The sequence below is a fragment of the Malaclemys terrapin genome, chromosome 12 (assembly GCF_027887155.1).
Source record: "Malaclemys terrapin pileata isolate rMalTer1 chromosome 12, rMalTer1.hap1, whole genome shotgun sequence".
NCBI lineage: Eukaryota > Metazoa > Chordata > Testudines > Emydidae > Malaclemys > Malaclemys terrapin.
In genome coordinates, this window is record NC_071516.1 from 7,204,841 (window position 1) to 7,276,929 (window position 72,089).

Consider the following 72,089-nt stretch of genomic DNA (forward strand, 5'->3'; position numbering starts at 1 on the left):
TCTGGGAGCTTAAATTCATAACTTTGCTAGACACTAAAAATCATGGACTGAATAGAGAGACTGGACTAGAGCCGGCAGAACTCGGTTTTGTTGTTGTTGTTTTTTGCTCTGCCAGCAGGCACCCTCCCCCCCTGCCATGTGTCCCGATATTTTCTTCCCCTCATCTGGTCACCCTATTAACAACCCCCACCCCCAGCTGCCAATTCTTCCTCTCCCTTCCTTTCCCCCCTATGACTGGAGGGGTGTTAACAGGTCATTTCTCCTTAAATGGTCCCTTGAAATACATATTAACTACTTATGCTAAACAATCTATTCCAGCTTGTATTTAGCTGTGACACTCTCTGGGTATGTTTCCCAGGCCTGAAGAAGAGCTCTGTGTAAGCTTGAAAGCTTGTCTCTCTCACCAACATAAGTTGGTCCAATAAAAGATATTACCTCCCCCACCTTGTCTCACTAAGCTGAGGATCTGTCCTTTTAAAGTTCTCCACCATCCGCAGGGGAAATGGAACTGTATCTCTCTTATGTCTTATGCCAAAAGTTTGGCAATGTTGAGATCATTAGGTGACGGTGAAATTAACCAAAAGGTATGCAGGAGGCTTGCCTTTAGAACATATCCCAAGCAGAGTTGTTTCCTTGTCATGGGGTGTATACCCCACACAGGCCCTGACAGGATTAATGTGGGCCTGAGAGGCCAATTAACATGCATGGCAGCACCTGCGAGAGAGAAAGTTGGGCTTAACTAATAATGAAGCCCAGCTCAGTAGGGGCTGGGCAGAGATTATAAAGCCAGGAAGTTTGTAGCAGCAGGGTCTGCAGGGAGAGAATCTGCGGTCACTCACTGGGAGATAGAAGAGGTAGGAAATGGTCCAGAGAGGCAGCAAAGAGGCTGAGGGAGTAAACGTTCATAGCCAGATACAGGATTCCTGGTCTGGCACCCAGAGCAGAGGGAGAGCCTGAGTTTCCCTACCAGCCACTGAGGAAGGTGGGGTGAAAGTCGCTGAGGAAAGGGGTGTAAGGACCGTGGAGCCCAGAAACAGATAGACAACCTGCTGTAAGGTCATTGGACTACAGCTTGATTCAACTCTCTGTTACCTGAAGGGCTGGACTAAACCATGACCTGACCAGGGGGCCAAGTTGCGAGAAGAGAGACCACCGCAGTGACAGAGCAACCGTCAGCAGGAGGTGCCATACAAGGAGACAGCCACTGCGCCGTGCCTGATCACAAGGAGGCACTCCTGCAGTGAGTGAGCCCCCTTACATTCCCCAAAAAGGGAGAAATGCCAGAGAGATTCTATGAAGTCCACTAGGGACTTTGTCATTGCTCTTGATTTTCCAGGAAAGTTGCCCAGATACTGCAACTATGGAAGGCAGGATAAACCCCCAAGGTAGATAGAAAATAAACACCCCTCAGACATTCCCAATATTGTAGAAAACCCAGCTGCTTTATTGCATAAAATAAACTGGTAAAAGAAGAACAGCCGTAAAGTTTGTCACTTGTCTGGGCAATTCCCTGTTCTGTTCCCTATTTCTGATCCTTGTGCCTCACACTGCAAACTTCTTCAAAGCCTGCATTTATTCTTTTCTCAAGGAGACGGTCATTTTATTTTTCCTTTTCTGGAAATCCTTTCATGTAGTAGGCAAAATGTCAGAACTAGATCCAAAAAAATCAAAGGAAACCAACCCACAACCCATGGTACACAGGAAATGCTATGCTATATTTACCGCTAATTATATTTTCAATATAAGAAGTTGTTAAAGCCCTAATGTGGTTGAAAGTTTTTAGTTTGAAACCTAAATTCCCTTAATTTCCTCCTTTAAAAAAAAGTTTGTATTTTTTCAGTTGCATTCATTATTTTCTTTGTGTCATGTGCTCGTCTCTACTGCATTTCTCCAGAGAGTAGCTGGTCACTCAGTTTCTATGAAGTATTAATACCCCACCAGTGATTTTTATGTACCCAGATCATTTCTTTTTTTTACCTTTAGATGTTCAACAGCATGAATATTCTTATTTTTTATTTAAAACTAATTTGGAGTTCTTGGCTCTCCAAGGGGTTTCTAATCACCAAAAAGTGCCTGAGGCTAAAACTGATTGACAGGAACACGTTGTGGCTTCTGAAAAGTAAATTGGCTATTGACAGAGCAGTATACAAAGGAAAATGCTAAATGCTTATTATTTATAAGCTATTAGGGAAAATGTTATTAGCATCTGTTTCCCACATGGGCAAAAACACCTGTCAGACATCAGGAAACTATAAAATGATGCACAGTTAATAGTTACTTTGTTTAAAAAGTCATTAAAATTGAATGTCAGTTAAAACTTAGGAAAACATTATTCTTCAAACAACTTTTAATCTTGCTGTTCAAAAAAAAAAAAGGGCCTTACTACAATTTCATTTCTGGAAGCATAGAGGAAATAGGACATTTGATTTGACAAGGATGAGGCAAATTGTAGTACACAACAAATAAGCTCTTTTGTTAAACAAAAGGAGAGAGAACTGGAAATTTATAATGAAGACAATATGGAGGGAAGTCAGACATTTACAATGTTTTTCATTGCAGGGATGTTCATACCCCACTTATATCTGTAAGTGGAATATTTATTTAATTCGTTTTATTGAGGTGCATTTCCCAGACACACTCAAAGGATATGACTGACAATGTCTTCTTCCATTCTGAGCCACCTTTCCACCCTCTTCCCCCTTTATCTGATCATAAAAGAGGAAGAGAGATTTCAGGCAGATGACATACTGATGACCTTGGAAGCTCAAGTCCTTTACACACTTATAGATTAGCTGCAGCATCTGCAGTGGTGTAAGCGTCATCACCTAAAGCCTGTTCCGGAGACATCACCCAGACTCATAAGGAGTTTGATCCAAAGCCTATCCAAATCAATGGAAGTCTTTCCATTGACTTCAGTGAACATTAGATCAGGCCCTAAGGTCCTGATCCTTCAAAACTCTTCAGCATGTGCATAACTTCAAGCACATGAGTAACCTTATTAATGTCAATGTGTTTCAACAGGACTGTTCGCATGCTTGAAGTTAGACACATGCTTAACTATTTTCCTTACCTAGGCCTTGATCCAGCGAAGTACTTAAGCATGTACTTAACTTCAAGCACCTAAGCAGTCCTTTATGGTGAATTTCCACTGCCAGGGATGTGCACCCAGGGAATGGATCAACCTCTGTATGTACTAGTACAGTAAATTCTACAATGGCATTGCATTCGAAACAAAAACTCTTGGCTTTCTTCATTTTGTTTGTTTTTGTTTTATATCTAACTTGATTTTTAACTAATCAACTCTCTCTAACAAACTAATAAAACATTATCTTAATAGCTAAGTTACATGCTCGCTGGGAATGAGAATATTGTTGTCTTTGTAGCTCCAGTTGAGCTAAATCTCAAGTGTCACTTTATCCCTGGGGCTTCAGATGTCGCAATTTTAGTACTTAGAGAGGTATGCAAAAATATGGAGAACTCATTGAGATTGTTTCTTAAATCTACCAGAATCCATTTTAACAGGGTGTTCGGTGCCCGGAAAAAATGAAACAGGTTCCCCAACATGCACCTATCATTGAAAGCAATCCATCAGCTTCACAAGTCAGCACGGCCCTAGAGACTAGCCAAAACTAGAACACTTTATCTTGTATCCTTTTGGACCTAAACATGCCCTATGGTTTTTGTTTCCAGGTAACATACAAAACCAGAAGGGTCCTATTCTCCAATGCTGGCTTTGTTTGTGGTTGAAGTCTCCATAAGTCTCCATAAGACGCTCAAAAGGTTTTGTCCCCAAATGACAGAACTCATATGAGAACAGCTCAAGAGATTTTAGTACATCGTATCTGAACCTGAGCCCAAACCTATCCCTGATTCAGAGTCAACCCCAAACCATAAACTCTAATTTAATAATGCAAATCCAGATTGTAGTCCTACTGCTATGCCAGCAAGGAAAAAAGTAGCCAACCTGGCACACCAGCGACCATAGATATACCGAGCACTGTCTCCTAACTCGTGTCTCGTTTTAACTATGACCATCATTTTCACTGTAGAAAATTACCCCACCAAAAAGTGCACTGGCAAAAAAAAAAAAGCAATGCAAAGTCATCATCTCTAGGAATAGCTCAGTGCTATAAAGTAGATGCCACATAATAGAATTTGTGACAATTCTGATCATCCCACCCGTTACATGTCGAAAATAGTTAGATTCAATCCCCCCAGGACTAGAGCGACTCAGGAAATTACCACCCACCTCCCCATGAAATTTGTTTACAAAAACATTTTTTTTTTGTTTCATTTTCATTTCCAAATGTTCGTTTAAAAAAATTTTCATCCATTTTTCAGAGTGGTAGTCATGTTAGTCTGTATCAGTAAAAAGAACGAGGAGTCCTTGTGGCACCTTAGAGACTAACAAATTTATTTGAGCATAAGCTTTCGTGGGCTACAGCCCACTTCTTCGGATATGGGCTTTGGCCCATGAAAACTTATGCTCAAATAAATTTGTTAGTCTCTAAAGTGCCACAAGTACTCCTCATCCATTTTTGGTTTTTCAGTTGCCAAAAATCCAAATATTTTTGTGCTTTTGGGTTGGTTTGTTTGTTTTTTACAAAAACCTGAACGGTCTTGACAAAAATGGACATTTTTCAACAAAAATGTCTGTTCCGTTGAAAAGCCCTTTTCCATTAAACAAATTTTGGTGCACATTTTTCAAGCAGCTCTACTCAGAACACAGACCAAGTCTTCCTCTATGTTTTGGAGAGAGCTGAGTGCACTCACAATCAAGCAAACAAGAACAGCGGAGTTTAAGGTTTTTATAATAATTATATGTAAATTACATGTCAAGCTCCAAGCTGTCCACTGAAGATATGCATCACTATCCCCTCCAAGTGGGTTGCAGTATCAGCACAGGTTATGAAACCAGACCCAGTAGGAAAACTGAATCTATGTGGAGGTTGGAGGTGTGAAAATTGACCCCAGATGTACACCTGCTTTGTGTATACTATTAGTACGTTTGGCCACACAAATCAGGTAATGGTGAACACAAGTACATTTTAGAGCAATTACCCAGCATGCATATGAAGGTTAGTTTTATCTGTGCAAACATACGATTGTGTGTGCACAGTTTGCACTCTCACTTCACTTGGGATTTAGGCCTCAGATTTTACTTAGTGAAACAGAAGTAAAGAAATGTCTTTAAAACAAAGCATAAAGAAGTTCACACATCATTTTTTTCCTTTTAGTAAATAAGATCTTCCTGACATAGCAATCTATTATATGAGGACAAACCCATTGTGCCACCAGTAAAAATGCCGGAGAAATATGATATAAAATATTGCCTATCCATTTAAATTATTTAATGTTATTAACATTAATTACCATACTCCGATACTGTGAGTGAATCACATTTTCCATCCCCCAACTTCTCCAGCAAAGTTTAAATCTTAATTAAACACACTATGTTTTTCTCCGTTCATTTCCTTAAAGGGACAGTACCAATCTGACAGAATGAAATATCAGCTGGACAAGTGCCTGGAACCAGTTCTTGCATGCTTGACTCTCATCCCACTACTTCAATTGAGTTTGCCTAGAACTTCATTTCTCTGTGCAGTTTCCCTCTTCTACAACACAGACAACACAAGCCTGCAGTGGCACCTTCAGCCTTACACACGTTATGCATGACACATATCATTGGCAGAGATGTCAAGTCATCAGCGTTGGGCACTCCCAATGACAGTGTAATGAACAGCAGTGCTGGCCGCCCTTCTGCCCACTCAGGTTTGACCCCACAGCTCCAAATCTGAGCAGCACCTGGGTGCAGCCCCACTCGCTTAATTTTGGTAAGACCTCTTCTGGAATACTGTGTACAATGCTGGTCACTTATGTGCAAGAACGTTTAATTCAGTCTGGACTAGGTACAGAGAAGAGCTACTAGAATGATTAGAGAACTGGAGGGCCTCTCTTGTGAGAAGAGACTAAAAGAGTTTGTCTTATTTAGCCTAACAAAATTAAGGCTGAGTGGGGATACGATTGGTCTCTATAAAAACACCCAGGGAGTAAACACCATTGAAGGAGAAAAGCTACTTAAGCTGAAGGATAATGTTGGCACAAGAACAAATGGCAAAGAACAAAAATAAACTGGCCATGAACTAATCCAGACTGGAAATTAGAAGAAGGTTTCTAACCATCACAGGAGTGAAGTTCTGGAACAGTTCCCACTAGGACTAGTGGAGGGAAACAACCAATTAGTTTTAAAATGGAGCTTGATAAGTTTATGAACAGGATTTTATGATGGGGTTGCCTGAGATAGCAGGGGACTGGACTCAGTGATCCAAGTCCTCAAACCCATATCACACTCACAAGGAACAGCCATCAGATTGTAACAAATGTGGTCACTGGTGAGCTGGACTGGGTGTGAACTGGAGACAAATGGTACTAGCCTACCATGAGTTATCTGGACCAGCCATTTCACTGGAATATTGTTATTTTGAATGCATGTTTGCCCTCTGAGGGACTTTGGAAGGGTATGCGTAAGATGTTAGAAGGACAGAGATTAAAGTCTAACACTCTTCAAAGGATTCCAGCACTCCTCCGTACTAAGAATGACAATATTTTAGTTCCAACACGTGAGTTTCTTAAACCCTTTCAAGCTGGTGGGCTCTGAAACTTGGCAAAAATGTTCGTAGTTTCTGGTACAGCACATGGAATAGCTGGACAGCGGCTATGTCTGACTGCCCTAGAGAGGCGCACTTCCCCAGAGTACAACAAGCCCACAAAGGCAGCTCTTATTGGCTGTTTAGTGCCAGCGTTGTGGGGGAGGGGCACTATACAATGTACACCAATAAAGGCAGTCTCTACCTTGAGAAGCTTACAATCTAAAATAGGCTCCCAAAAGACTTCCCGTGAATCCAGAGTTGGGGAGGAAAACTTGGATTCTTCTCTTTGTTTGCAGTTATAAAATTCGGTTCTAGGGCGGGTCAATACACCGCTACCTCGATATGACGCGACCCGATATAACACGAATTCGGATCTAACGCGGTAAAGCAGTGCTCCGGAGGGGCGGGGCTGCGCACTCCGGTGGATCAAAGCAAGTTCAATATAACACGGTTTCACCTATAACACGGTAAGATTGTTTGGCTCCTGAGGACAGTGTTATATCGGGGTAGAGGTGTATTTTTCAAAATTGTTAAAATTTCAGCAAAAAATGGCAATGGCTTTTTTTTAATTTTGTTTTTTTGGCCATTTTTCAACCAGCTCTGCTCATTTGTTGTGGGAATCCCAGGAGAAGGATATTTATAAGAGGGGTTTGAATGAGCAGGGGCAGTGGCTTAGTGAAGCAGGGAGAGAAAGGTATTTCATCCACACGGGGTAGTGTGGAAAATATCCCAGAGACAGGAGTGGGAAAAGGACATGAACAGGGTAACAGGCCTGGTGTGGTTGGTGAGCAGAGGGATCATGGGGGGACAGATATGACAACCATTCTAGCACCTTATTGATCTGAATGGGCTGCTGAACCTTCTGGTGAGACCTTGTCTTGGAACCTTGAAGTTAGAACATAAGAACAACCATACTGGGTCAGACCAAAGGTCCATCTAGGCCAGTATCCTGTCTTCTGACAGTGGCCAATGCCAGGTGCCCAGAGGGAATGAACAGAACAGGTAATCATCAGGTGATCCATCCCCTGTCGCTCATTCCCAGCTTCTGGCAAACAGAGGCTAGGGACACCATCCCTGCCCATCCTGGCTAATAGCCATTGATGGACCTATCCTCCATGAATTTATCTAGTTCTTTTTTGACCCATTATAGTCTTGGCCTTCACAACATCCTCTGGCAAGGAGTTCCACAGGTTGACTGTGCGTTGTGTGAAAAAATACTTCCTTTTGTTTGTTTTAAACCTGCTGCTTATTAATTTCATTTGGTGACCCCTAGTTCTTGTGTTATAAGAAGGAGTAAATAACACTTCCTTATTTACTTTCTCCACACCAGTCATGATTTTATAGACCTCAATCATATCCCCCGTTACTTGTCTTTTTTCCAAGCTGAAAAGTCCCAGTTTTATTAATCTCTCCTCATATGGCAGACGCTCCATATCTCTAATAATTTTTGTTGCCATTTTCTGAACCTTTTCCAATTCCAATATATCTTTTTTGAGATGGGGCAACCACATCTGCACGCAGTATTCAAGATGTGGGCGTCCCATGGATTTATATAGAGGCAATATGATATTTTCTGTCTTATTATCTATCCCTTTCTTAATGATTCCCAACATTCTCTTCGCTTTTTTGACTGCCGCTGCACATTGTGCATAGTTCTCTGAAAACATCCACTCAATGACTCCAAGATCTCTTTCTTGAGTAGTAACGGCTAATTTAGACCCCATCATTTTATACAAATAGTTGGGATTATGTTTTCCAATGGGCATTACTTTATCAACATTGAATTTCATCTGCTATTTTGTTGCCCAGTCACCGAGTTTTGCGAGATCCTTTTGTAGCTCTTCGCAGTCTGCCTGGAACTTAACTATCTTGAGTAGCTTTGTATCATCTGCAAATTTTGCCACCTCACTGTTTACTCCTTTTTCTAGCTCATTTATGAATATGTTAAATAGGACTGGGCCCAGTACAGACCCCTGGGGGACACCACTATTTACCTCTCCAGTTGGGAAGATCACAAGCACCCAAGGCACTGCAGACATATATACACACATGGAACTGCAGTTTTCCAAATTCAACTCCGCATCCGAGATGTACTCCAGAGCCCACTGAAGTCAACAGAAAGAGCCGCATTGACTTCGGTGGGTTTTGAATCAGGCCCTAAGCCTCTTCCCCTACCCCCCCTCCTTATCCAGACTTGATTCTCGAGACAGGAGTCCCCCTGGGCGGACATTTCAGCATTGCACTTGAGCTGCATTTGATCTGCTGGTTCCCTTTGAAATACAATGCCTCACTCGTTTAGTCCAGGTCCCATTTGGGAAGCTTCCTCTTGATTCTTTCAAATCAGGGGAGCAGGTTTTGTTTTTTAAAAAAAAGAAGAAAAAGAAAAAAGAAAAGATGATTTTGAAGTTATTGTTTTAATGTACAAATGCTTTTTCGATAAATTTAAAAAAAAATCCCTTTAGCTGGTTGTTTTTTGTTGGTTTGTTTATTTATTTAATTGGCCCAACAATTTAAATAGTTCTGATAGAGCCATTGCTCTTACATCTGTTTTCCTAAACTTCCCCTGATCTTTATGAAATAGCTAATATAGTTCAGTCTCCAGAACCCGTCTTTCCAGGCATATGTTGGGGATCACTCCAAATCTAATCTTAGTTTACAGTGAAGAGAAATCAGAATTGGGCCCAGCCCAGTGTTGGGGAGTGAACACCCCAATCAGTAAAATGTAGAGAGCACAAAATCTGCAGCGTGCTAAGTATTGACTGCAAACTTTTCTAGTCATTTAGTTGATCAACCATCTCAGCCTCCTCCATCAATTGAGATGTTATAGTAACTTAGTGCCATACTGGATCAGACCTGTGGTCCATCAGGTCCACTATCCTGTGACACTGGCCAGCAGAAGTCTCAGTTGCTTGGTTCTCCATAACCTCAGGGACATAACTGACCCTGATTTCTCCTTCTTGCACCATATCTCTTACGTCTGCAAATCTGCAATGCTACCCATATATGCCAACACCTTGACTCCTTCCATGCTGAAATCCACATCTGAGTCTTTATATTCTCTTGTCTTGACTACTGCACCTCTCCAATCCCAGTTCTCCGGATTTCAAGAAGTACAGAATAGTGATACCCACTGTGACATATGTCCAAAGAAGCATCAGCCCCACACCCCATCCGCACGTATCTCCAGCAGCTCCAATATCATTCAAAATTTACCTCTATGCTTTGCACAGCTCTCCACGGACTCTGCAGCCTGCCTTCTTTCTCTAATCCCCGCCACACTTCCTCTGCCCACCTACTGTATTTAGAGCTGCCGTCCCTTCCTACCATGGAGGTTCCAAAGCCACCTGCCAGGCGGTTCTGTCATTACATTCTCATGAAGGTTTCAAACGAGTGCCTCCCGCTGCACTGACTCAGTGGGCCACAAACAAGGCTGGGGCATGAAAAGGAATAAATGAAGCGATCAGCCAGAAGCACTGACAGTGGGTCACCAGCAGAGGTTGGAAGGGATGGTGGCAAATTGGGTGGGTGCAGAATTGGGTGACTAGCCCTACACACCGTCTCACTCACGGATCCAACCAGATCCTCCCAAAAAAAATGATGGTTATTATTCTCCCATTAGCAGGCCTTGAACCACAGTCCTGTAATTGCAGCTGGTGTGCTTTCACTTGGAAACCACTGGCACTCAGCCTTTTAATAAATAAATAAATAAATAAAAAGCCTAACCTTTTCTCCTCTGATTTTTGAAAGTTAGAAACATCTTTTGTATTCCAAAGGCCAAAGGGCCAAACTTGCCTTTAATTAAAATGCATATTCTTTAATTAAAGGCCCCATAACACATGAAGGGCATTCATTGAAATACGATGTGTGACATAGTCATTACCCCGCTGTTAATTACTAATTAATGAAGCTATTTCAATTAATAGCTTCCCCACTGTCACTCTCACTTTGACAGGGCTCCGTGCTGTGAAGCCGTGGCAGAATCACAGACAATCATAACTCCTGGAACACCACCAAAAGGCGTCAGTTGAATATTCATGTCGCATGACTTTAACACTTTTCAATTAAACATAATAAAGTAAAATCGCCGTCAAAAATGTATATCAAATGTGCGTCAGCTTTTTCCCTCTCTCTTTCTCTCCCAGCTTGTCAAAAATAACTAGAAAGAAAGAGGAAAAATGGTTGGTTTCTTTCTTCCTTTGACACCTCAGGCTGGAATGTGATTTATCAAGCAGAGCTCTGACCACATTGTGCTGCTAGACTGAGATAGGATTAATACATACTGTAGCTGCATTTCAAACATACTCACCCATCTCTTCTTTCTGACGCTTTGGTTTAGGGCCTGATCCTCTTCCTATTGACATCTGAGATAACAATGCAATGGGTGCAGACCCTCAAATTGCATTCTTGCCCTGGGTCAGACATTTAATAGCTCAAGACCGACTGGTTTAATTTTCATTTCGAGAGAAGTGATCTCTGAGTGCAGAACCTAATCATCGAGTTGTATTATTACAGAGGTTACTGTTAATGGCAGACGTAAAGAGCTGCATAAAGGAAGCCATTTGCAGAGCACAAGTTTTATTGGGCCTACAAAACCCAGAAATTAGGCTATGTGTTCTTAAGCGCCATCTACTGGTACCTTGTCTGTTAATTAACGATGTACTAGAGCGGGTTGAAATTTTTCCTTCAAAACTTTTTGGGGGCGAAAAATGGCTGCTTCATGCAACTCTACATTTCTGAATGAATGTTCATTTTAACAAAAACTTCTGGCCCAAGCTGCTGAACTTTTTCAGTTTTTGGTGTTTCTATGAAATATGTCTGTGCAAACAGGAAAAGAAATCATTTTCAGCAAAATGTTTTGTGGGGAAATAAAAAAACTTTTCCAAACCACCCAATTATTTACACAGAGAGCGACAAAGGGCAATCTCGTAACAGTTGTGAAAGTAGCAAAGGTTAGTGTGATTTAGCATGGAGATTCTTCTACCTCTGGAGAAACAGTTAAAATAGTCCTTCCTGTAGCAGGGTTTGCTGTAGGAGGGGTAGAGACACCATTGTGATTCATCAAGGTGTCTTTATTAAAGTAACAAGTTACGCACAAAGGTGATAGGGCCTCTAATGAGATTTTTTCAATCTCTTTACCAACTTGTAGCCCCTATTTGAAAGCAAGTGAAACAATAATCAATGCTACATTTGTCTGTTATCAGAGTGTTTTTAAATAAATTAGCTCAGGGCATTTCATCTGATGATGAGTCTAATAAATAAATCGTGGGCTTTTTGTTTACTCTGCATCTCTAATCATACTTCTGCATTCCAGCATCCAGCCAGTTTCAGGGTGTTTGTGTGTGTTTCATTGTTGTACCTTTCCTCCTTCTCAGCACCCTTCTCCCGGGAGTAGCGAGAAAATCAAAATCCATTTTTTTTTTTTTTTGCCAAAAGACAGAAATGAAATGAAACTGCATTTGCTAAATGTTGTTTGCAACCATCTATAATTTTGCTCAGGAAGTTTGTGCGTAGGAGAGTTACACAAAGGAAACCACTGTCTTTCTGTTTAGACCTCAGAGCACAATGCTGTGTATAGCACACTGATGAGGATGATGGGATAATGTGGTGTTATCATTCCTGGAGGTGACAAAATGTCAACCAGTTATTTTACCACTGCACTTCAGTTTAATGACAGGCTGTTTCTGGGGCATCTTGTAAGAACAGAATCATGAACGTCAACGTGGCCACATGTTCGGGGGTCCCTGAATAGCACTATCTGCCCTGAACACTAGTTCTGATAGCCTGAGGTAAGCAAAGCAGGGGTGTGCACAGGAATTTAAATTGGACTGCTTTTGGAGGGGCACATTTAACACACACATATTATACACATTAAACCATATCAACACACGCACATACACCAGATGCATAGAAATAAACAGCAGTACACTCACCATTTCAACAAAAATCCATGCACCATGGAGCCATCTGAATAAATGTATCCACAAGTACTTAGCTGTGGTGGGGTCACAGAGCTCCTCCAGGCCCAGGGCCAAGGTTGGGAATGAGAGCTTTTCCGCTTCCTCCGCAGGACTGGAGAAGTTCTGTGCCCCTGCTGATTACTGGGTGGGGAGGCTGTGCCCCTGTTTGCCCCCCCCCCCCCCCCCCCCCCCCCGTGCATGCCCCTGAAGCAAAGAGAAATATACATTGGCATTTGGGGTAGGCTCCAGGATAAATTCTGCTCTCAGTCACATGAGTGTAAATCAGGAGTAACTGTAGTGAAGTCAGTGAAGCTACACCAAAGTAGACCTGCTGTAAGAGAGCTTAGAACCAGGGACACAGAGTTCAGTATGGAGAAGAGCCCAAAAGTTAGATATTTATCCTATTAGGCTCATTCGTGTCTCAAAACCCTTCGCCACGGTTTCCACACACATCCCTTTCCCAGTGTACTGTGGGGCGCTTCCGGCACAGCTCTCACACAAACCCCTTCTGCCAGCTTCCCACTACCTGGGGGCAGTTCCTGTGGCTACCACCTCCTGCTCCAATGTCTGGCGCTGTTCCAGGGGCTGACTGGGCGATCATTCCAATGTACCCAGAATGCCAGGAGGCACTGGACCTGTTCTCCCTGAATCCAGCCTCCAGGAGCAATTGACTAGTCCATCAGGGGCTTTCAGATATAGCCAGGCAACCAATCTCCATTTCTATTGCCCAATGGAGTGAGGAAATAGCCCTATTCCCCCTAATCCACCTTCCCAGAGAAACATACATGCTCGATCATGGCTACAAATCCTGCAAAATTTCTATGGTATTTCAGTACTTCCTGCTCGAGGAGGGGAAAAAAACAGACACTTGGCCAATTGTTTCAAAACCTCAAGAAGCACTCTGAGAGCCTAGCGGAAAGGGCTGTTTCAATGCAAACGTATATTATGACTGTTATTATGTATATTATAATAATATTTCTATAATAGCCTATAATATTTCTTATCAGCAGATCTCAAACTGCTTCACAATCTAGCGATGCATTTATTCTCACAACACCCCTGTGAGGTAGGGCAGTGCTATTATCCCCATGGTACAGCTGGGGAAGTGAGGCCCAGAGAGGCTAAGTGATGAGCCCAAGGTCACACTCAAAGCCTGTGGCAGAACTGAGAATTAAAACCCATCTTCAAAGTCCTAGGCTGCTGCCCTAACCACTGGACCCACCTATAATAGAGGCTTACTCATTCCATACCCTTTGGCCTTCAATGGTGATAGTCGGAGGCAATTCTACCTGCAGATCAAGGGCACGGTATGACCCAATAAGCTATTTCTATAATATTTACTGTATATTTAGCTGTACAGAGAAGCTACTATGGTAACATATGCCATTGCAAGATGATTAGATAGCTAGATAGATGAGTGTGCAGAAGGATGGATGGACAGACAGATAGATATCGTTCCTCTGAGTGCTTTTTATCAAACAATTTTCTTTTAATTTTAATGTTTTGTTTGTGGTCACCAGCTCGAACACAGTAAAGACAGGGATTCAGGGGAACTCCATGTGATGTGTCCAAGCGCACGACTGAGAAACAATCATTTTTCGTCTGCCTGGCTGGCATCTAAGGACTGGTCTCCGAGGTCTCAATTAGGGTCCATTGTTGACTCAGCACACCCTCTCCTGGGAAGCAGTTTGCCCATTCTGCTCAATTATACATGGTGATTTTACCATGCAGAGGACAGATCATGAGGGATGGAGCTTTAGTGTCTACTTTAGCTGTTAACCTCAGAAGCATGATTCAGAGCCACACATCCCTAAAACAGCTTCACGGATTGCTATTATGATGTAATAGGCCCTTGATCTGGTACACATGTGCAGGAAGTGAAGGCCAAATTAATTAACTTGACAAGTCCCAATTTTGTTTTAATGCCATGCCCCCTCTCTAAAAGGCTTCTTTTGGTAGCCAGTGATGATATATGGAAGACTTATATTAGACATCAGTGATGCTGGGAGCTGAGTTGAAATCTTTAGTGGGCTTTTCCTTTAGCATTAGCAGAATAAAGCAGAGTCTATACTCCACAGAAAAGATTTCTCATATGTTTGCATGAAAGACTCCAGACTGAAATAGCCTGTGTTGCAAAAGACCTTAGACTGAATTAGCTTCTGTCACAAACTGCTGTTGTGGTTTCATCTCATTGCAGACACTCATTCTTTCTCCAAAAGTGAGGGATGTTTCGGCAAATTTTTAGAGAAGTATTGGCTGAGATATGAGATGCCCTCCCCGGAAAATATTAATCCACCGGAGACGGATGAATCTATGGGAATAATCTGCTTTAATGCACATTCAGCAATTCAATTCTGCACTCTATTCTTTAATCCAAATATCTGCAAGAAGGAGGAGGAGGATGCACAGGCACCATCAAAGCAGAATAAAAACTCACACTGGATTGAAGGAAAAGAGAAATCATCATCAATGTGTATGGTGATATTTTCTTACACACCTGGACCTGAACACGCTGCCAACAAATGCTGAAGCCCTTTCTTCAAACTCACTTCTAGCTCTGCCTAGACCCTGGCATTAAATGGTATGGGCCAGAACTGAAATCCAAGCTGCAAAACACAAAACTTGGTAGAAAATGCTATTGGCTTTGTGCCAACATCCCTGTACGGTCACAAGAGGTTTTTCGTTTCACCAAAAGCAATAGTTTTGATGCTTCTTCAAGAACAGGAATAACCATTTCCATTTTGTTTTACACGATGACCCTAGCCTTTTCCATAGTTTATTCTTCCCTTTCAGCAGACATTTAGGCTCATGGTATACTATGATATACCTTTAAGAAATAGTCCATATTAGATTTGCCATCCGGAGGGCTTCTCTACAGAACCTAGGTGCAAAAACCTTCTAGTGATGCTCTGAGTAGTGCGAACTTCCAGCAGTCTGGCTGGGATTGCATTTACGGACCAGATTTTCAAATGAACTAGCTGCACAATTACATATCTAATGTATATGTATATTAGCTGGAATTGCGTGTACAAATGCCAATTGTACAGGCATGGTTATTAATTGTACAGGCCTTATTTGCATGTGCAGCCTTGCCAATTGCCCCTGCAAATCTGGCACATAATTGTGCACGTATTCACATTCCTAACTTGTTGGAAAATCTGGCTCCCGGCTTTCATTCTGAATAGCGTCAGCCATGTCCTGCATGCATTCCAATCTAGCCCTTTCCGCCAGGGTCTCCATCTAACACCCTTTTAAAACATAACCTCTTCAAAACATGTTGGTCCTTTAACCCTGGATTTCAAAGCTCCCACTGTTGGGATATGAGCCTTGTACTGCACAGCACCCATTAGAAGGGCCTAATGTATGTGAGTCACATACTGCTCTCATTTGCTCCTATTCCGGGAAAGAGACAGAGAACCATCTGCCAGCTTGGAGATGAGCAAAGGGGTCTGGGACTGGCCTGCTGCTGCTCAGATTCAGAACAGAGCCTTCTCTCTATAGAACACAGAATACTCAGTCTTGCTTTGAAGGTGGCATGGGTGATGCTGTCTAATAGGGATGAATGAACCTTAGTTACCTCTCTGTGTGTGTGTTTCTTTCTCTGTTTCATTTTTCACCCTGTATTTTCATTTGATATGTTTTCTCTCTCCCCTTCTCTGCTCCTTTTTTTAATAGTCACTCATGAGCAGAATGCAAAGCAGATAACATGCAAGTACGAGTCAAACTTTCAAACCCATAGCATTTGAGTGGGTCCAGAAATGTAATGATAGGAGTTCATAGAATCATAGGACTCTGAGAGGTCATCTAGTCCAATCCACTACACGCATGGCACTACTATTATCTAGACCATCCCTGACAGGTGTTTGTCTAACCTGCTCTTAAAAATCTCCAATGATGGAGATTCCACAACCTCCTTAGGCAATTTATTCCAGTGCTTAACCACCCTGACAGTTAGGAAGTTTTTCCTAATGTCCAACCTAAACCTCCTTTGCTGCAATTTAAGCCCATTGCTTCTTCCTCGGAGGTTAAAAAGAACAATTTTTCTCCCTCCTCCTTGTAACAACATTTTATGTACTTGAAAACTGTTATCATGTCCCCTCTCAGTCTTCTCTTCTCAAGACTAAACAAACCCAATTTTTTCAATTTTGCCTCAGGTCACATTTTCTAGACCTTTAATCATTTTTGTTGCTCTTCTCTGGACTTTCTCCAATTTGTCCACATCTTTCCTGAAATGTGGCACCCAGAACTGGACACAATACTCCAGTTGAGGCCTAATCAGCACAAAGTAGAGCGGAAGAATAACTTCTCATGTCTTGCTTACAGCAGGCTTTGTGCTTCATAGCACTAAGCCCATTTGGAAGGCAAACGTCTGGGTGTTCACTCGCCAGCTTCTATTAGGTCTGGTTGTTATTGGTCACCAAAAGTGAGGGGCAGGACAGTTCCACCTGTTGTAGACCCATCAGGCTCTGAATATTGCAATTTAGGGCCTCATTCTGCTGCTATGGAAGCCAGTGGGATTTTGCAGTTGACATCCAGGGGAGCAGGCCCCGTGTACACTCATCAGGTACCAACTGACAATGAATGGATGAGGGATCTGGGAAGGTGACAGACTGGAAGTCCATTGGGAAGGAGCAAACAGGGAAGGTGTTGAGAGGGACCTGAACAGGGGGATGGAACAGCCGGGTATGGGGGTGGTCTATGAAGAGCCCGGAGGCAGTTAGAACCATATTTAAAATGGCCGCCTAGCTGCATCCATTTTTATCAGACATCTGACTTTGTTTCGAGGAGCAAAATCACATGAAGGGGATTGCAGCAAAACAGCCTGGAACCGCACAGGATTCAGCTCAAGACCTGGGAACCACCCTGTCACTGGCACGGAGCTGGGATGATTCTCAGAGCAAGAAATAACGGTCTGTTTGACATGACTAGGGAATGCAGGATAAGCAACACTGTAGGGAGGCAAGCAAAGAATCAACGGCCTAAGGCAACACAATGTGTCAGGAGGAGAAAGCAGCAGTGCTGGAAGATTTGAAAGGCAGAATTTATGGGCATGATTTTCCTCCGATGTATCCTGCTGCAAATCAAGAGTGACCACATTGAGGTCACTGGAGTTAGGTGGGGATAGGAGCAGCATCAGAAACAGCAGAATCGAGCTCTTGAGGGCAACCGGGCAGTCCATGGAACCCAATAGTTTTGAATGGGGAATTGTCACTCCTCACTGCAAAAGTGCACTGCTGGTACGGTTTGTTCTGATTAGTCTCGTGACAGGCCCCGCGCCAAGGATCATTTTTATGAAAGTGTTCACCTCACTCTAGCTCACACATGCACACATGAGAGATTATAAATTAGTGGTTTTATAGGAAACTTGGTAGGGGAGAAAAAACATGAAAGGAAGTTAACAGCTGCAACGAGAGCGGTTTCACTGGAAAATTCCCTGTCAACTGCTAACTGTTTTCCATTAATGAGAATGCAGGATATGCTCTGGTAGGTTTACAATTCTTTGTATAAAATTCTTACATAATCTCAGATAATTGCAACACATGTACCATTCCACTCTCGCTCATGAAATTGGAATTATTTTTTCCTTGACAGCTGAAATTAAAAACAATTTATTAGAGAATAGTTAATGAAAAAGCACTGGGAGATTACGCAAAGTTTTGAGTTGAATGCCTAACAGGGGCTTGTCAGTAAATTGCCTTGGTGGCCAATTATGCAAAATGGGAGACAGAGGTTTGGGAAGGGATTCCAATGATTAGTTAAAGCTTTTCCAGCATTCGCTTGCACAATCAAACATAGATCATTACATTTTTTTGTAATCCTTTACAACAATATGGAGACCTGAGTAAAATTTTTTAAAGCACTTAAGTAATGATTTAGGTGCTTAAAGCCCATCGGGTTTTAATGGAATTTAGTATCTAAGTCACAGAGGCACTTAGGAAAGGAAACCCCATGTACAAAGAGACAATATTTTAAGGTTTGTTCTAAGGACGGTAAAATTTTCCATTCGTTTTTGGAATAAAAATTACCATGTACCCAATCCTGCAAAGTGATCTGAGTGGTCGGAGAGCTGAGCCCATGTGGAAGCTCATTGAAGTCTATTTCTTAAATATGATTTTTATTATTTGCATGTTATATTATTATTTGCATTGTTATCTGCATGTTGCATTAATATATACATTTGTTATGATATCTCCTGCAGCTAACAGCCAAGATCAAGGCCCCATTGTCTTAGGAGCTGTACACACATATAGTAAGACACAGTCTCTGCCATGAAGAGCTAACCATCTAAATAGATAAGACAGAAGAAGGCTTTGAGGGGAAACAGACTACAGAAAGTGATTTCCATGCACTGCCTGAATGGATCACATTGTAGGATCAGGGCCCATCTTTGTACATGGTCGTCAATCACTATACGGATTAATTTTCCTTTTGGTACAGGGGAAAATATTCACTGGGATAAACAGCCAGGCAAATGGCCTCTAATCGAAGTGATGATCTTGGTTTTCCTTCGTCAGCACCCAGAGAGAGCAGCCTTCACAGAGGACAAATGATTAAAAACAAAACATTCAAAAGGGGCAAGATGAATTTAAGCCAACAAACAAACACAGAGAAATAAGAAGATGAAATTCAAGCTGCCAGAAAGAATTTTGAGGCCCTTGGCTGCTTCCACCCCAGGTGTTAATGACAAAGCAGGCAAATTGAAAGACCTTTATAGACATCTTCATTATTGCAGTCAGGTTTGAAATGGGAAATTGCTTGAGACACAGGAGCTGCAATGAATGGTGATAGTTTGCTTGGTATAGCGCTGGGTGTTAGCTGCCCTTTGCAGAGCCTGCCCCAAAGACCCTTGAAGTCAGTGGGCCCATTGATTCCAGTGGGCTATGGAGCACTTCCACTTTTTTTGAAGGAAATACATGTTCGATATCACAGAAACTAGGGGGGAGAAAAGTGCTCTTTGATAGTCATGCCCCATCTCCTGCCAGGGCAGGCATTTTCCCTTATGTTTTGCTTACTATATGTTTAAATGTATTTAGTTTATTTAGATGTATATAAACTGTAAAAAAAGAGCATCCATCCAATGCTCTGTGGGCCTGTGCCAGGCATTTAACATGCCCTGGACAATTTACATATAAACAGACCCATCAGTTCTCCCAGAATCAGTTCAACTCCAACAACATAAATATAACTGCAATTAATGCACCCAGGCACACAACCTCCAGAGTCCCAACCCCATTACCCAGCCCTTATCCCCACGGCAAGAGCAAAAAGCTGGACTGGAATACTGACAAACTCAGACTCTTACAGCCCAGCGGAGGAAGGAAGTTGCAAAGGCCAGGGGCTCGGACAGAGGACAGCCCTCTCTCTGATATGGATGAGGCTTAACGTGGTGGCAGTATGTCACAGGAGAGAGGCAGTCTCTTAGGTTGGTCCCAGGATATTCAGAGCTTTTATAGCTCAAAATAGCATAATTGATGGGATTTCACATCATTGTAGGCATGGTAACAAAAGACCCTAGCTTGGGGTCCCACGCCTGATGATGATGCAAAGGAATTCAGGTTTTGCAAACCACTTCTTCAGCACATTGCCTAAAGACACCAAGTTTCACGCTGCACTCCAGCTACAGGTAGGGGGAATAAAAAGACAAAAAGAGCAGCTGGTGGATTCTGTGATCCTCAATTATTTAGATTTCAAAGACCTTTGAAGGCTATTTCCACCTCCATTAAAATTTATGTCTGCACTTCTTTCTTGTATCATATCATTGTATAATTGCTGAACGTGCACATGAAAAGAGAAAGCAAATGATCATACATGAGGCCAAGCGAATGTGCCTCTGTTTATATGAATAAAGAGGTCAGAAACTTCAGCAAGAAGCATTCCTGTCAGTGTCTTGGACAGTCTGAACCGAGGAAATAACTTAACTCCCAATTGTACCATTGGTGCCAGCCATTCAGAACCAAGTCAACAAGCTTGGCGTGGATTGACACATCCCAAATCTAACAGCTCCCTCTGTTGGAATCTGTATGAAGCTATTAGGTAGGACGAGAGAGCATTCTTTACTGCACGCTCCCAGCTGATGGTGATCTGTCTATGGTGGGTAAAATACACCAGAACAACCCTAGTCTCCTACTTGGTCAGTGGTTAACACAGTAATTTTACACTTAAAAATAAATGTAATTAGTGCCCACTTACTGCTATAATTCAAAATATGAATAATGAAGGATTAATATTCAAGGAATATACCGTCCCAAGAGTCTTAGATATGCAGAAAAAGATGGACAATTGTAACTAAGGGAAGTTCAGATTATAAATTATCAGTAATAATAAATTATTTGGATAATTGAATACCAAATTAAAGGGACACTATCAATCTATGTAGGCTAACAATGAGAACTTTCTTCAAGGAAGACAAATCCTATGCCGAAGTCCTAGAGGACAATGATGAACATACAGGGGACAGAGTGTTACTTTGTTAAGAATTCAATTATCTTGTAAATAGCTTGAGTCTGTTTCAGTGTTAAGTTTTTGCTTTGTTGAGGAGCCCGTTTCTCCCCCTCAGCTATTAGAGCCTGATTTGCAAAAAGCTCAGATGTATAACTGCTTGCACAGAAATGTGTGTGTGCCTAATTTGTATATGCTGTTACCACGATTGCCTGCACAACCGGCCATTTGTGCACGCAAGTCCCTGAATTGCACATGCAGTCAAATGTCTTAACAGTGACAGTCTCTAAAGTCTTTAAAGAAAAATAAATCCCTGCAGCCTTTAAATATTTTGAACTGATGTTTCCCCTCTGCCCCCCGAAGAGGTCAATGTCTATTTTAAGTTAAACTGAAAGAAGCAGGATTGTTTCATTTTAAGTCTGCACATCCAGTCCAAAGCTGGATATTGAGAATTACTGTCGCTGTGTGGCTAATGGAGCAATTCAGATTGTCAAATTTAAATAATTTCCATTCCCCACCCCTAAAATGACTGCACACTTTATTGTATTATTACATAGCTGTTGGATTGGGCTTTTTTTTAATGAAAGTTAATACTTAGAAACAGAGATGAGAGTTGTATTCCCGTTTAAAAGGACACCTGTTGCTGATAAACGCATTTGTAATACAGGTGTATATTTTCTATAGTATTTTGAGTCTGCTTTTGTTTATAATTATTCTAATAAATGAACAATATCACATGTTCCAAGGGTCTATGGGAAGAATTGTCGACTAAACTGTCTTGAGAGTTCCAGTTCAGAAGTGTTAATTTATGACATCACAGAGATTCAACACCCCAATTTTAGTCTTTTCACTCCACTACTTCCCCTGCTGCCTCAGTTAAATTGTTCCAGGGTTCAGGACACATCAGCACCTCTTAATTTTTATGAGTCAATTATACTTCTATCCATCTGTATATAATGTCGCTTTTTAAAAAGCCAGGCTCCAGCATCTCAGCTCTACTTGACACTGCAATTCATGCAGCACCTGGCTGAAATATGCATTTCTTTAAGGAGAGGATATTATGCAGAGACATCATCAGCATCGCCAAGTCCAACCGTTAGGCCACGAAAAACGTTGGATTTGTTTTATTTGCCATTTGGTTTGAGCATGTAGGTGGCACTCGAGTCACATTTTCAAGCTTTTCTCCTCAACAGTGAGGGATAGAAACTCACTCTTTTAAAAAAAAAATTTAATGCAAGTTAAGATTCTCCCCTCCTCACACACCTCCGGGAGCTGGAGCTTTAAGAAAATCACCAAGTATCACCAGACTAAATTGTAAGAATTGGCGTCACTGCATCATTCTAATCTAGCAAATGCTTTGGAATTCAAAGGACAGCTTCCTAAAACTCCTGCAAGGCCTTCTCATTCCTCTCTCTAGTGACTGTTTCAATTTCTTAAGCTGACAGCCCCCACCCCCACACCTCAGCACTCTGGTTAGCACGCTGAAAACCCCAGTATTCACCCTAGATGATAGTATGTGATAGGCTTTTTGTTTTGTGTCCAATCTTAATCTCCTTAATTAACATTTTGCTTTGGGGAGGGGGGAGTGCCTTCAATGAGAAGTCCTTGGCCAAGTCCACTTTAAATTCTGGCTCTACTCTTAAGCGTTTTACTAGCATAGCTGTGTCAGTCAGAGGTGTGATTTTTACGGATAGAGCTATGATGGTAAAAGCCCTAGTTGCAGACACAGTTATATTGGTACAACTGTCCTTAGAGTTAGGCATCTAGTGGGATTTTCAAAGCATCTATCTACCTCTTTACCTTTGAAAATCTGGTCCTGAATCATAGAATCATAGAATATCAGGGTTGGAAAGGACCTCAAGAGGTCATCTAGTCCAAACCCCTGCTCAAAGCAGGACCAATTCCCAACTAAATCATCCCAGCCAGGGCTTTGTCAAGCCGGGCCTTAAAAACCTCCAAGGAAGGAGACTCCACCACCTCCCGAGGTAACCCATTCCAGTGTTTCACCACCCTCCTAGTGAAATAGTTTTTCCTAATATCCAACCTGGACCTCCCCCACTGCAACTTGAGACCATTGCTCCTTGTTCTGTCATCTGCCACCACTGAGAACAGATGAGCTCCATCCTCTTTGAGAATGTAAATTAAAGCAGATGAGTCAGCTGAATAAATTGCTACTTTAATACTTAACCACATTAAGTATAATTTGGTTCTGGCTCTCCCTTATTAGCCGTATCACGTTGCACCTATGTATTTAAATGAAAACAAGGCTTTGTTCAGCTGATTGGTTTCCTTTATTTTTGGCAGGTCTTTCTGACTGCAACAACCATTGTCACACAAGCAAGGTTAGGCAAGATTTGTTCTTAAAAAAAAATACAGCCATGTACAATGGTCTCAATATCTTATCAAAATGCATAAAACACATGGAAAAAAGCACCAGACGAGCGTCACATATATAAGAAACCAGCCCGTGCTAGATTGACAGAGACAGATAACCAAGACTATGTACCAAATGTTAGCTGCCAATGGGATTACAAAAGTAGGCACAGCCAGCCGTGCTGCTTTGTTTTTTCTGGGCTTGACTTCACTTGAATAGTCGGATTGAGTTATTCCAGTAGAGCTAGCCTGCAGTACGTCCACACTGCAATCGGACTGAGTGACTGCGGCGCGTGTAGACACATCTTAGGTAGCTTCGCTGCTATTGTGATTTGACCTAACTTTGATCTAGCTCGATCAAAGCAACCTCAGGTATGTCTACCTGTGCTGCAATCACACCTCCAATTGCATTGCGGATATACCCCCAGTGAGAGCAACTGCACTGCAAAACCACACTCGAGCTTCATAGAGCAAGTGGGTTAGCAGCTGAGCTGTTGTGAGTTGGGTTCAGGGGTAACTTAACGGACTTACTGGTATGCTGGGTGGCCGGGGTCCTGGACAAGGTGTGGGGGGCAGCTGTGGGCCCCTGGAAGGGGCGGGACCTCAGGTGGAAGGGGCAGGGCTGGGGCCAGACTCCCCCAGTCAGTCCTTCAGTGTTGCCCGGCCCCCACCGCCGGTGGTGATTTAAAGGGCCAGGGGCTCCGGCCGTTGCTGACAGCCCCGGGCCCTTTTAAATCGCTGGGCCCTGGGGCAGCTTCCCCTTTTGCTGGCCCCCCACCATCAGCGGCCCTGCTGGTACGGTCGACTGTGTACCGGCTTTCTTACCGGTACACCGGACCGGACCGGCTTACTTTCACCTCTGGTTGGATTGCTGCCTTCCCCGGCATTAACAACTCAAGCATCAGCAGCACTCAAACTTCAACTCACTACTCTTGACCGACCAGCTAGCTCAAGCTTAAAAGCACTGCTTAACTTGAGCTAGAGATTTTTGTGTGTGGACAGGAGTTGGGTTAGACACACAACTCAAGTTACACCTTGAGCTAACGGCTAGGGTGACCAGATGTCCCAATTTTATAGGAACAGTCCCAATAGTCAGGGATTTTTCTTATATAGGTGCCTGATACCCCCCACCCCATCCCAATTTTTCACACTTGCTATCTGGTCACCCTGCTAATGGCAGTGAAGACAAGCCCTTTGTGTTTTCTTTTTTAAGGTCTCGGCTTAAGAATCTCCTGCAGCTAGGAAGGGTTTATCGACATGCAGGTTTGCACTGGTATGAATGTGATTTTAAACTGATTTAGTTAAACCAGTGCCAAAGGCTGTGTGCTTCAGTTTAAACCAGGCTTGTTTCAATTAATTTAAATAGCTTGGGAGCAGGTTTAACCTAAACTTAAATAAGCCACTCTTACACTGAAATGAGTGTAGAAAACACAAGAGTTTGCACCAGTTTAACTAATTTGTGTGCAAATTTGTATGTGAGCACCCCCAATTTTCTTATAAACCTTCTCATATCTTCCCAGTTCCACCACTCCCTCTCTCTTATTAGTCAGTGGTCTCAACCTATTTCCCATTGTGGGCCACATCCAATACTACCTGTATGGCCCTGAGGATGTCATGTAGGCGCAGCTGTGTGCTGACTGGGCCTCAAGTGGCCCACGGGCCGCAGGTTGAGAACCACTGCTCTAAGTAGATAATCCCTGACACCACTTTTTTACTTAAATATAGACTCACGGTCCATCGAGGGCCAGTTTCAGTTCTGGATTCTGACCAGTGGAATTCCTGATTGACTTCAAATAAAACAAAAAATGTGAAGTTGTCCTTGTTAAAACTCTGAACAGCACCATCATCTGGATTCCTCTTGAATGCTGCAGGACTCAGAGTGACCAGGTCTGTCATCACGGACGGATCCAACAATCAGTACGCTCTGTGGTTTCCTGCATCATTTTCACCAATATGGTGTGTGGCTGATGGAGGGAAATGTGAACCCAAAGACATAGCCTTGCGTTCTCTTCTGCAAGTCCTGTTTATAGCATCTACGCTTTCATTTTCCTGACAGTTTTAAAACACTTCCAGCAGTGTCATCTGGTCACCGTCAGGATGTGGGGCAGTGAACTGTAACCGCAAGTCCACCGCCGGCTACTAACAGAAAAAGCACACAAGGAGGAGAGTTCTGCTCGTCTCTCTGGTCCCAGGCCACACGCATGCTGTAAACTCTTGTCAAGCCATTGGACAGGATCACCACGATCTATTAATATCTCGGTAGGCATCAAAGTTCAGCGCATATTAGTAGAGCTCATTAGCACCTCTGCAGTTAAAAGGTCCGTCAATATTTTTATTATGAACCTGTGCACTCAGAAGTTTATGACTTCATTGTAAATATGTTCTGAGATGAAATTTGGCACCAAAAAAAAAAAAAAAGGAGGGGGGGACAAATTTTCAAAGAATCTGGGCATTAAATCTGAGCCTGCAAATTTCACACCCACAACTTTTTGGTGAGTGTGGGTTTGGCAGCAGGTGTAAATTGCTATGTCTCCACTATGCACCAACAATAATTTACATCAGTTTAGGGCCTGGCCCTGAAATGCCCTAAGCCATGCTGCAAACTGATTCATGTGTCGTGGAAACCGTCTGCCTCAACGGACAACGGCATAAGTGCCAAAGCAGATCAGTTGCTAGGTGTCATGAGGCAGCATCGTGAGTGGCTAAAAAGGCCAGTTCTCAAGCAACAGTCCTTGCCACGAACTGGAGCACAGAACTGAAGCTTAAAACCAAGATGCCAGGTGGAGGCCCCTTTGAAAATCTGTCCCCTGCTCATTCGCTCCACAAGTACAATTTTTTAAAACACAAATGCTGAACACAACCAAACAGATTTTGCACAAGCTATAAGAATGGGGGCAGGGAGAAGACGTTTTATGGTTTTACATGAACCTCCATATTTAAAATAAGCCCTAACAAAATAAAATTGCAGGCTGTTAAATCTTTCCTTTCACGGAACGCTCATGGATTGCAGCGAGAGGTCCACACGAGACAGCTTGCAGACTCACCTCTTTAGAGCATAAAGTGGACTAAGCCTTTTTGGTATTTAAAGTCAAAAATGATAAATAACAACACAATCAGGCTCCAAAGCACGTGTGGCAGCGGCATGGTAACTCCTTTGGTGAGCATTCAGCAGTATGGATCCATAACGCAGAAACAAGCCCTATAATTAATGTAAATACATAACACGCATTTTTCAGGCTCTTTCGAATGTCTCCTGCATTCCTTTCAATGCATACTGGGAACAGACCTAGTGAAGCAGAAAACACTTGATATTATGGATCCATAGTGCAGAATGTGAGCCACCCTTCATATACATTCACGGTATATGGCAAAACAACTCTGAACCCATTCCTTTGTACACCCTGATTGTACCTGTTATATATATGGCAATACTGAGGCACACAAGGGCAAGTTAAGGACAGTCCTTGGTATTATTAAGTTCATTTAGTGTTGATGAAAAGAACTGATTGACAGCCCTGGAGAGGGGAGTTATTGTCTCAGCCACAGAACAGGTAGAACATGGACACCTGCAATGCATGCTCAGATGTCTCATCTCTGTCCTGGAGGGAGCATCTCTCAGGATGAAAGAGGAGTTCACTCTCTATGAGCCGTTCAGTCCTTGGCATCTCTGCCGAGACTCTCAGCTAAGGTACCATTTAGTGTCAGCTGGGATGGCATTTCCTGCACTAGGAACTTGACTGGAGGTACCAACTGATTTCACATAGGCCATGAGCTGCTTCGTTCAGGCACTAGTGAATTCAAATTCAAACTGCGGCAAAGAGCCCTGTGGCACCTTATAGACTGACAGACGTATTGGAGCATGAGCTTTCATGGGTGAATACCCACTTCATCCGACGAAGTGGGTATTCACCCACGAAAGCTTATGCTCCAATACGTCTGTTAGTCTATAAGGTGCCACAGGACTCTTTGCCGCTTTTACAGATCTAGACTAACACGGCTACCCCTCTGCTACAAATTCAAACTGGTGACCTAGAGCTGAAAGGCTCTATAACTCATCAGCCATCCCCTGAGCAAAGTTTTAACTCTGGATTTCCTCCCTTCTCTGGGTTTAGTTCAGGCCCGTAATATTCTCTCAATAGATTTTTTTTTCTATTTAAATTCTACAAAATAATAATATTCTCTTCTGCAAACAACCATTTGCACAACAGCTAGCAATAGAAATTACAGTCCTAAACCCTTCAACAGATTTCATTTGCTGAACTCATCTTTACAGCGACTATAGATCTATGTATGCAGAGTCTGTGTCCATCCTTCGGGCCTCTCCAAAGATCAGGAATGTACAGAGCCCCAGGGCATTAACTGTAGCCACAAGGTTGAAAACAGAAACCCAAGAACCAGTGGTTTCAATCAGATGACCGGCTAAATACACACAAACGACACCTGTGTACAGAGAGAGAGAGCAGAAATGAATCAAATAGAACTTGGCCAGGGCCTCGCCCTGTAATGTCAGCTCAGCCGGAGGATCCCCCAAATGAGGGACAATTCCAGGAAAATCCCTTACCTAATAGGGCTCCACCTGTATTTCCAATGCCTGTAAAGAGAAGAAGGAAACCACTGCATCACACCAATTTGCACACGATGCTTCTAACCGTAAGATACTTGCTAGGAATCCGGAAATTTCAACACTCACATGCGCCCTTTCGATAGCCTGACTCCTGTGTGTGCACAAGCCTTAGACTCATTAAAGGGCATGCACGTGCAATGATTTGCACCTGCCGAGGGCAGGTGAAAGCACATGAATAAGCCCTGGGAGAGGCTGAGGGTTGACAATCTAGCTCTGAATGTGTCCAGTGCTACTCCCAAGACTTTTCACTCGCTTTGGGTTCGCTCGTGCTGGTTAGACACAGCCCCACTGTGTGGGTGTCAGGGTAGAGCTGCACGGGGTAGAACGAGGGAGAGTTCTGGGAAGTAGACTTCCTCCCAGAGCTCACAGAAAGAGCTTATCCACTGCTACCCTTTCAGGCAGTCCAGCGTATACTTTCCCTAAGGTGCACCTAAGTAGCTCAGTTGTCCAGTGTGTGGAGGGCAGGGTCCACCTCCTCCCCATCCCCCTTCAGGAGGTCTTGCTCTCCCAGGGGGATGCAGAGACTGCACGCGAGTCTGGCTGCTGTGTAGGAGCGAGGACTCCTTGTACACTCCCTATACACCCATAAAGCCACTCCGTTTCATAAGTAGGGCCCTACCAAATTCACGGCCATGACAAACGCGTCACAGACCGAGAAAACTGGTCTTTTGTGTGCTTGTACCCTATATTATATAGATTTCATGGGGGAGACCCGCGTTTCTCAAATTGGGGGTCCTGACCCAAAAGGGAGTTGCAGGGGGGTCACAATGTTATTGTAGGGGAGGTTGTGGTAGTGCTACTCTTATTTCTGCGCTGCTGCTGGCGGCGGTGCTGCCTTCAGAGCTGGGCAGCCGGAGAGCGGCAGCTGCTGGCCGGGAGCCCAGCTCTGAAGGCAGCGCCCCGCCAGCAGCAGCGCAGAAGAAGGGGTGGAAATACCACGCCATGCCAGCCTTACTTCTGCGCTGCTGCTGGCAGCAGCTCTGCCTTCAGACTTGTGTTTACATGTAGTTCCCTGGGAATTATTCCCCAGACACGGGTATATTTTCTGTGCAAATAAAAATTGTTAAAAATGCCCCCTTACCAAACAACAAGCCAGCACACGAGGGAGCCAGATCCTGTACGTTGACTGAAATGCCACTATTCACAGAGAGAAGAGAAATTAAAGGGTTTTTATTTGTAAACAGGTTTTGTCTGCTTTTCAGAATTTACATGAGATAAAGCATGCTGTTGTTCAATGAAGGGAACCAATCTGAACCAACCCCGTGGGGAGAAGGAGGGAACTGAGAACCAAAATATGGTTGAAATTGAACCAAGATGGGAAAATAACTGAATGGAAAGACTTCAAAATAAGAAGCAAAGAGCTTCAGTATTAGCGGAAAAGTACAATAGATACAGTGGTGCTTAGACGGCCGCAGTTGCATTTATAAAGTGTTAGGTGGGGCCAGAATGAAATTTGAATTCTCTTTGGTGTGTCCATCATTAGCCTGCTAGAACGTGCCAGCTTCACTGTGGCAAGACTAAGGATCGGATCGGCGGGTAGCAATGGATCTATTGGGGATCGACTTATCGTGTCTAGTGAAGATGCAATAAAATCGATCCCTGATCGCTCTGCCGTTGACTCCAGAAATCTACCACGGCAAGAGGCGGAAGTGGAGTCAACGGCGGTGCAGCCACGGTCGACTCGCTGCCGTCCTCACAGCCAGGTAAGTCGACCTAAAATACGCAACTTCAGCTACGCTATTCACGTAGCTGAAGTTGCATATCTTAGGTCAACCCCCACCCCCACCCCGGTAGTGTAGACCTAAAACACTTTCCCCTGCTAGACTAGGACTTGGTGTTGCTATACCAGTTCTGACCCACTGGTCTATGAAGCCCAACATCCTGCAGTGACCAAAATCTGATGCTTCGATTAATAGCTTTTAAGGCAAGAAGGAACCATTAGATCATCTAATCTATCCTCCTTCTGGGCTGAAGCCCCAAGCCCCAGCATCTCCCCCAGCCCCCCATGGGGCTGAAGCCCTGAGCCCTGAAGCCTTGAGCCTTGGTGACCCCCCTCCCCATGAGGCTAAAGCCCCATGGCTCCCCTCACCACAGCTGAAGCCAGGAGCTCTGCCACTCCGCAGGGCATAAGCCCCAAACTCCTCCCCCGCACCCCAGCCCAGCAGTTGAAGCCCAGAGCGTCCCCTTCCCTTCCCCTGCTGCTGGGCCCTGGAGTTTTTATATCATGTTGGGGGAGAGGGGGGGGTTAGAAAGAAAAAGGTTAAGAACCCCTGCATTACATCATCCTCCTGCATGTCACAGGCCGTAGAATATCACCCAGTTACTCCTGTATGGAGTCCAGTAACTTGTGTTTGACTAAAGCATGCCTTCCAGAGAGGCATCCCATCTTGAACTGAAGCCATCAAGAGATGGGGAATCTACCACTCCCCTTGGTAGTTAGTTCCAATGGTTAACAGCCCTCACTGTTAAAAAAAAAAGTGCCTTATTTCTCATTTGAATTTGTCTGGCTTTAACTTCTAGCCGTAAGTGGTTCTTCTGCCTTTCTTTGCTTCTATGATCACTCAAATTTAGAGGCAGAAAGAAAACCAAACAAACAGTTGTGCTAAAATTGGGAAGAAATCCCCAGTTCTAAGTGGACAATGAGACCGAAGTAAATAACAGTTTAAAAATCCTGGGGTGAATTTGCCAATGACTTCGCTAGAGGCTGGCATGGAAGGTGCTGTGGCAGCTCTCCTCGTGCAAACCTCATAATGCATCTCAGACATGATCTGCAGCAACCTGGCTGCCCCATCTGCTAAGCAGCGTATTCATCCATTACCCCAGTCTGGCCCTGTGCTGGGCTGTTTCAAGACTAAGCTGAGATAGTGGGAAGGTGGTGAGAGAAATCCTTGAATTTGAATCGTGTCATATATTTCATATTTCCCAACAGTGGGTTTTTACAAGGATTTAGCTGGCGGTCTTGAGTTACTGACACTTACAGTGCTCATGTTCTGGACCCTTCATCTTTATGTACAGTCATTGCTCAATAAAGCCTGGATAAATCCTCACGCCTTCGATCTTAGATTAGAACTCTTCACATGTAACAAATAAAACATTGGTTCAATTTGTCTGCTAGGTGTTTGACATAAACTGCCTCTATAAAGGCAGCATGGCCTATGAACGGGGCACTAGGCTAAGTCTCCGAAGACCTGGGTTCTATTCTTGGCTCTCCCATTGGCCAGATGGGTGATGTTGGGCAAGTCCCTTAATCGCTTTGTGCCTCAGTTTCCCCAGTGGGGATAATGACATCTCCCTCCTGAAAAGTACTCTATCAGAGCTATGCGTTACTCCTATGATGATGATGATGATTACCTGTGGTTAAAGGTCTGAAGTCCAATTGAGACAGATGCAAATACTATAGCTTTGCAAAAACTGGATGTCTGACCCATGCACAAGGCAAAAATGCTTGATACGCCTGATCCGATGACCTGAAGGAAAAAGAAAATTAATGACATCCGCAACAGATTCACAGCGAGTTGCAGTGAACAAAAGTAGCTCCTATTGCAGACGGGCTGTCCCTTTTTGAAATACGAAGGGCTCATGATGGTTCTGTATACAGAGCTGGGTGGTTCTTACGACTTGCTTTCCTCTGCATGGCACCTTCATTTCCTAAGGCGACGGCCTATGGGCACAGACAAGTGCCCTTTTGTGAGGCGGAGGCAATGGAGCATGTTATAGAGCAGCATTTCCCAAATGATGGGTCCTGACCAGTGTTCCCTCTAATTTCTTACATCCATGTGCGGAATGAATTTTGGTATGTGCACCAATATGGAGGTGATGTGTGATACATCACCTTCGTATTGGGGTAGATAACAAAATGAATGCGGTGGGGGTGGGGCCAAGGGGTTCAGAGTGTGAGAGTGAGGCTCAGGGCTGCAGCAGAGGGTTGGAGTGCAGGGAATGTGTGGGCTCTGCGGGAGTGGAGCTTCTCCGTGGGTACTCAAATTTGCCACCCCTGCAAATTTGCCACCCTAGGCCTAGACCTTGTCAGCCTATGCGATAATACGCCACTGCTTTGGGGTGAGGCCAGGGATGAGGGGTTTGGGCTGCAGGCTTACCCAGCTCTCTCTCACCACAGCAGCTCGGGGCCGGGGAAGAGGCACCTCTCCCCGGCCACGGCAGCTCTGGGGCAGGTACGTGCTGGGTCCTGCGAGGAGGGCTGCCTCTCCCCACCGCAGCCCTGAGCCCCTGTGTGGGGTTTAATAGGCAGCCGCGCAGCTTAGAGGGAATGTAGGTCCTGACCCACTAGTGCAGGAGTAGTCAATTACTTTTTGTCACGGTCCAAATTTCTTGGTCAATGGTATAGTCAAGGTCCAGTGTCCAGAGAAAATAATAATAAAAAAAACCAACAATAATAAGTAAATGAAAAGATATCGGGGTCCGTTCAAAAGTGGTCCGGATTTGGCCCACGGTCCGCCTATTGACTACCCGTGCACTAGTGGGTCGTGGGAAGGGTCTAGATGGGTTGCCAGTAACTGCCCTCCCCCATGCCACTTCCCCGCTTCCCCCATGCTCTTTTCTGCCTGGCCGGGGAAGCAGGCAGCAGCAGTGCGGAGGAAGCAGCCGGAGCCAGTGAGCTGGCTGATAGCGACTGCGGCCTGGTCGTAGGGAGAGAAGGGATGACTAGATGCAGCAGGGGGCAGAGCTAGGAGCGTGAGAGCAAGGGGCTGGGGGGAGCTGAGCAGGGGTTTTGGCCACACTAGTGAGGGGAGAGCAGGGGCTGAGAAGGGGACTGGGGAGCAGAAGGCTGAGAACAAACTCAGAATTGCTGTTGTACACTCACAGGATTTTAGAAATAGTCGTTTCTGTACATCTTTATATAACAGGGGCTCCCCATAAGAGACCAAACGCAGTTGGGGGGCCACCATAGTAAAATGTTTGGGAGCCGCTGTTCTACAGAAGAGATGCGCTGCTCTCGCATGGGGATTTTATTCTTGTTCATTCTTTTGCTGTTTCCCTTCATCTAAAATCTGGAGAGTCATTCGGTGTGAAAGAACACGCTTGCTCTGTGGGGCTGACAAAAACCCTCCATATCGCTCACAAAATCGCCACTCCCAGGCAAACTGTTAAAATGTAATGGTTTGTCAAAGCCCAGTGAAAAGGTCATGGCCTTTCTCTGTATCCTTCCCATGGATGCTGGTTACTAGCTATCTGCCTATCTATAAAAGCTCTTTTTTTTTTTGTAACCAAAATCATGAGTCCAGTTTCCCAAGAACTTGAATCTGATTTTCACTGTTAGACTAACGTGCAAAATCAGCGCTAACAGATAACTGATGTTTCACTCACAGGCTTTCGTTTTCTTACCTGCATGAACTTACGAACGGTGATCGTTTTATAGCCTGAAAGGGAAAAGGAAGACAATTGGAGGTATTTAAACTAGACTCCTCTCAATGAAGCTGGGACTAATGTTTCAGTCTAGAAGAGTTCAACACCCATCGTTTGGGCTCATGTCAGGAGAGTGAGTATAAGGTAAACTTAACACACAGGGTCAGATTCTGTTCTTAGACAGGTGCTTACAACTCCCATACAAGACAAAGGGTATGGCTAGACTATGAGGCTTTTAGCTGCTGTTTGTTGACAGGAGAGAGCTCTCCTGCCGACAAAAAGCTTCCACCCCCCACGAGCGGCAGTGGCTTTGTCGGCAGGAGAGCGCTCCTGTTCACACCGGCGCTTTTTGTTGGTAAAACTTTGGTTGACAAAATGACAAAAGTGTTGCCGATGAAGTGCCAGTGTAGACAAACCCAAAGGGCGTTACGAATATGTAGAGGCCAGTATTTATCCAAGTTCCAGGCCAGAAGCTCAGCTTCCCCTTTCTCCCACCAAACCCGTCTCCTCCCATCCAGTCTTTTCTTTGCATTCTGAAAAGACAGAGCGGATGAACAACCCAAGGATCTCTTACCCTGATTGATCAGGTGATCAGACAGAAATCCACTAAACAAACTTGTTGGGATTGCAACCAGCCATGGCACGACGTTAAACACCCAGCCCTGAAAGGAGAACAATCCTCACAGGAAAAGTGAAGAGAAGCAACGTTCACATCCTGCTAGTGGAGCAGGGTTTGTTTGCAGCTAATGGATTTTATACTGCGGGGGTTTCCATGGGACATTAGGGTTTACCCTTTCCTGGTGCTTTTGCTCACCTAACATAGGAGCTTTAAGCCAGTTTCTCATAACACTCTGCCCAATGCTCTACAGCATTCTGGTGCATTCCAGGATGGGGCCTGAGGTCTGTAATGTACGTGCACACATGGTGCTATATAAATAAGTGAATTGTTAAAGACCATAAAGTCTGACTGGCTTTACACCCATGACAGAGCGGCAGAAATTTCTCTCTACAGCAATAAGGAAGGATTAAAAGTGGCAGAGTTTACTGGCAAACAAGATTCTGCAGCACAGAGCCAATATGCAAACTGTGTATTCTATCCAGCCTAATGGGTCACCAGCAAAACTGCAGACTAAATTCAGACTCCAGCCGCTATATTATTAGCTAGCATTTCTATGCAGCTGAGGGAACACAGCTGGGTTTTCTGATGTCAGGGTTGAACTTTCAAGACTGGTAAAGAGGAAAATCTTGCTTTGTCTTTTCAACTGAGAAAATGTGTTATGGATGTAACTGAAGACGACTAATGGAAACATTTTCAAAAGCACCTAAGTAATGTAGGAGTTTAGATCCCACTGGCTTTCAGTGAGACAGAGTCAGATTTTCAGAGGTATTTAGGTGTCCAGTGGGATTTTCAAAAGCACCAAAAGAGGTTAAGCCTCTAACTGACTTCAATGGGTGTTAGGAACCTAACCTGTTCAGATGATGATGTCAACCTCACTAGGCACATATCTGCATTGTTAGGAACCTAAATACCTTTGAAAATCTAGCCCTTAGTCACGTTTGAAAAAGGAACTTCGGCTCCTAAATTGCATTGGCAGTTTGCAAAACGAGAGCCTGATTTTCAGAAGAGCGGAACACTTGCAGCTCCCAATGATGCCAGCTGGAGCTGTTCTCGCTCAGCACCTCTAAGCTTGTGGCCCAAAATATTCAAGAAAAACATAAGGGCATATAACAATGCCACATTGTTATTTTATAGGGTCCCTTTTCAAATCATAGCACACTTCACGGCCTGGGCCAAAGGTGCAGGATTCTCTTCATTGAATTGGACATTAGCAGAGGGAGAAAAACAACTCACCTGCAGCATGTATGTTTGGCCAGTAGGTGACATAGTTTTACCACATTAAGGACTGTCAACCCTTTCAATTTACATCGAATGAATCCATGTTTTATTAATATTTATGAAGCAATGGCCAGATGCAGGAATATTATATAGAGCATCTTACATAAGGGCACAGGAATTAAATATGTAACAGATGGCTAAATTACCAAATCACTGCTACCCAAGCGTATTACAAGAGGTGCTGCAAATCTTGTTATAACAATATGTTTGCTGGTTTAATACATGATTTTAATATAAATATCGAGTATGTCATAAAGCCCCTCGTTAATGTAATAAATGTAAGGGGCTCTGGGAAATTCCAGAAACACACGACAGAGCCACCATAGAAAAGACAATCTCGGGATTTCTGTGGGCAGAATGAATTGTAAAAATACAAGGTCTCAGCCTGGAAGAATTTTAACCAAGTTTCAGAAAAATGGGCAATTTATTTGTGGAGAGAGGCCTTTCTTCAGAGCTTTGCAAATAAAAAATGTATATTAATTAGTAATTAAAATTTGTAGCCTTGTAACAACTAACAATATCACGCCTCTAAGCTCAGTTATGCCAATACAGTAACAAAGCCCTGTGGTGGTTGTCTGAAATTGCTTGCAGCGATGAGCTCTGTGCCAGCCTCATCCACACAACGGGGCAGCCTAGAGACCACACAGAACTCTGTGAGAAAGGGATTCATGACGGGGAGCTGCTGATGGGGGGGAAGAGCAGCATGATGACACTACTGGAAAGGATCAGAGCAGGCAATGCTATTCCTTGGCACTGCTGGTCCATTTGGATAGTTAAACAATATGGCCAGATCCTGCAATCAGATCCCGCGATGTCAATGTGCAGGTGCAAGGGGGTGGGGGGGGATTTGATGGCATGGATCAGGGCCTATATTTGTAGCTTTGTTTTAGAAGGGACGTGTGGGAGGTACAAGTTTCTATTCCCCTATTATTAAATAGCTGGACTCCTGCATATATCAAGCATATACTCCCTGCTTGCCAACACCTTCACGTAAGAATCAGGGGTAAAGGCAACAGGCCACCACCATGTATACAGCACATCCATATGGGGCAGAAATCATTCCTCCTCCTTCCCTCTTCTCTCCCTCTCAGCAATGCTTGATCCCAAGAAAAAGCTTTTCTCCTATACTGACACCGTCTTCCTGACTCATCCAAAATCTGTGGCCCAGTTACCAGCTGTGTGTTTTGGGGGAGTTGCATTAGATCTCATGGGCTACAAAGGAGGCCTTGGACAGTGCAGGAGCGGCTTCTTCTCGAGAGCTTGACATTATGGAGCAACCGAGAGTGTTGCTCCCTGACATATTCTCAGAGGGGACCTTGCGGCAAGACGGGGCACGCGACACAATGTGAGTGAACCTGTCAGAACAATGCGGAAGGACTAGACCAATCAAAATCAAATGTGGGGGCGAAGGGAACTAAAATCAACCTCCTAGTGTTAGTGGCTCAGATACCGAAAGGGCCGTTCTCTTCAGGCCTGATCCAGAGCCCGTTGAAGGCAATGCAAAGCTTCCCAATCTTAACGGGAGCTATGTAAACACACGGAAAATACTACAGCTGTTTGTTGGTACTGAGCTTTCAGAGCCTCCGCTTTGCTGTGGTGTCAGCCTACCTTAGACTCGGGAAAAGTGTCCTTAAAGAAAGTTGGCAACCAGGAGAGGAGGGTGAAAAATGTGCTGCCCGTAGAAAGCTGAGCTACTATGACAGCCCTGTAAATATACAATGGGAAAAAGAATCAAACAAGATGACAGATCACATTGGATAACAAAAAGGGATTCTAGCTACCCACTACTTCAAGGCAGTGGTGTCAGGCATATAAATAAACCCTCTATAGCACTGAAACCGCTTCCTGCGATTTATTGGAGATACCTAACCCCACCTGCCTGCCAGAGCAAGAAGAGAGAGCAATGCACCAGCGTATTCCCATGATGCTTTCACCATCGGCAGCTCTGAATGGGGCCTTGATATCTTGATAACTTATGATACAATCAGTGATGATAACCGTCATACTCATGGAGTGCATCACAGTATGAAAGATCCCATCAGATTCTTACTTACAGCAGGACTTGTACCCTTCCTTGAGATTTTGTTTAGGTCCTGCTAAATGTCTGTCGGGCAAACATGTCCATTCAAGCCCAGATATTAGCGATAATAAGCAACTGATTTAATCTAGTATACTAGCTGGGGTGGTGTGGACATTGAAACAGTAACACAGGCGGTTTTGAACAGAACCATATCTGACAGGACACTGCAATGCAAGCGTACCAGGGAGAATTACTAGCTTCATGTTACGCCCACATTATTAACATAGCTTCTTTCTTACCAGTGCATCCTCGGCACCCTTTCCAGAATACTGCCCATTTCCCCACCTATCACCTTACTGTCTTTAAAGCCAGGGCCATTTTCCCTCAGATCCTGTCACTGTCTTTCCTTAAATGGCCACAAGGCAGATGTGTTGAGCAATACGAAAACATTCCCCTGCTCTGGACTGGACAGTGTTAAATCCAGAACCCTAAACTAGGAGGATGTAATGTCTCCTGAGACAGTTTATTAAGTCAAAGTGACAATTAAAAGGGCATTTTTTGGTTGTCTCTCTCTGCAACGAGAGCAAAGATTACAGCACTCAGTGTCCTCTGAGCAATAAATGCAGGTTGGGGAAGTAATATCTTTTATTGGACCAAGTTCTGTTGGTGACAGTGATAAGCTTTCGAGTCACAGGTCTTGGAAAAACCTGAAGAAGAACTCTGTGTCATTCGAAAGCTTGTCTCTCTCACCAACAGAAGTTGGTCTAATAAAATATATTCCTGCCCCAACCTTGTCTCTCTAAATACAGAATGTGGCATTATGTCCTGAACTGTTTGAAGCACTGCTTGTAAAACAGAACCACAGACAAATATAATTCACAGAAGATGGGATGGTGTAAAGAGACTCACCTGTAATAAGGTAATACGCTGCAAAATGATGATGATTAATTTACTGCCTAGTGATAAGCTCATTGGTGTAATGATTATTGTTTTGATTCGGATATTTATGTGGCAATGATTTGTAAACCTGTTAAAACTTCCTAAATAAATAAATAGCTATCAAATAAAAAAAGCAACCTTGGAAAGACCCACCATTCTGCCCCCGGCTGGCCTAGTTAGGAAATGCATGGTGGTAGTTAACTCCAGGAGCAAGACACAAAGGCTTCAGAATGGAAGGATGGTGGAGCAACAAGAAAACCAGATTCTGCATGAGAGAGGTGCTGACATGCACAACACGCATGGCCGTGACATTTACTCACCAGATAGGGGCCTTTTTAAATAACTGCTTCCAGGGAACTTTGGTCTGTTTGGATAACGAGAGGCCCTTTGCTAACTGTTCTAAGCGAATGATGAGTTCTGCAGGGAAGAAATATATCAAATCAAAGCTATGTTTTCCAATAGTCTACACAGACACGCTGGATCTGTTTTATCCTAGGGCTTAACCACATGGTTTAAGAACTGCTTAAAATGTGCATTCAGAAGGATAACCCTGGAACATCTATGCATTAAACCATAAAAACTGCTTTAAGTAGCGGTGGTGTTCTAACTGAACTTCCTCCAAACCCCCACCCTATGCACACACACACACACGCACGCCTCCAGACACAGCAAATCAAGAGTTAATGCTGAACCTCCGTCCTGAAAGGACCCTGGTGCGGTCTCAATTACTGCCACTGGCCTTGACAAATGCAACCTTACCCTGCTCACATCCACTCAGAAGGCTGTTGCAAAGATCATTTTCCTAGCCCATCACTTTGCCCACGTCGCCCTTCTCTTTGCATCCCTCCACTGGTTCCCCTTCTCTATTGCATCAAACATGGGCTACTTGTCTTCACTTTCAAGCCCCTTAATGGCCTATCCCCCACCCTACCTATCATCTCTCCTTCAGTGTCGACTTCCGCCTGCCTCCATTGCTCAGTTGATACTTTTTCAAACAAGCACCTTTGTGCTTCTCCCATGCTGCCCCTTATACTTAGGAGACGCTCCACACAGGGGTGCTGGAACGGCAGGGCCAGGGGGCCATTTTTACCTGCCTTAAGGGCAAGCGACGGGGAGGAGGGGGCGGAGAGGAGCAAGTGGGGGTGGAGCCTTGGGGGAAGAAGCAGAGCGAGGGCGGGGCTTCAAGGGACGGGGCGGAGTGAAGGCAGGGACTCAGGGGAAGAGGTGAAGCAGGGATAGGATCACGGCTCAGGTGCCGGTGCCTCCCTCCCCCCACTTCTAGGGAGCTTCTGGTGCTTCTGGCTCCCCGAAAACATCCAAAACCCACCTAATTATGCTCCTTCAAGATCCTCCTTAAAACTCTCATTTTCTGTAAAGCCTATAAAAAAATTAACAACAGCTAGGCTGCAATCCATGAAGGTACTTAGGTGCCTAAAGCCCAGACTTAGGTGCCCAAGTCTGAGGCTTAAGGACCTAAGTCCCAGTTCTGGCTCCACTGCCATCCATGAATCTCCTGCCAAACCCTGTAAGCGCCTAAGCTCACGCAGCACCCAAGTTTTTGCAGTAAAAGTTCTCTACGCACCTACGTTTCTGCCTAAACCCCAAAGAGATTCACAAACCAGGAAGAGCCAGGCTTTTGGACACCTAAGTCACATGTGGGGCTGATCCAGTAGGTTTGCTCAGAGGTGGCCTAGCAGGTCGGGTGCCACTCAGAATCCAGCCAGAGGAGGAGGTGGTAGTGCCACCTGTCATTTGCCCCAGGGTTAACAATTGCCATCCATCACTTTCCTGTCATCTCCACTGCACAGCCTCGTGAACAGCTATTGCCAGTAGGAATGAATAGGGTGGGGGGTTACCTTTGTCATTCAGGAGGTATTTGCACATGCAGTAAACCCAGAGCAAAGTGAGTAATCCAGAGAAATAGAAGACACTTTCCCAGCCATACCAGTCCAGAAGGAGGGACCCTGCCCCACCAATCACCAGCGTCCTGGAAAGAAAAGCCAGAGAGATTATGAGACTGATCGGAGTGTTCTTTAGGCAAACTCACAATCCATGCATCAGCGGTAAGGAGTCAACACTATGGTTTATTGGATGTTATTTATCCAGCCCTCAAGAGCTGTTCATCTTATCAAACAGTTGCATTGGCTAATCATTCCCTACCTCAATAATGCTGAGAGGAGAGGTTGCTTGGTTATTAAAAACCACTCCACTGTACTATAGACCATTCTATTGCTACGGCACTGGAGAAGAACCTGCTCTATTTCTTAATTTGACACTTTGGGTCAAATCCTCAGCTGGTGTAAGTCAGCGTAGTTCTACTGAAGTTTTTGGAACATGGTCAGTTTACACCAGTCGCAAATCTAGGCCTTTGTTTCCTACTGATGTCTGAAATACCTGGCAATGAAAGGATGCCACAGAGCATTCTGAGGTACACTCTGATTGTAGGCACTGAGACAAGGAAAGAACCCTTAGCCCACTTAGGTATGTCTACACAGCAATTAAGCAGCTGTGACTGGCTTGTGTCAGCTGACTCGGGCTTGTGGGGCTCGGGCTCTGGGTCTGTAAAACTGCAGTGTAGACATTTTGGCTCAAGCTCCAGCCCAAGCCTGGATGTCTACAATGCAATTTTATAGCCCCGCAGTCTGAGCTCCATAAGCCCAAGTCAGCTGACTGGGGCCAGCCGTGGGTTTAAATTAATGGAGATATCCTATCTCCTAGAACTGGAAGGGACCTTGAAAGGTCATCGAGTCCAGCCCCCTGCCTTCACTAGCAGGACCAAGTATTGATTTTTGCCCCAGATCCCTAAGTGGTCCCCTCAAGGATTGAACTCATAACCCTGGGTTTAGTAGGTCAATGCTCAAACCACTGAGCTATCCCTCCTGTTTAATTGCTGTGTAGACATACCCTTAGTCCTTCCAGCAAGATCACCATTTATATCCTGGAATACATCTATCCGCAAAAGAAAGTCACAGGAATAGATATGGTGCATAAAATACTACTGCTGCTTTGCCGCTCTATAGCCGTTTCTATCGGAGGTTCTCCAAGAACTTTACAAAGGTGGGAAAGTATTATTAATCCCCATTTAACGGAGAGAGAAACTGAGGCACAGGGAGGTTAAGTGACGTGCCCAGGGTCACACAGCAAGTCAGTGGAAGGGTCAGAAACAGAATTCAGGACCCTAGATGGTCTGTCTTGCTCTTCCTGCTGGACCATGCCACCTCCTGTTGGAAACCAAATGTAATAGCAACTCCTTCAAGCCGCTTACTCAAAAGACAAGATAAAATCCCTTTAATCCTCAACACACTTGAGAGAGGTGTCAAAGTAGCAGCCGTGTTAGTCTGCATCTGCAAAAAGAACAGGAGTACTTGTGGCACCTTAGAGACTAACAAATTTATTTGAGCATAAGCTTTCGTGGGCTACAGCCCACTTCTTCAGATGCAAAGAATGGAACATATATTGAGGAGATATATATACACATACAGAGAGCATGAAAAGGTGGGAGTTGTCTTACCAACTCTGAGAGGCTCAAAGACTTCAGTAATGAGTGTGTATATTCTATAGCAACTGTCTGAGCCTTCTTCAACTGGAACGGATACCCTACAGGATCCAGTGTTCCAGATGTACTTTGTGGGTTGGTGTTTTTGCCTATAGAAGTTTAATGGCACTTTATCTCCTGACCTAAGGCATCCCTCTGAGACGCTGTCACTCACCACCCAAAGCCAATGGGAACTTACCCAAACTGAGAGCCAGTCCCTACTGTGCTGCACGTGAAAGCTCGCTCACTCTCACGGACCTTCTGAGAAAAGAGGCTGGCCAAGGCAGGGAAGTACACTCCTAACAACAATGGAAATGAAAGAGTCAGCCATTGCCAGTCAGGGTACACATCAGTCAAACTTGCACTCGCGTGTGAGCGTGTTTGACTCAAATCCAACGATAGATAAATGCCAAAATGAGTCAACGAAGCAATGACCTCACGGTGTCACACACCAGTATGACTTATGGCAGCCCACTGCTCCCCTTGATATACCACATGGCCATTTGGAAGCTCATTTGTGCCTTCTCTGTATCTGCTGCCATTGCCCCCCTTTACTGTAATATTTGAGCTCCTCCTAAGTGTGAATGCATTTATCCTCACAACTTCCAGTGCGATAGGGCAGGGCCGTTATCCCCATTTTACAGCTGGGGAACTGTGGCACAGACAAATTCAGTGACTTGCTAAAAATTACACAAGGAGTCTGAGCAGAGCTGGGAACTGACCCCAGCTCACCTGACTCGGTGAACCTTAACCACAAGGCCAGCACTCCACCGCAGCAATAGCTGAGCCACACCAAAACTGATCCTTTTTCTCCCCCAGGGTTGAAAAAGCTTTAGTAACTTTTAATCCTTATTAAATAGTTGCCAGCTTTTTCTTATGGCGAAGTGAGTGATTCATCCTGGTTCTGGTGATGACAACATCATGTGCTCTGCTGAGTGGCAGAGTCACCTGGGATAGCATCCCAAGACTTTGCACAGTAATGGCACCAGCTGGTTTCAGTGGGGGGTTGGCATTCATGACACTATGGAGACAGATGTGGAGAGGATGTAAAACTCCCAGGGTGGAGGGCAGGGAAGAGCTGAATTCTAGAATGGGTCAGCTGTTGCAGTGATTAAAATACGGGCTAATTTGTACCTGGTTAAAACTGGAATGGATGCTACCTAGTGTTAATCTAGTCCTTGGTAGACATGTGGCCCCGAAATAATAAATTCTTACATAGAAAAGGAGGGGTACAAAGAAAGACGGGGGGAAAAGGAGTAAGCAGGAGAAAAGGCCCTCACTGAGAAGCTATGTTGCTCTGGTAGCTTACAAAAATGCAATTATTTATAATGATGTATCAGGCACCCAGTTAGTGGAGGCAGAAGCCCAGAAACGAAACAGTGAAAATAACCCAGAGTTTCTTATCGGTTAACAAGAAAAAGTCACCCAACCAACTTTTGGGTAGCACTCGCCAGGCTTCTGCAGTTCAGCAAGTGGAAGAGAAAATCATCCCAAATTATCATAGCTCAGGCGAAAGGCCAAAGAACCCCTCAAATTGCAGGTGCTTTGAAGCACGTTTACCATTTCAGAGGCAGACACGGAGATTCAAGCTTTTTATAGTGACAGCACCTTTCTCAGAGACAAATGTCTCCATTTGGTAGCCACTCTGCACCCAATTTTTATAACAGCAGTTCCAGATGTGGGGGCAGCTCAGAAACAGCTTGCTCTAACCAGCATTGCAATTGACACCTTGCAGTTATGACTTTCATTTGAATCCATCATATATGGAGTTGCAGTATAAGCATGGGTGGAACGAACACACAAAACAATTTTTTGTCTCACCTTGCAGTAGTCCCATGAGGAATCGAGCTATTGTCATGAAAATCAGGTGGGCAGAACTGATATAGGTGAGCAGCGGAGTGATGGCGGTGATGAAACCCCAGGCAGATGCAGAGAGGAGGAGGACTTTTTCTCCTCCGATCCTGAAAGATACGCATGAATTACGTAAAAGGGGAACTGTGGGTAGGCTATGGGGTTGGCGCACGGACTCGGAATCAGGACTTCAGGCGTCTCTTCCAAGCTGTTTAATAACGAAAGTCAGCCAGGCCTCTCCACCTGACCTTTCCATCCCACAAATGTCTTCAGGGATGGCCAGCTGACCTGCGCCCTTCACCTGCTTCCTTCGGGGAGGTGAGCAGCAAAGCAGACCCTTCCCCATCTCAACTGGAGTTATCGCCAGAATTGCATGTGTCCTGTACCATCATGTAGCAGCAGAACACGGCATCAGTCCTACCATTTAACTGCATGTCTGAGAGGCCCTAGAATGCACTGAGAGTGAAGGGGTGCCCAAGGGAAATCCCCACTTGCTCCCCAGCAGCAGCAGACAATGGGGATGAGAGATGAATCTAGCCACATTCATACTGTTTGGGATGGAAAGTGATTACCCATTCCACCTGTCCATACAGTTACATCTTCAGTGACGCGCGGGCACCCACGGGGAAGTAAACAAAAGCAGGAGCATGTTAATTACAAGCCCACCTTAGAAACACAAGGTGAACACAGGTAAAAGAGGGTGACATCGGCAGGGAGAGAAACCTGATTTTAAAGCAACAGAGAAAATTTTACAAACAACTGAGAGGGTGCAGTAGTTCTCAGCCTGTTCAGTACTAGGGTCCCCTTTTCTATACTGGGAGCCTACCTACACCCCAAATAGCCAGGATCCCCTTCCCAATCAGCAATGCGGAAGGGCAGGCTGGTCACGAGCTCGGAGTTGAGAGAATCCCTGATGCAAGGGAAGTGTTAACGACAAGCAGTTAGCACTGTACTCTTTTTCTCGAAGCATGATGGCATTTTCTGTTCCATCCGCTCTTTAGCATTAGCTCTGCTTGCTTGTAATCTTTCGTGTCCTGTGTGCACTTTGCTTGCAGCGTCTATTAAAGACCACAGTGCGACGGCCCAGCCCGCTGCACAGACAGTGTGTGACTCCGAGACTGTGTTTCTTACACAAAATTTTATAGGAAAGCCGTGCCCCCTTAGGACACTGCAGTCTGGGGGGTGAACTCAAGCAGGTAATTACTGGGGTTTCCACAAAACAGCTGACTGGGTTTTTTGGTTGTTTTTTTTAAATTAATACAATCAAACTGTGCAGCACATGCTTTTCCCAAGCACGACTAGGGGCTGCAAAGGGGAATAAACTCGGGAGGAACTGCCTAGAAACGTGGGCATGGAACGAAGAGAGAGAAAACAAATTCCGCGGATGAGACGAAGAAACGAAGAGTTGATTTCCCTGCAGACCAACGGAACGTTGCCCCTGGCTGGTTGTTCATCGTTTGAATAACCAGTCTGAAAGTTGCCATCCACACAAGGATGGTGTTTAGCTTTTGTTAATAAATAGATCGTGCTTGATGTGAGCGGTTGGCTAATGCTGGCTTTGGGAAGAGCGTTGCAATGATCATAATAATAAGGCCTGGTCTACACACAAGTTTTGTACTGGTATAACTATTTTGGTTAGGGAGGTCATTCTTTATGGCAATAGTTATACCAGTACAACCCCTTGCGTGGATGCAATTATAAAGGTACCTTATATTTGCCTAGCTTATTCCTCTGCCTATACGGGGGTACACGGTACTAGTACAGACGCCTATTGATGTAACTGCATCCACACTAGTGGGGATTGTACAGCTTGAACTATACCGGTATAGTTTACATGTAGGTGATTCCTAAACTGCACATAGGCCACACTCCAGCAAAGCACCTCAGTACTTGTGTAACTTTAAGATCAGGACCAACTTAGCCCTGGTCTACACTAGCAGGGGGGATCGATCTAAGTTACGCAGCTTCAGTTACGTGAATAACGTAGCTGAAGTCGACGTACTTAGATCGACTTATCACAGTGTCTTCACTGCAGTGAGTCGACTGCTGCTGCTCCCCCGTCGACTCCGCCCGCGCCTCTTGCGGCGCTGGAGTACAGGAGTTGACGGGAGAGGGCTCGGGGGTCAATTTATCGCGTCTAGACTAGACGCGATAAATCAATCCCCGCTGGATCAATCGCTGCCCGCCGATCTGGCAGGTAGTGTAGACATACCCTTAGAAACCAATGGGGACTACTCACATACTTAAGTTTAGGCACGGGCTTAAGTGCTTTGCTGGATCAGAGCCATAGGGCCTGGTCCAAAACTTACTGAAGTCAATGGAAAGACTCCCATTGACTTCAATGGAGTTTGGATCAGGCATACGGTGCTTTTCCTCCAGAGATATCGAAGTACTTCACAGCTAGTTTATCAATCCTCATCTCCTTGGGGTGGAGGTTAGATACCTGGTAACTTTGCCCAAAAAAATTATTGCAAAAACTGAGCAAGGGATAATATAAGAAAGTTCCGGTACCGATCGCTGAGGTGCCCGCCGATGATCTGAGTTAAGCAGTAGCCCCAGAAGAAGCTGCTCAGAACAATGCCGGACTGTTTCTTGTCCCAGTCGAAGTGACTGCTCATGGCCACAGCACAGATAGGCATGGTCACCCTGGCACAGTAGAGTAAACAAGTCCCAAGCAGTAACATCGCAGTCCAGATTCGAGATTCAGGCCTGCAAGGATGAAGAAAGAGATGGGGAACAATACAAACCTGATACAAACCTGGGTGCCAACTTGTGATTCAGATCACACAATGCTGCCACACAGGTCAGGCAGGTTTCCCTGAGTGCTTTCACAAGCCGGACAAGTCTATCCTTAAACAGCTAAATGTCACAGCAATGCCAGCTTTGCACCCTGTCACTCACATTCAAAGAGTGCTTCAGCCACCTGCCTTTATGCCCTGTGCTGGTTCTTTAATCCTAAACACTGCTTTGATCCCAGCCATGAAACAGTTAGCAATGTTGATATTCCAATTGCAGTCTTTAGGTTTCAGATTTATGCTGTCTGCAGATTAAAGCATAGGTCACTGCATTGCTTACTCTTGGTCCATGTTTGGAAGAGTTGTTTGCTGTTGTTTTTATAACCAAAAAAATTAGAAACGAATCTTTTTAAAAATATAAATAACAAATGTAAGGTTAGTGCAGGGGTAGGCAACCTATGGCACGCGTGCCGAAGGCAGCACGCAAGCTGATTTTCAGTGGCACTCACACTGCTGGGTCCTGGCCCACCGCTCCAGGGGCTCTGCATTTTAATTTAATTTTAAATGAAGTTTCTTAAACATTTTTAAAAACCTTATTTACTTTACATACAACAATAGTTTAGTTATATATTATAGTCTTATAGAAAGAGATCTTCTAAAAATGTTAAAATGTATGACTGGCACGCGAAACCTTAAATTAGAGTGAATAAATGAAGACTCAGCACACCACTTCTGAAAGGTTGCCGACCCCTGGGTTAGTGTAACAGGTTGGCAGCGTTGGCCTGAGGCACCTCGTCTTGATAGCAAGTGTTGATTAGGCTGAGAAAGGGCTAAGTGGGTTCTGCTGACTCAGAGGCAGGTGATTTGTTACCACTCAAATATCAGGGAAGTAGGAGACGTTCTCTACAGAGGGAGGATCTAAGGTGCGGACTCATCTGTCCAGAGGGAGGATCCCTAAGAAAAGGCAAGGCCAGAAAGGTTTGAGCTAAACTTTATTAATATATTATTGCTAGGTTTTGTATTAAGAAAACCAAATCCCAGGGAGGAGGTGAAGTAGCCTGTGTACAGAATGCACACTGTGTTTGAGAGCAGGTAGGGGATGGCACCTGCTTCTACTTCGATTCTGGAGAACCATTCTGCAGCAAAGACAAATGTTCTGCTGTAAATTTAGGTCCTGATTCTGCAATGTACAACATGTGGGTGCACCCCAGTTCCTGTGTAGAGCCCTGCTGACGTCGGTGTGGATGCAGTCGTCCCCCTGTGCACTGTACATTTCAGAATAAGGGCTGTGGTGACTGGGGAATTAACTATTATTTATTTTTACAGTAGATGACAGGGCCCCATGTGCTAGGTGCTGTACAAATATACAACAAAGAGGCAGTCCTGATCATGGAATACATGGAATCATGGAACTAACCCCCTGCACCTTCCATCCTCCTTTGGACATCTTTTGTACAGAAAATGAATATTTGTTTTTCTTCGTTAGAGTTAATTATGATAGATGTCAGAGTCCAGTTATCCCAATATAACACAAGCCCATTTACAAACATATCAATGGCCCCTGTCACAGGCTGGAATAAAACACAATGAGTGGTAAAAACATGCCAGGCTGTTGTGCCCATTAGAAATTAATTTATTGCTATCTCCTGAATGGAAGGGCACGGGATTCAATGCCAAGTTTTAGCAGGAGGTATTGAGACTTTTCATTCTGTGCTTTGAAGCTTCCCTCCCTCTCCCTTCACACACACAATAACTAACTCAAAAAATTACATATCCTGGCCTGAAGAATAATTAACCACATTTCACCTTGCCTGGCTAATTTAACAAACAGCAACTGTAACAGATGCTCTTAAAACGCCCTTCAGAGGTTATGTTAAAAGGAGACAATACAGCAGTGAAAGTTTAATTCAACCCGAAGCCAAAACTATCCTTTTTTTTTTTGTTCACCCGCAAATGGAAACGCCCTCCCCCACCATCCTCAGTGCTCCGGTGTTACATGAGGAGTCAGGCCGGGTCTATCAAACATGATGCTTTTAACTCACATTATTTTAATTTGTGATGTAAAAAGTTATGAAAAGTTCTTGACATTTTTTTCTGCTCTTCCTTATGATTAAGGCTACGTTTTAGTCTTGGGTATTTTTAGTAAAAGTCATGGACAGGTCACGGGCAATAAACAAAAATTCACAGCCCGTGACCTGTCCATGACTTGTACTATATACCCCTGACTAGATCTTGTGGCCCGGGTGGTGCTGCGGGTGCTCTGGGGGACACGGTCCGAGGGAGCAGCCTGGGACCCCTGCTGGTGCTGGGGGGGTGGGTTGGCGGGACTGGCAGGCTCCCTACTCGGTTCCTTGCGGCACTCCCCGGAAGTGGCAACATGTCCCTCCCTCCCTCAGCTCATAGCTCCACATGCTGCCCCCACCCCAAGCGCCGGCTCTGCAGCTCCCATTGGCCGGGAACTGTGGCCAATGGGAGCTGCGTGGGTGGTGCCTGCAGGTAGAGGCAGTGCGTGGAGCTAGGAGCTGAGGGAGGGACATGTCGCTGCTTCCGGGGAGCTCCCCGAGGTAAGCGCCGCCTGGAGTCCTCACCCCCCACACACACACCCGTCCCCCGCAGCACTGAGCCCCCTCCCACATCCCAACTCCTGTTGCTGGGGACAGTGGCCCGAGACTGCCCTAGCAGCAGCCGCTGCAGAAGTCCTGAATGTCCCGGAAAGTCATGGAATCCTTGACTTCTTTGACCTCCATGACAAACTCGCAGCCTTACTTATGATCAGAACAGAGGCCTGATTCCCTCCTGGTGGGAAAGGGGACTGAGCAAAGGGGATGTAAGATGCTACCATGCTGAGGCAGCACACGGGTGTGAATGTCTGCGTGGAGGTGCAAGGCAAGAGAGACTCAAGCCCACTAAGTTCAATTGTTCTTTATAATATTGCCTGGCAGTGCTTGATCCTGTGGGTCTTTGCAGCGGCAAGTACAGAGGCCCAGATCCTCAAAGGAAATGAAAAGGAAACTCCGACTGAGGGTAAATATTTTTTGCCGGAGGAAGATACCACCTTCTGGCCCTTGACTTCAATGCAATTTAGGAGTCTACATACCTTTGAGGATCTGTTTGCAGTGTTGTTTTAGCCGTGTTGATCCCAGGATGTGAGCAAGACAAGGGGCCGGGGAGGTAATACCTTTTACTGGACCAACTTCTGTTGGTGGAAGGGACCAGCTTGGAGCTTCATCATAGAGCTCTTCTTCAGGTTTGGGGAAGCTAACCAGAGTGTCTGAGCTAAATACAAGTTGGCACAGATTGTTAAGCATCAAGGGTTCACGCGTGCTGTAAGAGTCCACTTAAATGAAGTGGGCAATGAAGGGTTAGCAGGCAGAGGTGTTACAAATTGTTATCATGAGCCATAAAACCAGTCCATGGTTTTTAGTGTCCTGCGGAGTTATGCATTTCAGGTCCCAGGCCTGTGTTTTGAAGGTGTGGTGCAGGTTTCTTTTGAGGATGAGGGCTGAGAGGTCAGAGACGCGCTTTGGGGAAAGTGTTTGACCACGGGTGAGAGGGTATTTTTGCCTTTTATCATTTTTCTGTGTGAGTTCATTTGAGAGCGTAGTGAGTGTCTGGGCCAAAGTCCTTACGCCCTAATACAAGTGTGAATAGAAGGCAGGCACCCATGAGTCACGTAAGGCTAGGTGCTAGTGCCCCTCAAACTTCAAGCAGTCAATGGAGATGTTCCCTTGGCTCAAATGCTTTACATCAGGCCCCCAACAGAGAAGGGGCTTACGCCTTGTATCAAATCAATATACACCTCTACGTCGATATAACGCTGTCCTCAGGAGCCAAAAAATCTTACCGTGTTATAGGTGAAACCGCGTTATATCAAACTTGCTTTGATCCACCGGAGTGCGCAGCCCCGCCCTCCCAGAGCACTGCTTTACCGGGTTATATCCGAATTCGTGTTATATCAGGTCGCGTTATATCGGGGTAGTGGTGTAGTATCATTTTTACACCTTCATTTCACTGGTGTCCATGATTTCACAAGGCAGTGAGAGAGTCAGGCCCAGGATGTTGACAGGGAGTGGCTGGGTCTAGAGAGACAGGAGTGTGTTTGATTGTCAACAGGCAGAGGAGTTGCTTAACTCACACTCCCATTCGGTGTGACTCCTACAGAAGTAACTGGGTTGCTGCCCAGGCGGTGCTCTCATTAACACTGAATCAGGTTCCCCTTACCTTGTGCATATACATGTACCACGCTGCACCCACACTGTGTAGGATCAAGGCCTACAGCATTTTAAGTATGGGTAGAAGAAGAGAGGGAAGACAGTGGTGTGGTTAAAGCACTACCCTGGGATTCAAGACCATTGCGTCAATTCCCAGCTCTGTCACAGACCCTTTATGCCCCCTTTGGCAAGCCACTTAATCTCTCAGTTTCCTATGGAGATAATAAGCCTTCCTTTGTCTGTCTTGTCTTTTTAGATGGTGAGCATTTTGGGGCAGGGACTATCACTTACTGTGTGGCTGCACGGTGCTTTGCATAATGCTTCCCTAATCTTGCTTGCAGCCTTTAGGCTCTATTGTAATAAAAATAATAAATAATATACAGAAACCACAACAACCGGGGTGCTCGGAAAACAGAAAATGTTTTTCTCCCCACCTGGTTTTTGACAAAATTTCTATGGAAATTTTCCGATGAGCCTTAGTTTTTAATCCTTTTTTTTAAAGGGTGGCAGATTATTTCACATGGCCTGAATATTCTCTTTGATTACTATTCTGTTCTATTTATTTCTATTGTTTTGATTTTTTTAAAAGTCTAGCTATAGCTGTAAGCATAAACCAAGTGGAGAAGCATGAAGAAGACTCCACAACAGTACAAGCTTCTTAGGCGGCATTTCCAGCCAGAAAATCTACTAAAACAACGCTAAATGTCACATATAAGCACTGGGTGCCCACATCCACACCAAACCATTGAAAGAATTAATCCTGTGCAGGGATACTGAGGCGCTTACATCAGAGGAAAGAGCCTCAGTTGCGGAAGCATTTTCCCCTAATTATAGTTACCATTGTAACTGCAGATGAGTCACTGGTCTGCCTAGCTCAAAACAACAACAGACAAGGTTATTAGGCAAGTCTTTATAGACGTTGGGGTGGGGGGAGGAAATATATGACCCTCTCTCAAGAACTAAATATTAATAAATAAAAATATTTTGCATGTCTATAACACTCTCAATCTGAGCTCAATGTGCTATACTGGGTGAGGTTCTGTGGCCTGCAGTGAGCAGGAGGTCAGATGGTCCCTTCTGGCCTTAAAATCTATGAGATGTTAATAAATTCAACCTAATAACCTCCCTCATGAAGGGAGAAAACATAATCTGTCTGTTACTGATATGGAAACTGAGTCACAAAAACACAGGTCTAAGTGACTTGCTCAAAATTCCATATAGCAGTGGCCAAGCTGGGAACGAACTCAATTTCCTGATGTCTAGTCCTAATGCTTTGTTGAGTTTTCAGTCCCAGTCTCTCTTCAGGAGCCTATTAGGTGTTCTCCACTCCCTGGGGACTTGGGATCAAGAACTAGTCTTGCTGACTATGGGCTGGGAGCCCTGGAGAGACAATAGGCCAGATTCTCAGCTGTCATACGGGGCTCTCCAATCTCCATAATCAGGGGTTCTCAAACTGGGGGTTGTGACCTCTCAGGTGGTCGCAACATTATTACATGGAGGTTGCAAGGTGTCAACCTCCACCCCCAAAACCCGCTTCTCCTCCAGCATTTATAATAGTGTATAATATAAAAAATTGTGTTTTTAATTTATAAAGGGGGTGGCACTCAGAGGCTTGCTATGTGAAAGGGGCCACGCATACAAAAGTTTGAGAACTGAGACTAGCAGCTGTCCCTCAGCAAAACAAGTGGAAGATATGTCTGCTCCTGCAGGGGACTGAATACACATCAGCTCTCAAACTAATGCTCCCCCTTCTCTTACCTGCACAAAAGCTTCACAACCCCCCAAGCTACACAGGAAATCATAAAGATGAAATAGAAACCTGTGGTTCCATCTCTTTCCCACAGCATCTAGGGCACATGTGTGTGATGGGGGAAGTTCATTACCTAGAAAGTAACCTTTGTTTTATCAAGCACTAGTCAACACTGGGACACACCTATAATTAGCTCCTGTGTTTGAGCCACAGTAATCCACATAGGCTTGGGTGTGGTTTGTTTATTCTGACAACCCTCAGACAGCTGTATCTGATGCTGTCGATTTTTTTCCTTGTACGGCAGTGTTGAGCTCCATGTCTCCATCAAAGTCGACGCAGCTCTCTGGCTGTTCACTGCAGCTCTTCTTTGAAGTGTCCCTGGGTAACAATCCCCGGGGACTGTGCTCATACCAGCTGAATCGCTCAGGTGAAAGCAAATATCGCTCTCTAAAATTTTGTATCAGTTGAGGACGGTTATAACTAATTTCCTAGGATGCTGCAGAGCCCCCAAAGGCAAAATAAATCAACAACCTAAGCCTCACTCTAGCCCAGGGAAAGCCAGCAGCAAAGTGTTCCTTTATTTGCAATGTGTTTTCACACTGGAGGAATTTCTCCAGTAGCTGCCACAGAGCAAATATTTGTTCAACTTCATTTCTCTTGACTCAGTCTTACCCCTTTCCCCCAATTGGTGATTCTGTCTGTTTACAGCCGTTTCGGCTGACTTTTCAAATGGATTCGCTGAAGCTCAAGCTATCATTAGATTTTAGTTTAATGCTGGTTTGCAGGCTGGAATGAGGATGGTCATATATGCGTGTATTTTAAGGAGGGATATGGGAGATGTTCAGACAGCAAGGCTAAGAACAGTCTCATCCAACTACATGGCCAGTAGCCCCAGCCGTTTGTTTTTGTTTTTCTAAAGGGAGTTTCCTATGGTAGGAAGAAGTTATAGGTTCATATCCTGGTCCCTGTTAATGCTGTTTTGTGTGGCTCCAGACAAGGGCGGGTAGCGACGGTGAACCTGCCCTCTGGTGATTCTACACTGGGGCAATGGTCCATAGGGGCCACTGCAGACAGACAGCCTGTTAGGGCAGTGCTCAGAACTACCTTGGGGCAGCTCTGGAATAGGAGAGGTGCAAGCTGCCTTCTCCCTGTTTCTGACGAATCCACCCCAGTGTCTCTGTAGCTCAGTCTCCTTCTCTTTAAAAAAGGGACAAGAATGCTCCTTCCCTCGTAAAGTGCTGTGAGGTCTTGGGATGCAGGTGGCTGCCTGTGCGCACAGTGTTGTCACGCACCTCATGCATGTCTTCACAGGGACTAAAGCAAGAGTGTTGTTAGCCCAGAATTAGACCTGGCTGCTGCGGGTTTTCACTGCACAGAAACTTACCAGAGAATTCCCTTTCCTGCTCTGATGTCTCAGAACATCAGGTGTTCTGCTGCAGTCAATGGCAATTAAGGAAGTACTTCAAAATCCTAGCCCCCTCCTGTATCATAGGTCACTTTATTTTTTCTTCACCGACTGCTGAAAGTGTCAGAGCCATAACCCTGTTTCCAGTCATGTTTGATAATCCTCCCTGCTTTATTGTCCTATTCCGGTGACTTTTTGCAGCTTATCTGTCCATTGCTTTAATTTACAGCGTCTTTGTGGCAACTTTCGAAGTGAAGTAAACACAGCACAGTCACACAAATAAGACTGTACGGAAGCAAGTTAAATCAGAGATACTGCCAAGGGTGTTGGGTAGTTATTTTTAACTCCGCTTGATGGTTGTCTTCCCTGCATTTGTTTTTTCTCAAAAAATGATTGCTCCCCACCATTGAAAACCCAAGTGCTTCTTTATGTTCTACCCTTCCCTGCCCTGTGCCTGCCTCGCCTAATTAGATTGTAAACTCTTCAATACATGGACCAGCTACTGCTCTGCTTGTGCCATCTAACGCAATGGGGCCCCATTCTGGGTTGGCCTGTAGGCACTGCCAAAACAAACACGATTAATAACTGTCGAGAGAGAGAATCCTTTTTTCCCCGATTGCAACGTGTCAGACACCAGCTGACACCTTATGATCTGTAGCCATCAAAGGTAGCTTTGATTTTTCAAACCAATCAGCTAATAACCAACTAGAATGACCTAGAGGGGTGGGTTTTTTCCCACTGGGAAGACAAGTTTGTTTATTTCATGCCTCTCTCCTGAGCATGGATTTCCTTAGCAGAGCCACAGATGGCAACAAGCACCGTTTAGCAAGAGCAACTTTCTGGTCATTCCCTCTTTTGATATTTTGCTTTTGGCAGAATAAAGATAGAATTTGATTCTAGCCAGTAGTATGAGCAGAAAAAAACAACTAAATCAGCCTGGAGGAGGTGGAAAGGTGCAACTGTAATCACACACAGACATGCTGATCACAGAAACAGAGAAATAACACTTGACAATGCTGAATAACCACAACTGGCAGCTGGTTTCTTGATTACACCTCCTCAAATAAAGGGGTCTTAGCAAGTATGTTATTTAATAATAAGATGAGTGACTCGTACAGTAAAAAACTAATGGGACTTGAATTGTGATCATCAGAAAGCTGTGAACAGAATAGTGTAGTCCGTGGGGTTGGGCACAGGACTAGCAGTTAAGTGACCTGGGGACAGATTCCAGCCCATCACAGCCCCTTTACACTTCCTCTGCAGAAAGCAACTGCTCTAGTTTATACCATGGACCACACCAGCCCCTGGTGTAGCTCAGAACCTAGAAGGCAGACGGCCCTCAATCCCTACTGAGTCTTTTGTGCTGCAGCACCTGAGAGGCACAGCCCAGAATCTGCCCCCTAGACTCCACCTTCTGAACCTGGATCTGCCCATGACTTTGTGTGTGACGTTGGGCAAGGCATTTCACTTCTCTGTGCCTTAGTTTCCCATCTGTAAACTGATGATGATGATATTTACATACCTCCTGGGGACCCTTGCTTGTAAAGCACTGAGATCTATGGATGAAAAGTGCTCTCCAAGTGCTAGGTTTTATTAGTTATTTTATTATTGTTGTGACTCAAAGTAGGGTGACCAGATGTCCCGATTTTATAGGGTCAGCCCGATTTTTGGGTCTTTTTCTTATATAGGCTCCTATTACCCCCTACCCCCATCCCAATTTTTCACACTTGCTGTCTGGTCACCCTAACTCAAAGTAGCAAAGAGTCCTGTGGCACCTTATAGACTAACAGACGTATTGGAGCATGAGCTTTTGTGGGTGACCAGATAGCAGGAAAGCTTATGCTCCAATACATCTGTTAGTCTATAAGGTGCCACAGGATTCTTTGCTGCTTTTACAGATCCAGACTAACACGGCTACCCCTCTGATACCTAACTCAAAGTGACATCCTTTTCCTGTACAGCTATTCAAGCACCCTAAGCAGAATTTTTTGAGTGTTGTTCCTTGGAAGAGAAGGGATGGTATGGGATAATGGAACCACTGGAGAGTTCCTCGAAAGTTTGGGATTGGCAGCTGGAGAGGATAGGATAAGATGTGTGGGTGAAGGGAAAGTGAAAAGTGAGCTGAAAAAATGGAGAATAGAGGAAGAAGAATAAACCAGGGAGAACAAAGACAGAAAAACAAACGTGCAACGATAAGTGGTTATCTGTCTCACTGCGCCAAGGGGGCATGGAGGATCTGGAAGGCTGCCTGGCTTGTCTTTTGTTTCTGTATGAAAATGGATTCTGTCATTTCTCCATATTGATGAATCCTTGTTTCTGTGACAGTAGCTCATTAGCTTGAATGAAGGGTAAAGTAAAGTTCATCTGGAAATATTGATATTTATTTATGCCTATTATTTTAAAATATACAATTGATTAGAAAGCATCCACCTGCTCAGATAGTTAGCTTATATAACTGCACAAACCTGCCACTCACCTGCTGTGTGACCATAGGCAAATCACTTCCCTTTTCTGTACCTGTATTTCCCTTCCCACTCTTTGACGGTCTTGTTCACGGGGCAGGGACCTGATTTCTGTGTTTGCATGTGTGGTGCATAACACAATAGGGCTTGGATTCTAGCTGGAGCCTCTATGTGCAACAGCAGTACAAATGATAATCTTATTGACATTTCCATTATCCTCCATCCTGTTCCTTCATAAGGTTTGATAGAACACTTGTTGATAGAGCCAGTTGGACACAGGACTGGCAGCTACTAGATTTTCATCAAAAATTAGGGGTTCATCAATCTTTTTTTTTTTTTGGAAGAAATCTGGAATGAAATCTGCCAACATTTCCCTTTGCAGCAGTGGGGCAAATTCTCTCGCCCCCTTTTTTTTTTTTTTTAAACTTTCCCTCCACCCTTTTCTAATGGGAAAAAGAAAACAAATCAGAGAAGCACAGGTGGGGGGCCACAAATTTGAAACAAAGTTTTCCCCAAATGAAACTTTCATTTAGATTTTTTTATATTGGCCCATCTACCCTCTCTCCCTCCCCACAAACAAGTGAAAAATGTTGACCACTACAAAAACTGTACTTTGGTTTAAAAAAAATTACAACCAGCTCTACAGATTGCAACTTCTCTTAAATTAGACTGTAAACTCTTTGGGGCTGCATGTCTAGCCTTTACTCTCTGCTTATACAGAGTGCAGCATTGTGCAGCTCCAAATCTGCTTGGAGTGTCTGGGTCAGGCCACAACATAAATGATCGCTAAGAACATTAGTTAAAAATGACTGCTAACTTTTCATCAGCATAGTGTTCAATGCAAATCAATTAAAAAAAATCAAATAAGTTTTCACAGATTGATTGATTTTACTTTTTTACCACCTCTCCTGGGGGGTCTTATCCAAAGCCCACAAAATCCACTGAATTCATTGGCTTCAATGGGTAGTTGATCAGAAGACTTTCTCTAACATGTGTGGTGGTGGTGGTGATGGGAGGTTCTGGGCTACAGCCACACTTGGCAGACGAGAGGATCAAGGTCAGTCGCATCAGCCATCGATGTAATGGTTATTTGTTATGAAGCACACATCATTTTAAAGAATTCTCGCCATGATGAGCTTTCAGTTTTGCAAGGCTTCTGCCAATTAGTCACCGTCCTTATCTATCTCCATCTCCCAACCATTTCACCAACATTAACCAATTAATTCCTGACAGCACCCTTATGCATTATTAGAGTGGCTGCAAACTGAAGCCTAAAGGTTAAGTGATTTGCCCGAGGCCAGAGAGAAGAGTCGGTTTTAGAGAGATTAAAAATAGATAATTCTTAGGTTCCTACAGAACACAAGACAACCCTGAATTTACACATGCCACCACTGTCAAAGGCAGTACATTTTGGCTTAATAACCCTGGAGATTCAGCTATCCTCAGAAAACATCAATTTGTTATTTGTATTGTGGTAGCGCCAAGAGGCACCAATCAGGAATTGGGACCCCCTCATCGTACTAAGCACAGTACTGCTGTGTAATGAAAATGGGAAGTGTAGCAATTTTACATGTGTCACCCAATCACATAGCATGTGCCATAGACTTGTACAACTAAGTTTATACACAAGGTTTGAGCCTGTTTTCAATATTACATTTACACACACAGTGGAGAATACAAAATGAGCTAGGAATCATTCCCGGATCAACTCAGATTAAAATAAAATCACATACACTGCTGCACCCTCTAATAGTTAAGACTGGGCAGCTAAACCATTTTAGAATATGATTTTTCACAATGCACATTGTAATTGGTAACCTCAACTATTACTATATCCATCATATTGATAATCAGCATAAAGGCAGTGTGGATGCACATTTTTGGCTGAAAAAAAATGTTCTTTTTTTAAAGTCTTAATTATTGAACTTGGAAAAACTATTACTGAGTAATCTAGCTACCTTTAATCTTAATTAGTTATTATCTACAGTGCAAACATAACTGCTGAGACCTTTTGATAAAAAGCTCTTAATGTTTCAAACGGCATGTTTGAATAACCAACTACAGAGCAGATACAAGCTCAATTGTCTTGCATTTAAAAAAGTGTTTTTAGCACAGATTTACAAGGAAGACAGTTTGTACAGTATCTATCTATATGCGGGTTCTTCTTTGCTCCTCATTACCATTGTATCATTTCATAGTCTTAATGTAATTATCCTCACAACACCCCTGTGAGGTCAGGAAGTGCTGTTATCTCTATTTTACAGCTGGGAAACTGAGACACGACGAGTTTAAGTAATTTGCCGGAGGGTCCGCAGGAAGTTTGTGGCAAAGCAATGCATTGAACTCAGCTCTCCCTGTGTCCCAGCCCAGGATGGAACCCCAACCACTGGCCCATCCTTACAAAACGACACTGTCATTCAGGAACTCTCATGTGTTTTATCTACAGATTAAAGAGCCATTAAACGGGAAAGAAAACTCTGCATATTAAAACTACATAGCAGGGGGTTGTGCACAAGGAAAAGAATAAAAATACGTATAATGACAGACTGTATAGTCTTACCTGGACCAATAGGAATCCACAGTCCCATCTTTTTTCGTGCCTTCCTTATATGTATTCTTTACAGGCTGCTGCTGATGGTAGTGGTGGCTATGAGGATGTAGCGAGACCAGGTCAGAACTATACACCTGAACACCATTCCTACCGATACTTGAAGCCATTCAATATTTTTGTTACAAAAGGGTGACGACTCACTAAGTAAAATGACACGGATAGACCGTGCGGTTGTGGCACTTTTTGCAAGGATGCTGGAGTGATTGCGAAAAGGGCAGAGAGCAATGACAGGAAAAATCCCCAGAACAGGGTTACATTTCCTACTCTCCTAGAAGGTGCTTGCTTAAAGGAAAGATGCAAAGCCAGGCTCATTCACAGGGAGTGGATGCAATGCCTGCCTGTCACCGCAGCCCTGCCTGTTACTTTGCGAAAGCCGAGCTGATCTGGTTTGGGATTCAGAGGGGAGTTTGTCTCTTTGCAATACAAAGTCCACGTGTCAGTTTTCAACTTCTCTTCCTGTTGGAGCGTTTCCAGGAAGCGAGTCTGGCAGCGGCTAGTACAGGCTGCGATCAGCCCGGGGGGAAATTTACAAACTGGATTGAGCGTCCAATGTTGTGCAGCGGGCCGGAGCGCACTGTACAAAGATTTAGCCCCAGGGTACCAGAACCACGGCCGAGTTTGAATGGGTCCACTAAGGGATGATAAGCAGATCTGCAACCAAATCACCCCTTTCAACTCTTCCAGCCAGAAATGACGTGGTACAGGGTAGTATAAGAACAGAATTCCTTTGCATCTCACTTGAATCAGTTGCAAGTAGTGTTGCTATTAACATTGGAGTCCGACAGTTTTATTCCTCCCGTGGACCGGGTGTCTGTATTTGTACCAACGAGAACCAAGGCGCATTGTTAATACCAGACCACGGTGCAGCTACATTGCTCAGGGGCGTTGCCGGCTGGAGGGAGAGGCAGGATAGATTCCTAGACCTTTTTCTCTTGGTGCTATAAACCTTTCCCATGCGTTGTGGAGAAGGGGCGAAAGGGGAGAACCGCACTCCCAGGGACAAACAAACTATTTTTATTATTTGGAATATGATGCAAGTGGGCTGTCCCGTTGCAGAGATGTTAGTAGAAGTGACCCAGCCAGAATGGAAAACTTAAGTGTGTGTGTGTGTGTGTGTTGATCACAAAGGCACCTGCATTTGTGATCAGTATAAAAGCAGGGGCAGAGAGACGATTGTTAGTTTTTCTTTACTTTCAGGTTCCTGGCGGTCCCCTACGCAGAATGCTTGGTCTGAAACTGGTTTCCCTGTAACTCACAAAATGGGAAAATGGGAAAATCCTGCCCCTGTACACGCAGCTCTGGGCCAAGCCTGCTTTTCACGTTCCCACTCTATGCTTTAACTGTAATTTTGAAATTCATCAGCAGAATATAATATCAAATTATTTTTTTATCCTAAAAGTCAAAGCAACATTTCCTAAAGTTTCGTGAGTGATGAATGGTTTGAGGCGGTTGAATACTTCCACTGCAGAAATGTGAGCGGAGAACTAATCTCAGAGTAAAGAAATCCAATAAGGCTTGGGCTACACCAGTTTACACCACATAAAAAGTTATTTTAGTGCAAGTCCGTGTGTGGACATCCTTTTTTCTGCATCCAAGTGGGATAAGTCAATTTAGATAAAGCTGGTTTGCTAAATGGGTGCTAGTTTGGTCAGTTCAGGAGAGGCAGCATAGCCTACTGGAGAGGGCACTGCCCAGAAACACAGGTTTTACTCTGCCATTGGTGTGCTGGGTGACCTTAAGCAAATCATTTCACCTCCTTCGTAGACAATGCTTTGAGACATTAAAATATTACTTCATACGTTTAAGGGTATCCAAATCTGGCCTTCAAATTGTAATCTTTTGGGGGAGGAGGGCAGGGAATTGTCTGTAAAACAAAAAGCTTGTTGGAACATACATAAATAATCTCGCCTACCCCTTCTACACATACTATATTTAATCCTGTGTCTTTACAGGCCCATTAACTCCTGCTTGAGTCAAGCACACTCCACTCTAAAAAGCAAATATTAGGATAAAGGGATAATGAAGATAAGTATTGAGACTTTTTCCCCACTTCATGCATTTTAAAAGTATGTACTCCCCTGTCCCCACAATTACTGTAGATCTACACACTTGCAATTCTTTGCATTTGGTAAAAACAGGTTAAAGTGAGGCTTTTTGATTTGAATAAAGCATGTGTATAAACCCAGAGACACCCATTTTAATGCCTCCCGCTCCATACTTTTTCAGGCCAGGCACTCAGCTCTAGTTGGTTTTCAGAACTTCTACTCTCATAGTATATACAGTTATTTAGGCTCAGAGAGTTTTGCTTCTAGTAAGAAATAATATAGGAATCTTGGTCAGCATAGATGGGTAGCTGCTATTGGAAGATTACCACTGACAAAGGTCTCAACCCACCAACAAAGGTGTTGAAGCACCCTGCTAATCAAGAATTTGAAGAGTATTCTTCATTGGACTCTATGGATGGGAAATGCAAGGTCTGCACTGACCTCAGAAGCGCCACCACAGTTAAATTATACACATGCATATTTAACATTACATTTCTGTGCACGTTAAAAAAATAGTTCAAGGAAGATGAGGGCAGGGCAATGAGTAGGGAAGCAGGGCTCCTCCTCTTCTCTCCACCCAAACTGCCTGCTTTTTCCTTGCTCACCTCATTTTGTACATTTGCAAGTTATAAATAGGCCTGCTGCAGAGGAAAGCAGTGTTATCAAGGCAAGAAGGGGACAGTGAGCCATGAGAGAGCCCTGTCCTCTCCCTTATTGCCTCCTACATAATCTTACTAATTTTCAGCAAACATACATACATATAAACACCTCAGCACAAAGGAGTTTTTTTAAAAAAGGAACAGAGCAGAGAACATGGTGCAGAGAGCTGTGGGAAGAGGGGAGATTCTCTCACCTCCGGTTTCATGCCTCTGCTCTCCCACCTCCTGGTCAGTTTTTGTGGAGGGGTAGTAATTAGCCCAGCTTCCTTTTTCGTGTCCCACTTCAGAACACCCATAAATCTCAGCAACACAAACTCCTCCCTGTGTTTGCCCCTATGCAACTGCGCTGTTCCCCACCTCACTCGCTTACACTAATGAACCTCCATAGGTTTGTGTCATAACTATAAAGGGAAGGGTAATAGCTGTCCTGTGTACAGTACTATAAATCCCTCCTGGCCAGAGACTCCAAAATCCTTTTCCCTGTAAAGGGTTAAGAAGCTCAGGTAACCTGGCTGGCATCTGACCTAAAGGACCAATAAGGGGACAAGATACTTTCAAATCTTGGGGGGGAAGGCTTTTGTTTGTGTTCTTTGTTTGGGAGTGTGTTCGTTCTCCGGGACTGAGAGGGACCAGACATCAATCCAGGTTCTCCACATCTTTCTAAACAAGCCTCTCCTATTTCAAACTTGTAAGTAAATAGCCAGGCAAGGCGTGTTAGTTTTCCTTTGTTTTCTCAACTTGTAAATGTACCTTTTACTAGAGTGTTTCTCTTTGTTTGCTGTACTTTGAACCTGAGACTAGAGGGGAGTCCTCTGAGCTCTTTAAGTTTGATTACCCTATAAGGTTGATTTCCATACTGATTTTACAGAGATGATTTTTACCTTTTTCTTTAATTAAAAACCTTCTTTTTAAGAACCTGATTGATTTTTTCCTTGTTTTAGATCCAAAGGGGTTTTGGATCTTGATTCATCGGGAGTTGGTGGGAGGAAGGAGGGGAATGGTTAATTTCCCCTTGTTTTAAATCCAAGGGGTTGGATTTGTTTTCACCAGGGATTTGGTGAAGGTTTTTCAAGGTTTCCCAGGGAGGGAATCCATTGAAAATGGTGGCAGCCGAACCAGAGCTAAGCTGGTAATTAAGCTTAGAAGTTTTTATGCAGGCCCCTACATTTGTACCCTAAAGTTCAAAGTGGGGATCTCAGTCCTGACAGTTTGTCATCTGGAACTTTTGGCCTCGTGTATCTAGGGATTAGAAATTAAGCTAACAAGATGTCCATCTCTACAAAGTTCAGAGGAAAAAGATAGCTAACAATATTGTAGAGCTGAGTCTGACTTTGAGATCTGGGAAGATTCTACAGTCAGGGTTCACGCACAACACTTGGATAGGAACACATGAAAGGTGGGTCTCCCATGAACTTACCCAAGCCATATTTAAAATTTAATTCGTGGAGGTGAAAATACTGAGACAAGGGATGGACTCTTTTGAGCTTCAGGAAGGATTCTGACATAGTATCATGTATTAGGTCAACAGGTGTGGCACTGATGGAGAAAACTAACAAAAAATATTGACTTGGGAACAGCAGATGGCAATTAAGGGAGAGAAGGAATGCAGTGTTGACTATTGAGTCCAGCCCTCAACACTATTGACCTTATTTCACAGCTTAATTTGGCCACAAAATAAAAGCTGACAACTGTACAAATAATGCAGCTGCAGTGCGCACTTCACTTTGAAACCTGGTCCTCCTTACTTGTGTTTCCATTTCCAGAAGAGGGAGCCATAACTTGGTAAAAAGATGTCAGGAGTTACATCAATAAGATATTAGGAACACAGAATTTAATATATAATGTTAAAAGGGGTATTTGGAGGCTGTATAGTTGAGAATTAAATTCTAGGAGGGAAAAAAAATGAAGGTATACACCAGACATTTTCTGTAAGGGTCAAACGCAAAATGGAGAGCATAAAGTAAACTTAGGAAAGTAATAAGGGAGTTTAGGAGATACTTTATGGGTAAGGCAGAGTGACAAAAGCAATAATAGTTCCAGGGGGGTTGGGAAATGTTAGAGCTAGACAAGTACTTACACAGGAAACAAAGTACAAACAGCAAACATGTAAGTGGACAGACCTCTGCAGGACTTGGGAAGCACTGCCTCAGAAATAAAATGGCGGAAAAAAACATTACCTCCTATTCATGTAGGCACTTTTATGGCCCCTGGCACTATGCGATCAGAGAATCTAGTTTACCCCATACACAAGAAAACATCAGCTATTGCTTTGTTCAGCGTCTAACAACCTTATTAGCAACAACATTTTGTTCATATTGTACATATTCCATCCTGTCCTCCTTTTTAAACGCACAGCTGTACGTGTTTTCCAGTGAATACCTGATTTAACCTTGCTGACACGTGAGAAGCAGTTTTGCTTTCAAAGTAAGCAGGGCCTGTGTTCCTAAGGTAGAAGGACTAGAAGAGAAAATACAAAGTTAGCTGAAGGCCAACTTATGACCTAGGCCACAAACTCATGGAAGAAGAAACCCTCCCTTACACTCCTGCACATCTTGCTGAACTCAGAGCTTTGCCGTTCTTACAAATAAATGGGAGGGTGGGAGCATTTCTTAGATAAATACGACTTCACATCCTAGTACTCTCAATCTAGCACTACTTGGAAATAGTACGTCACTTACAAGCCTGATTTTCATCAAGATCTTAGCTTAGTTTCCCTTTTGGGCACTTTCGAGAATGCAAATAATTGTAGGTAGGACTATGTCTAATTTCTTATCTGCCATGTTTTCTTCTTCCCTCTCTTATCCCTGCAATGAACCTCTTCTATTGGAGCAGAAAAATATGCTCTATTTGACAACTACACCGCTTACTGTATTTTCTCTTCTATGCTGTTTTTTATGATATTTAGGAAAACTACAAGGGAAAGGGGGGTAGATACAAGGCAGGCAAAGAGGACAAAATATATCCACTCTACACCAAGTGAAAGCTTATATTAATACTTGAGGACAAGGTGTACACTTTAAGATTACATTTACAATCCAATATAGTCCATATCAGAAGAGCATATAGAACAATTTAATTGTAACATTTTAAAGCTTTTATGAATTGCAGTATTATGCATTTTTTCTTTTTCTCCCAACCGTGACCTGAAATAGCATTCTGTTTCTTAAAAGCACGAGGCAATGATGATCTAGATACACATACCCTAGATCACACTCCTACTGAATTTAAAACCTTTCATTAAAAAGTTGGGTATTAAGGTATTGTATAGAAGCTGAGCAACACATAGCTCTAGTACTCAAGCAATCCTGTTCAGCGTTTCTTAACTTACCCTCTTAAATGTGCAAACCAGAGGGATATTTACAACTTAAGCAACAACAAAAAACAAAAATACCCTGGGATAGTGTAATTAAACATGTTTTATATTTGTGCCCTATCTTACATGTAGTGGAAAAAAGTTCTGCCGGCTTGCTGCATCATTTCCCTATGTGGTTTTACAGCAAGTGGTATCCTGTTTAAAACAAGTTGAGTACCCTCAATTCTACATAACTTTTAAAAACTTCACCTTAGTCTGCTTTCCAGGTAGCTTCCTTGTACTTAAACAGATTACCTATACACATTTGTCTCAAAAAATTCCAAATAAAAGTTATAATCTGTCTACTAGTTTCTATGTAATAGCCAGTTCCCAGCCAGTAATATGCAAGATTAAAACAGTTCTGTAAACAGTATTCTCTGGGGGAGAAGAGTTTTTTCAGTACTTCACCCATATGTAAATCCACTATTTGCTCCCCCGTCATAGAAAACTATTGTATAAACAGCAGAAAGCAAAAGTTTACCTTTCATATTTGACTGGCAAAATGGAATAATGGGAACAGCCAAGAGGCAGAAACAATTAAGTAGGTAATCATCATGAAAATATGGGAAGTTTATATCCTAATCAGAATACAGTTAAGATATATTTACAAAGCAGAATATTTTACATCCTGACTGTGTTCACATCACTAATAAAGCAAATCTTCTTTCAACAAAGGAAAGGATGTGCTAGGGATATGAATAGTGTACCACATATTTACTATAGTTGTTTGCTACCAGTGAGTTTAGAACAGATCATAGTTAGATGCTGCCATGTCATTCATACACAAAGAAATCTATCTTTGTACCATTTTGTTATGTGAAGTGGAACAAAAATATATTTACACTAGCAGCAAACTGATCAAAGTGGTATTTAATGTTACTTGTTAAAGTGGTTATCTAACAATGATGGATATAACAAAATCCATTAATTAGTAGTCACCAAATAAGACATTTCTCATGCATGACAAAAATTGATTCATGTACTCAGGTCTGTGTTTACTGTGGACAGTATTTCCATAAGTTATGTTTCACAGCCCCTACCATTCAAGAGTATTTCAGAGTATATATTATATTTGTATATGCAAATTATATACACGAATATAAAGATCCTAGAAGTACCATTATGAATATCTTTATGCTTTCTGTAAAATGCATAGCTTTTGAATATTTTCTTGCAATTAGACTTTACAGATTAAAGCTGTTTATCAATGTGGTATATTACTAAAAACAAACTCAAATAATCCTTTACTAAAATGTTATATTTCAACCTCTTAGAAAACATCTTATTTTTAATGGGGAAGGAAAAAAAAAAAAAGGCAATCTATGCACTTCGCCCAAAAAGACTATATGGAATTAATGTAGCATTCTAAAAGTATGGTGAACTCTTCAACCAGGTCTGTAATATCGCATTTCTCATAGAGAAAAATGCTAGTCATGCCACAAAAATTCACCACTTTCCACTTCCTCCTGGAAAAGCTTCAGATGGGGATCAGCACAAAAAGTGTCAGACTGGAGGAAAAGTTGATCAGTTGTTCATGAAGGAACAAGAGCAAACAGTTTAATTTCTGCAGTTGGTTATTAAACAAAATGACACTAACCATATAGATTGCAAATTAAAATAATATACTTTAAAAAACAGCAACTGACTGAAAACAATATTTATCTTCTCAGTGCAGGTAAATTGTTAGAATAACCAACGAGGGTGAAATAAAGCCAGCTCATTATTGCAGGTGGTGGCCAATGACAGTTCATTACAGTTTTGTATGAATTACAAGAGTTGCGTATGGTGAAAGCCTCAGGATATCAAATAAAACCATCAGTAGTAAAATGGGACAGATCAGTCTCTTGTTTTATATCCACCACCTAGACTAACCTTGGCACTGAGGTATCTCTATAGCTGCTTAGGAGACAACTGTCTCCCCCAGAAAATAGCTACACACAAGTAAACTGTTCACAGTAACGCAATCAGGAACAGGTTTTGTTATTCTCGAAGTCATGTCTCTGCAAAGCTTTTACGTTTAATGCGTAAGTATTCCAGAAAATTAAGTGGAAACTAAGTAGTTTCAATCTACAGGGTAGTAGTTACCAGACTAGGATATCCACAATATCTGATGGGTAGAGCGTAAATTGCCAGTGCACTGTGATACTATGCTATTTCCTCCACCAAACTGGTCTTTGTTCAGCAGTTTTGTAATAACTCAGCGTATGGGTTTTAAAGATCTAGATCTCAATTTGGCAAGGTCAGTACAGAATACTACCAGATATACCAGTATGAAATAATATAAGATTAAGTCATACATCCAGCAAAACCGCCTACACCCAGAAGATTACAATCTGGTGACCAAGAAAATCAGGGCCTCATGTGTAAGCATTATAATGTTTCTAACAGGAATGGAACAGCCAACAAACAATAGCACAGCTGTGAAGATGAACTGCATCTCTTCAGAAAGATATGAAGTCACTGGGATTAGGGAAAAGGGTTTTGTAACGTCACTGCTCCATTCATCCAAGGCATAATATGCCAAAAGAATGGTTACCACTAGCACACTACAAACTATGCCACTCACCCACCCCCAAATCCTGCAAGCTATTCCACAAAGGCAGACCCTGCGTGAGGGTGGACACTTGCAAAAAAGTCTATGATTCCCGCCTTCCCTCGTATCACCAAGGAGACTTCAGCTAACCAAGCCACACACAAGTGGTCATTAAGGGTGTAGTAACCAGCTGGCATCACTGCAGTGACTAGAGGTGGAAGTTTAACATAAGGAAAAAAATCCCTGAATAATCAAAAACAAAACCCTATTTAAATATATGATTTAATGTCTTATTTCAGGAGGCCATTTTGGTCATTCTTGAAATTAAAAAGAAACTTTTATTTCCAGCAATACTACTTGTGAAAAGATGGGTCATTGATCCACTGTGAACAGAGCTCTCACCATATAAATAAAGCACCAGAGTCAGAAACAAGGAAAAAAAGTCCTTAAATTATGATTTACAAGTTTATACACTATTTCCTATGCAAAAGGTTGGCCGTACAGTAAGAAAGTTTTAGATGAAAACTTGACCAGTTGTTAGTTTTAAAGGGAAATGCATATCTTGCTATAACTTAACATAAGGTAGAAAATATTCACTGATCTATATACATTTCAAATGAGAGAGAGTTAAACTTAACTGAATAGTTAACCCCATTTAACTCACTGGCCACTAAACTAAGCATCAGTAGCCAATTAGAAACCTTGAGCACTGTACTTTAAAATGCCATTTTTTTCTTTCCTGTCTAATTGGATTTTTTAAAAACGTATGATAGTGCATAGCCTAAATCAGACTTTCAAAGAGATACAGCGCCTTTCAATGCAGTTTTCTCAGCATTTAAAAGGGACTTTTCTCCCTTTAAATAAGATGTTCGTTGAAAAAAATCTGAATTGTTGAGTTCTGTACTGTAGTAAAAATATTTCAGTCACAGACTGATATAAATGTATACTGTGCAGTACTAAGATTTCTTGGTGTCCATCTGCACACAATTTACTTGGGTTCCTCAATTGTCCCCTTGCTGAGGTCTGTCATTTTGGGATATTTTACTTTCTTCTGGTCCAGTTCATTCTGAGCCCACAGAAGTAGTTTCAGTAATTTAGCCAACTTGGGTGTTGACTCGCGATTTTCATAGTCTAGAACAGCTTGGTTAACTTCGCTCCATACCTGGAAAAGAAATATTGAACTTAGAGTAGTGATCATATATATTAACTGAAGGAGAATGTCCTGCAGAGTTTATGAATTCCTTTGAGTACAAGTTAGAAAAATCAGAGCTTAAACACCTCACTGGTCTCACATTACACTGAAAACAAGTAAGAGGAGTTGAGGATTTGGCCTTTTATACCCTCTCACACACCATTACAGCAGTACCACAAGGTGTTAAATCTGCCTTAAAGCAGCAGCTGAGGATTGTTCAACTGGCATAAGGCTACCATGCCAGCCCCTCCTGGCCCACCCAGCGCAAAGAAAGTTGAAGAGTGAGGATGAGGAGATAAGGCCAGAATGCAATGTGCTCCAGGGCTCCTGGGGGTGGAGCAACCACTGGGGACCATAATCCACCAGCACAAGTTAGAGCAAATTAACCACATAGAAGATTACCTTGCTGTATTTTTTTGCCTCTCCAAAAGTTTAAGATAAAAATTCTGCTCTGAAGTTCCACCACCAGTTTGTGCAACAACACCCATTTTCCCCCAGAATATAAGATTAAACAATTCTATAAAAATAGTGTAGGGGAGAACATAGTTCTCTCGGTATCCATCCCATAAGGAAGTCTACATTGCCTTCCCTTCCCTACATAGAGCAATTCTAATGCACAACCCCAGAAAGCACAAGTTTACCTTTCCTATTCTATTAGCAGCCTTCAGGATCAGGAAGGGTGTGGGAGGAGAAACAGCAAGATGAAATTAAGCCATTTTAGCTTCTCAAAACCCCTGCATGTAGGAAGCACTGTTCTGATGTGTCTAGGATCTACCCCAATGTTAGTTTTTAGTCTAAGCAAAATCAAGCAGCAATTAAAAAGTTATGCTGTATTACCTAAATTTAACTATAAAAAGGAGTTCCAGATTAAAAAAAAACAAAAACAAAAAACAGAAGGGATAGTGGCAGCAGTTGAGGGACACAGGTGGAAAAAAGGTAAAATGAGCATATCCAAGTAATATTAGAAAAAACTAAGAGAGCAATTTTGATTTGCACTCAGAAGTGGATAGGAAGCCAGTAAAAAGGAAATATGCTTCTGTTTCCTAGAGCAAGACAGCATCATTCTGAACACCTTGAAGTTTACAGAGCCTGGAGATTAGGAAGAGCATAAAAGAGGAAACTGCAGTAGTTTATACTGTATCAAAAGATGGATAAAGCAAGCCCATAGTTTCACAAATGGGGGATGTTTTACATTACAAAAGTTGTGTGTTCTAAAAATATTGCTGTTAAATTATAACAAATCTCAGCTTTAGAAATACTTCTGTTCTCCATATCAGTTTATAAATATTTAGTAATTATGTAAAAAATATTGTAATATTAGCTGTCCACAAGGATAAACAAAAGTGAAAAGAGCTTTCATTTGAGCATACATTACCTTCTGTCTCTGCATCATGTTGAGCAAGTCTCCAAAGGGCGATTCTTCAGGATTATCAAAGGCAAGCAATGCCAGCGTGCGCTCCATTTCTGTCAAGCATTCTCTGCTCTCCTCGCCTTGTTCTGCCAATTGAGTCTGAGCAAATTCCAGGGCTGCCTCTGTCTCACGCTGCCGAATCAGTTCAATCAAATGCTGCTGCTATATACGTGAGGAACAAAGAAAGATTAGTCAATAGAGGTGTAAGTGATGTTTAATGTGTTGGAATACCTAGAGTCTATTTCTTCTCCTACATATTAAGTAGCAAAGCTGTACTAAATCAGTATTTTGTCAGTGCTAAAATTAAAAAATACATTCTTGTTAGACTAATAGTAGTACAGTTAATCCTATTTTTCAATTGATTTTGGAGCCATTTAAAACCTGGAAGATAGGTTTTTAAGTAGCGGTTCTCAAACTTTTGTACTGGTGACCCCTTTCACATACCAAGCCTTTGAGTGCAATCCCCCTTATAAATTAAAAAACATATTAAAAGGTGTTAACACCATTATAAATGCTGGAGGCAAAGCGAGGTTTGGGGTGGAGGCTGTCAGCTCACGACCCCCCCATGTAATAACTTTGTGACCCCCCTGAGGGGTCCTGACCCCCAGTTTGAGAACCCCTGTTTTAAAGAAACTTTATAACTGCTGCTAGAAGACATGACTAACCATCAACAATTTGGGAGTTTATAAATCACAGGTAAGATGAATATGGTTATGTCATATATATTAATAAATACAAACTAAAAATACTCTAAAAATGCTACTGCATTCCATGCCATAAAGTAAGAAATAGACCGTTAAAATCACATCACACACCACATTAGTGAATGCTTGCAATTACATCTTTTCTTCAGTCTCCAAACAATTCTAGACACAAAACAAACTAATCACTGGGTCTTACCTGCAAATGAAAGTAAAGGTATCGGTTTGTATCTAACAATTCTGGATGGAGACTATTAATCAATGCAATTGCTTCTTGAATCTGTCCTTTCAGTATCATTTCTCGAATTTTTATCCTTTCATCCAGAGTCTCTAGATCAACACTGGGCTCAATTCCAGACTCCATCCGAAACTTCTCTGCTGCCTCTTTAAACCCCTCTGAAATACAAACACACATTTCATCTCTGAATTCTATTTAATAAGCTATATACAATAGTACAGATTTATCAAACTTGTACACTTCCAATTGACTTATATGGATCTGAAACGTAGGAGCCTGGAGGCATTTCATATATGTTGCTAACAGGAACTACTGGGCATAAGATGATTTTATTTCCTCATTAATAGGGATGTATTATTGAGGACTGAAGTCATCATTAGTCACCACCAGCAGCACTTTTTGGTCACACAGTTGGCCTCGAAAATAAAGTCCCTGTACATCGAGCCCTGAAAATCAGATCTGAGATCAGGAGGGGACACTGCATGGCTATACACTGGCTGGGCTGCACCAGATCAGCAATAACCCTGTGGAGCTTTTAGACACCTTGAGTAAAGCCACCATGTGGCTATTGACATTCCATGCTATGGACCCTGGCTGTCTAAACATGTTGTTTTCTGAATTTCTATTTAATAAACCAAGTTAAGAGGATAGACTAAGATGTCCACGCAATCCTATTTGGAATCTTTTCAATGAAGCAGGCATTTTTGTAAATACACCTCTACCCCGATATAACGCTGTCCTCGGGAGCCCAAAAAATCTTACCACGTTATATGGAACTTGCTTTGATCTGCCAGAGTGCGCAGCCCCGCCGCCCTGAATCACTGCTTTACTGCGTTATATCCGAATTCGAGTTATATTGGGTCGCGTTATATCGAGGTAGAGGTGTACAAGATCATGACTGAAAATATATGAACTTACAGGTTTCTCCGAAAGGCTGATTTAAATAAGTTGCACGATTCTAGAAAAACTTCACATTTAATTCTCTCTAAATTCATCAAGTTCCTGTCCCTTCTATAAAAGTCTATATTTAACTGCATGCAAAGAGAAAAAAGGTACAAAACAAAATTTTACTAGGAAGGATTCAAGTTTAGCATTGACCCCATGATTGGAACTCTGTTGTCTGGTATATTTGGGC

General features: G+C 43.4%; 2 protein-coding genes across 3 annotated transcripts in view; both read right to left on the minus strand.

Moving 5' to 3' along the window:
• Nucleotides 1-27,358: 27,358 nt before the first annotated feature.
• SLC17A9 (solute carrier family 17 member 9) lies at nucleotides 27,359-59,180 on the minus strand. 2 transcript variants are annotated; one of them, XM_054046116.1, is made up of 13 exons: nucleotides 58,773-59,180; nucleotides 46,161-46,358; nucleotides 43,620-43,759; nucleotides 41,998-42,097; nucleotides 40,120-40,250; nucleotides 38,584-38,680; nucleotides 36,913-37,009; nucleotides 33,982-34,069; nucleotides 33,387-33,421; nucleotides 31,395-31,510; nucleotides 29,125-29,180; nucleotides 27,981-28,010; nucleotides 27,359-27,859 (listed from the first exon to the last, which is right to left on the minus strand). In XM_054046116.1, the coding sequence occupies exons 1-13, from the start codon at nucleotides 58,928-58,930 to the stop codon at nucleotides 27,696-27,698; spliced, it is 1,410 nt and encodes a 469-aa protein (XP_053902091.1). In that variant the 5' UTR covers nucleotides 58,931-59,180; the 3' UTR covers nucleotides 27,359-27,695. The 2 variants fall into 2 exon arrangements, with proteins under 2 accessions (XP_053902091.1, XP_053902092.1); XM_054046117.1 differs by lacking the exons at nucleotides 27,359-27,859; nucleotides 27,981-28,010; nucleotides 29,125-29,180 and adding an exon at nucleotides 31,064-31,114.
• Nucleotides 59,181-64,499: 5,319 nt separating this feature from the next.
• The window catches only part of GID8 (GID complex subunit 8 homolog), a 9,664-nt gene continuing 2,074 nt past the window's right edge, over nucleotides 64,500-72,089 (minus strand). The window contains exons 3-5 of the mRNA XM_054045763.1: nucleotides 70,916-71,112; nucleotides 69,980-70,177; nucleotides 64,500-68,574 (exon numbers count right to left, since the gene is read on the minus strand). Coding sequence (XP_053901738.1) covers nucleotides 68,401-68,574; nucleotides 69,980-70,177; nucleotides 70,916-71,112 — 569 coding nt within the window. The 3' untranslated portion in view covers nucleotides 64,500-68,400. The remainder of the gene's footprint in view (nucleotides 68,575-69,979; nucleotides 70,178-70,915; nucleotides 71,113-72,089) is intronic.

Coding starts and splice junctions, on each gene's coding strand:
- SLC17A9 (XM_054046116.1), bottom strand. CDS start 58,930: ATGGCTTCAAGTATCGGTAGGAATGGTGTTCAGGTGTATAGTTCTGAC. Junction 42,098..43,619: donor CCTCATGGGACTACTGCAAG/GTGAGACAAAAA, acceptor CATTGTTGTTAG/GAGTGTACTTCCCTGCCTTG. Junction 34,070..36,912: donor ACACTTTTCCCGAGTCTAAG/GTAGGCTGACAC, acceptor TTCTCCTTTCAG/GGCTGGGTGTTTAACGTCGT.